General features: G+C 44.2%; 1 protein-coding gene and 2 long non-coding RNA genes across 5 annotated transcripts; 2 read left to right on the forward strand and 1 right to left on the reverse strand.

Moving 5' to 3' along the window:
• Positions 1 to 12,042: 12,042 nt before the first annotated feature.
• Positions 12,043 to 46,495, reverse strand: OPTN (optineurin). 3 transcript variants are annotated; one of them, XM_032244042.1, is made up of 14 exons: positions 46,307 to 46,495; positions 41,714 to 41,890; positions 40,214 to 40,416; positions 35,953 to 36,135; positions 33,054 to 33,127; positions 30,267 to 30,401; positions 27,384 to 27,486; positions 25,786 to 25,901; positions 24,353 to 24,502; positions 23,884 to 23,977; positions 23,160 to 23,318; positions 17,456 to 17,586; positions 16,257 to 16,336; positions 12,043 to 12,221 (listed from the first exon to the last, which is right to left on the reverse strand). In XM_032244042.1, the coding sequence occupies exons 2-14, from the start codon at positions 41,877 to 41,879 to the stop codon at positions 12,100 to 12,102; spliced, it is 1,716 nt and encodes a 571-aa protein (XP_032099933.1). In that variant the 5' UTR covers positions 41,880 to 41,890; positions 46,307 to 46,495; the 3' UTR covers positions 12,043 to 12,099. The 3 variants fall into 3 exon arrangements, with proteins under 3 accessions (XP_032099933.1, XP_032099932.1, XP_032099931.1); XM_032244041.1 differs by having other exon boundaries at positions 16,257 to 16,339; XM_032244040.1 differs by having other exon boundaries at positions 16,257 to 16,357.
• Positions 17,530 to 30,249, forward strand: LOC116527179. Its single transcript, XR_004258416.1, has 2 exons — positions 17,530 to 17,662; positions 28,359 to 30,249. It is a non-coding gene; the product is annotated as an uncharacterized LOC116527179 (long non-coding RNA).
• On the forward strand, positions 35,532 to 38,852 carry LOC116527180. The gene is made up of 2 exons (XR_004258417.1): positions 35,532 to 35,746; positions 38,520 to 38,852. It is a non-coding gene; the product is annotated as an uncharacterized LOC116527180 (long non-coding RNA).
• Positions 46,496 to 71,568: the final 25,073 nt, after the last annotated feature.

A 71,568-nucleotide genomic window follows, 5' to 3' on the forward strand; every position in this document is an offset into this window, starting at 1 on the left:
CATAGTTATTTGGGGTTCACTCTGTATGTTGTACAGTTTTATGGGTTTTGACAATGGCATCCATCATTACAGTATCCTACAATGTAGTTTCACTGCCTTAAACGTCTCCCGCACTCTAACTCTTTATGGTGCCCTCCCTGCAATCCTTGGCAACCACTCCCATCTCCATAGTTTTGCTTTTTGCATTGTCAGATGGTTGGAATCATACAGAAGATCATACTTTTTCAGAATGGCTTCTTTCACTTAGCAATCTGAACTTGAAAAACTGCAAGGAATTCCACCCCAAAATATGACTCCTTGGTATTGAAGCAGGATCGGCCGTGAGAAACAGACCTCTGGGTTACTGAACTGGGAAGGAAGAGGTGTTTTATTACAGCCGGGAGGGAGGCGACATGTTTTGTCTAATAGCCAAGCTCATTTAATAAAGAGAAGCTCTGCCTTTATATAGGCTTACACGTCTAGATATGACACGTGAAAGGCTCTTGGGTTTACAGTTTTAGAAAACGTGAAAGCATCTTGGGTTTACAGATTTAGAAATTACATGTGAAAGGGTCAGTGGAGTAGGAGTGGGGTGGGGGTTTGATCTTGTTTAGGTAAAAACAATGCCTTGGAGAGATTCCCCCGTACTATACCTGCTATCTACAGGAAGGCGATTAAGGAGGCACCAGTTGGCCAGGCTTTTCTTCTATTGAAATGCAGCGTGGGAATCAGAGGGAGGTGATCTTAGATGTTTGGGTCTCCCTCCCCACCCCACCTTTTGAGACCCTCACACTATAATATTAGTGAGAGGTCTCACTCTCGTTCTCATTTTCCTGATCCTCTGCAGAAACTGATTGATAATGATTCATATAATATACTTGTGAGATCATTTTTTGGCTAACTATAGCAGTGATGAATCCCCTAATCATCTGACAGAATAGGGGGAGTAAACAAGGGAGTAATAAACGAACACCTATTATTATTATGACACTTATGATGAGAGTCTTGAATCCTCCTAAGGATGAGAACTAACCTCCAAATAAGGGCTCAGGGTTCAATCCGTGCCATACCTGCACAGGCACGTGTGCCAGTTTGGTCATGTCTCTTACAATATCCTCCACTGCTTGACCCTGGTCGTCTATTTGTAGGCAGCAGTTGGTTAGATTGACTTTTCCACAGACTCCTCCTTCAGCTGCCAGCAAATAATCTAGGGCCAGCCGGTTCTGTTAAATCGCATTTTTCATTTTTTTTTTTTTTTTTTTTGAGACGGAGTTTCGCTCTTGTTACCCAGGCTGGAGTGCAATGGCGCGATCTCGGCTCACCGCAACCTCCGCCTCCTGGGTTCAGGCAATTCTCCTGCCTCAGCCTCCTGAGTAGCTGGGATTACAGGCACGTGCCACCATGCCCAGCTAATTTTTTGTATTTTTAGTAGAGACGGGGTTTCACCATGTTGACCAGGATGGTCTCGATCTCTTGACCTCGTGATCCACCCGCCTCGGCCTCCCAAAGTGCTGGGATTACAGGCTTGAGCCACCGCGCCCGGCTAAATTGCATTTTTCATTTGGGTTTCTTGTCGGGCCAAAAGGGACAGAGCCCGTTTCATTAGTATTTCCAAAACAGCCTGCAACTGGATGATCCGGTTGAGCATGTAAATAGGAGTCCGGTATCCCCATGAGCCATCTTCCACCCATGTGGCTGGCCCGTAATAATAATTCTCTCCAGTGGCTACTCATCATCTGTCCATTCGCCTATCTTTAGACTTCTTTTGTCCCGGGCAGAGTAGACCATATATCCAACAGCTCACCTGTCTTAACAGATAATAGGAAAAAAGAAGGCTTGATGATGCCTATGACATAGCTACCTGTCCATCTTTCAGGCAGCTGTCCATATGCTCTATGTCTGCATATCCAGTACAACTCAGGCAGAGCTGTCCAGCCTCTCCGGTACCCAGGATGATTCCAAGCATCCTGTAATTTTTGAATTTTAGGAGGGGGTTCTTTTCTGTATAGTTTGAGCTCCACCAGGCTACAGCACCCACTGTCCCATTATACAGTCGTTGACCTAAGCAGCTAAGCTTTCCTACCGGAACAGTGAAGACTGTTCCTTCTCTGGCCAAACAGTATTGTCCAATAATCAAAACCTTTAAAAACCAGAACCTGTTGGTTTTAATCCTTTAAACTGAGGTCAGGTCAGGGACAGGGTCAGAGGGTAATAACTCACGGGCTTCCCACGGCTACCTGTGGGCTACCTGTCACCCGTAGTCGTCCCTCCACATACATAGCAAGAAGTGACATTGGGGGAATGGGCCACATTTTCAGCAAGTTGGAGGAACAAATTTTCTTTTTTGGAAGCTCCGGCATTGGCTCATTTAATCTCATAAAAGTGCTGGTACATTGGCTGGGCTGAGCATTTCTGGATTTTTCCCTGAATCTGGATACTGACTCCAGGGTCACGTCCTTTTCCATCAATTCCTAGCACTACACTCTCCCCTTTTTCCCATTTGGGGTCTTGGGGGTTCATGATTATTCTACTGTGAGTTACAATGTCCTGAGAATGCAGGCGACATTATTCCATGGAATAGTGTCCCTCCCTTTTAGAAGACGAACAGGATCATTTTTATCATTTTTCCAAATGGGCGAGGTGACCACGTGACCAATAAGGGCAGTCATAACACCAGTAGGTTTTCTGGAAGAGGTACTTATGCTCTTTTGCATAACTTTGTTCCCATCCGAGGGAACCACAGCGCCACCCCCACCCACTGGAAGGATAGGCATTGATGGCTGCACAGGCATCAAACCTTGGGGTGACCTGCTTTGGGCTTCCCTTCTCCTCTGTTTTAGCTATTAACTTAGTAGGGCTATTCCATCCCCTTGTTAGAGTTTAATTTCAAAAGTCGTATGTGTAGGGGGCTCTGATGGGTCGTAGCAGACATCAGGCTGTCCATCCCCTGGATTTCACACCTTATACTGAGTACCATTATATAACCAAGTTCCCTTCTGTGTCCCTGTGCACTCATAACTCTAGAACAAAAGAGTAGCAGTAACTCTGTGTCCTACCTCAGTAACCTGGTGCACACACTGAGAGTAGTCTCCAAAGTTAGTTAATGTCCCTACTGTACAAGTCCAAATATTAAGAAGAGTGAGTCCCACGATGAACTCCTCATGCTTCGGCCGTGCATGGACCAGCCAGCTTCCGGGATGTGGCTGGAGCAAGGCTTATTGTCCTTCTTAAGGTGATTCTACAGTCGTTGTCTGGGTCTGGTGTAGCTTCCCGAGTGTCAGCTGCTGCTGGTTTCACATAGCTGTGGTGGATCCAGGCTGGGATTCCCTCTACCTTTATGGCTGTGGGAGTGGTCAGGATCACGGTGTGGGGTCCTTTCCACCATGGCTTCAGAGGGGCTGCATTCCAGTCCTTTATCCACATGGGATCACCTGGTGAGAAAGGGTGAGCTGGGGAGAATAAGCTTATAGGACATCTTTCATTTACCCAGGTTGAAATATCCTAAGTGATTTTCCCTAGAGCTTTTAACTGCCGTCCTAGCTCGATCTCTCCCCACTCCTGAGGACTTCCTGGGAATGCCCGCAGTATGGGAAGGGGCCTATAAGACTTCATAGGGGGAATATCCTGTCCTCTTAGAGGGAGTGCATCTAATTTTGAATAACACCAAGGGAAGTGCCTGCACACATTTTAATCCTGTTTCCCGACACACTTTCCCTAAGCGATTTTTGACGGTCCACTCATTCTCTCCACCTTTCTGGAATTCTGAGGTCAGTAGGCAGCATGCAGTTTCCAAGTCAAACCCAAGGTCGTTGCTGTTTCCCAGACCAAATCCGCCACAAATGCTGGTCCAATGTCTGCTCCAATGTGCAGTGGCAGTCCAAACCTAGGGACGCTATCTCGAAGCAGCACACAGGTTACTTCATGGGCCTTTTCAGTCCTGCGGGAAGGCCTCTACCCACCCAGAGTATGTGCACACCAGAACCAACAAATACTTATGTCCCCCACACTTGGGCATCTCAGTAAAATCTACCTGGAGATCTTCAAACAGTAGATCCATAAGCTTGAATGCCAGGGGGAATAGTTGGACCTTGTCTCACATCGTGCTGCCGACATGTAATGCATCGCTGCGTCACAGTTGTGGTCAGGGCTGATAAGTATGAGATGTGAAAATACTGGCCTAATGACTTCTCAAGTGACTCTTGACCTAGATGAGTGGTTTCACGTACGGCCTGTACAACTGCCGCCCCTGACAGCTGCGGCACCACCACACTTCCGTCTGGTAGCGGGATCCATCCCTCCTTAAGCAGTTGCCCCCCTTCTGTCTGGAGAAAGTCCTTTTCCTCCTTAGAGGAAGTGGGCGCCAAGGCAGGTATCTGGGGAACCAGAGGGGCTGCAGCTGCTGCTTGGGAGGGAGTAGACACTGCCTTATGAGCTGCTGAATCAGCTCGGGAATTTGCCAGGGCCACGGAGGTGCGGGCCCACAGATGTCCGCGGCAGTGCATGACCGCCACCCTCCAGGGCTTCCAGACTGCTTCTAGCAACTGCAGTTTCATGTCGGTACTTTATTTCCTTTCCCCCTGAATTTAACAGGCCTTTTTCTTTGTACAGTGTTCCATGTACTTGGAGAGTCAGAAAGGCATATTGGGAATCAGTGTAAATGTTTACAGCCTTACCATTACTCAGTTCCACGGCTTGGGTCAGAGCAATGAGTTCAGCCTTCTGAGTCAAGGTGCCCTGAGGCAGTGGTTTGGCCTCGATTACAGTGTCCAGAGTCACGACTGCATAGCCTGCACACCTTTCTCCTCATGGATTAACAAAACTGCTTCCATCCACATACCACCCACAGTCTACTGCCATCCATGGTTGATCCCGAAGATCGGGCCTGCTGGAATGAACTGACTCCAAGACTTCAACACAGTTGCATTCCACCGGGCCTTCTGACACCGGCAGCAAAGTGGCGGGGTTTAAGGTGTCGCAGACCTCAATGGTGATGCAGGGATTTTCACATAGCAGGCTCTGGTATTTGGTCAGCCTAGCATTTGTTAACCAATGATGTCCTTTGGTATTCATTAGAGTCACTACTGCGTGAGGTGCCTTGATATTTAAGTTCTGCCCCAGAGTTAGCTTATCCTCTTCTTGTGCTAGCAGAGCAGTTGCTGCCAGGGCCCTTCAACGTGGGGGCTATCCCTTGGAAACTCCATCCAGCTGCTTGGAGAGATAAGCTACAGGCTTGGGCCAGGGTCCCACAGTTTGTATTAGAACTCCAACTGCCATTTTTTTCTCTTTCTGCCACATATAAAGTAAGGGGCTTTGTTAAATCAGGCAGCCCCAAAGCCAGAGCTGATATAAGTTTCACTTTCAGTTCCTGATAGGCCTGACACTGCTGGGATCCCAAAGGGCTTCTTGTCTCCCATCTTTGTCACTTCGTATAGCGGTTTGGCCAATACCATGAAGTTTGGAATCCACAATCTACAGGAACCCATGGCTCCCAGGAACTCCCTCAACTGCCTCATAGTCTTGGGTTCTGGCAGGTTGCAAATGACTTGTTTCCTTTCTGCTCTTAGGCTGCGCTCTTCCTGCCAGATGGTGAACCCCAGATATCGCACTTGCTGTTGGCAAATCTGGGCTTTCTTTTTAGACACTTTATACCCACAGTCCTCCAGGTGCCGAAATAAGGCATCTGTTCCTTTTGCCCACCCGACTGCCATGGGATGTCCCAATAAAAGGTCATCAGCATATTGGAGCAGGACATAGCTTATGTCCTTGGCTGGAAACTTTTGGAGGTCACGAGCCAGTGCCTCCCCAAAGATTGTGGGAGAGTTCTTGAACCCTGGGGGAGCTGGGTCCAGGTGTACTGGGTGGTTACACTTGTTTCTGCATTTTCCCATTGAAAGGCAAATAGTTTCTGACTCTCCGAGGCCAGCCTGATGCTAAAGAAAGCATCCTTTAAATCCAAGCAGGTAAACCAACTATACTTCGCTGGCAATAATCCCAGCAGTGTGTAGGGGTTAGGCACAATTGGGTGCCAAGTCACTGTGGCCTGATTAATCAGGCGCAAGTCCTGCACTGGCCTGTAGTCTTTGTTCCCTGTTTAGGAACAGGCAACAGGTGGGTATTCCATGGAGACTGGCAAGGAACTATAATTCCATAGTCCTTTAAGCACTTTAGATGGACCTGAATGCCTTCTAGGGCCACAAGGGGAACTGGATATTGCTTTTGTGTAACCAGCTGAGCCCCAGGCTTGGCCCCAGTGAGCACAGAGGCCTGGTTGATTGCCAGTCCTGGCGGACTGTCCTCTGCCCAGACCTTAGGCCATTGTTTTGCTAAGGCAGGTCCTATCTCCCAATCTGGTTCGGTTAAGAAGAGTCTCCACTCTTCTTCACGAGAAACCCTGAGGACCATTATGACTCCAGTTTTAGGCAATGCTGGCTGTAAAGTGCCACTCTTGGTGAAGATGATGGTTGCTGATAGCTTACTGAGCAGATTCCTTCCTAGCAGGGCAAAGGGCAATCAGGCATGTATAAGACTGGATGAATTACCTCCTGCCGCCCCACCTCACAAGTCCGAGGCAAAGAGAAAGACTGTTTCTCTGACATCCCAGTAACTCCAACAATATTGGTTGTTTCCTTTGATAGGGGGGCTACAGGGATGGTTACCATCAAATATTCAGCACCTGTGTCAACAAGCAAGTCATATCCTTGCCCCCCACTGTTATCCTGACCATGAGCTTTTTGGGGGCAATTGAGCCCGGTCCCCTTCAGTCCAGTGGCCCTTCCATTAGATTGAACAGAGCTTCTTCACTTTTGTCTGAAGCCTTGGGCTTAAGATCCCCCTGTTTTCCTGTCAACTGGGGGCATTTGTCTTTTCCAGTGTCCCACTTCCTTAGAGTAAGCACACTGGTTACACTGCAGGCATGGGCAATTAGACTGGGTAGCCTTCCAGGAGCCCCCCCTTCCCCCACCCTTTTGGGGGCACTTCTCTAATAGTGGCAGCTATCAAGTCGGCACTTCATCGAACTTGGCGTACTTTTTCTCTACGACTTTCTCTATGGCTTACTGCGTCTCTGTTCACAAACGCCTGGTTAGCTATTTCCAATAACTGTGAAGTACTCAAGCCCGCAAATCCTGCCTGCCTCTGTAGCTTTCTCCTAAAGTCTTCTGCACACTGACTGACTAATGCCACATTCACCATGTGTTGGTTTTCGAGACTCTCAGGATCGAAAAGAGTATACACGTGATAGGCTTCACATAGCCTTTCACAGAACTGTCGGGCTTTCCTCTTTCCCTTGAATAACCTCAGAAACTTTATTGATGTTTGTAGCTTTCTGGGCTCTGTTTTTCAATCCTTCCAGCAAGGCTTCTCTGTACCGGATTAGCCTTTGCATGCCCTCTGGGGTGTTTGGATCCCACTGGGGGGTCAGTCCCTGGTAGCTGGGCCCTGACATACTCTTGGGGGTTCTGGTAATCTGCTGGAACATGCTCCTCCAACCATTTAGAAGTGGCTTGGAGTACTCTCCACCTTTCATCAGTGTTGAAAAGATACATAAGCAGCTGGTGGCAGTCAGACCAAGTGGGGTTATGAGTCTGGACAGTAGTTTGCAGTAGGTCAATGAGAGCTTGTAGCTTGTTGATATAAGATGGGGTATTATTTTTCCAGTTGATAAGATCAGCTAAGGTGAACAGCAGGTATGTGAAAACATGTCTTTCCACCATGTGGCCATCCTCATCCACTCCTGTATACCTCTGCTCTCGTAAAGGCATCTGCACCCCTGACTTGGGTCGCAGACGTGCTGCTAGAGGAGGAGTTCCTCTCAGGGGGCGGGCAGCTATGGGAGGAGTCCCTCCATATTCTTTCTTGTCTACCCTGGGTGGGTTGGGGGTGTGCAATTCTAGCAGGGGTGCTGAGGTTGCAGGCCCCTCCTGATAAGGGGAAGGTATCATTGGCAAAGGCTCTTCTGCCATGGATCTGTCAGGACCTTCAGAGTCTGCGTCCATTGGCGGATGATGTGGGGTTTTTCCCTAGCTGCCTGCCCCTTTGCCCTCAGTACCATTGCTGCTTGTTCTCTCAGCCTCCATGGAGGGTTTAGAACTAGTTGCAGCCATGAGTCTATGTACGGAAATTGATCAGGGTGTCCTGGCTTGCATGTGACCTTATGCCATACTTTGGAGACAAGAGACCTGTCTAGGTTTCCCTATGAGGGCCAATCCAGCCCAAATGCTGGCCAGTCTACTTCACATAAGGTCCTCAGCTTTCCTGGTGTCATAGTCACTCCATAATCCCCACTAAATCCCTTCTTGAAGTTTTTTGGCATGGTCCCCGGAGCAGTAGCCTTGCTATGAGTGTGACCCATGTGTTTTGCACAGAAAACAGTACTCACAGGCAGTAAAGAGGGTCTTACCCCATCCTCAGTTTCTCCCACCCTACATGGTGTGACACACTCTCTTTCACTTTCACTTCAGGTTGGTAGAACAGTCTCCCTCTTGGGAGTGTTTCAGGCGCTGCTTGGCAATGGAGAGTTCGTTACTCCCCCCATAATACCTAGATTGCGAGAGCACCTCCTTCTAGCTGTATGCGGATTGCCCCTAATCCCAGCTGGCCCCACCATTCACTTGGAGTTTACAGTCCCCTCTGATGGACCTGCCACTCTCACATTTCATGGCTGCTGAGTCCAGTTGGACCCCTCCAATCTCTCACACAGTCATACACCTCTCACCACCAAATTGAAACCAGAAGCAAGACTTCCAAGGTTAGTTACAGACAGAAAGAGAGCCGAGTTCAGAAGTGCCGAATTCGACACTTGTGGGTGATCAGGCCACGCTTCCACCTAAAGAACGTGGGCAAGTTTCCCAGGACCGGTCCTACCGTGTTTCTGTTGTCCAGACTGCCAGTGCCAGGTCCTTCCCGGTGTTCAGCCTCTGCATGGATCCGCTGTGGGGGCCTGCCTTACCCTGCTCTGGCAAAGCGTTCCACCAGGGCGAATGCCTATCCAGGAGTGCTCTCAGGACCCACACTGCCCAAGTGGGCTGGAGTCCCCCGCCGGGATGCCCCACAAGGCAAGGCAAACTGCCTAAGAGGTTGTCTCAGTTGTCTGCCAACTGCAATAGTTTCCCGGTCAGGGAACCAAGAAATATAGCAGGACACACCGCAGACAAAACCTCTCAGTCACCAGGTTTGTGAAGGAAATGGCTTTTCATTCGGCTGGGAGCCTCAGCAGACTTGCATCTCAAGAATCGAGCTCCTCTGCCTAGAAAATTCTGGCCTCTTTTAAAGGCTCACAGTCTTAGAGGGTACATGTGAGAAGGTCGTGATTGATGAGGTAAGCGAGGGATACATGACTTAGGTGGAGTCTAATTGTGATTAAGCAAGAACAATGCCTTCCAGAAGGGATTCCTCCATACCATGCCTGGGATCTATAGACGGGATAGGAACTAGGGAGAGGGGTTTCATCTTTAACCTCGAGGTCTGGTTACTGGCACCAGTTTTGTCTCCTCCACTGACCTTGTGCTTTCTATTTTCAACTTTTACTTCTCCTTAGTAATTATTTTAAATGTAAATAGATTAAACTTCCTAATCAAAATACATAGAATTGTTAAATGGATTTTTTTTTTAAAGACCCAACTATATGGAGTCTACAAGAGATTCACTTTAAAATTAAGAATACACATAGGCTAGAAATGAAAGGATGCAAAAAAAGTATTCTATGCAAATGGTAACAGAAAGCACAGATGGCTATTCTTACATCAGACAAAAGAGATTTCAACTCAAAAACTGCCACAAAAGATAATGAAGAACATTATATAATGATAAAAGAGTCAATTAACCAGGAAGATATAGCAATTATAAATATTTATGCACACAAGATCAGAGCACCTAAATATGTAAAACAACGAATGACAGAATTGAAGGGAGAACCAGACAACAGTAATAGTAGGAGATTTTAATACCCACTTTTAATAATGGATAGAACCTTCATAGAAAAGATCAATAATGAAACAGAGGACCTGGCCAGGCGCAGTGGCTCACACCTGTAATCCCAATACTTTGGGGGGCCAAGGCTGGTGGATCATCTGAGGTCAGGAGTTCGAGACCAGCCTGGTCAACATGGTGAAACCCCATCTCTACTAAAAATACACAATTAGCCAGGCTATGTGGTGTGTTCCTGTAATCTCAGCTACTCGGAAGGCTAAGGAAGGAGAATCAGTCAAACCTGGGAGGCGGAGGGTGCAGTGAGCTGAAATTGTGCCATTGTACTCCAGCCTGGGCATCAAGAGTGAAACTCCATGAAAAGAAAGGAAAAGGAAAGAAACAGAGAACCTGAACAACATGATAGACCAAATGGACCTAAAAGACATATACAGAACATTCCACTCAACAGCAGCAGAACACACATTCTTCTTAAGCATGAATGGAACATTCTCTAAGAGAACTCACAGGTTAGATCACAAAACAAGTCTTCACAAATCTAAGACAAGACACCAAGTATCTTTTCTGGCCATAATGAAATGAAATTAGAAATCAAGACAGGAAGAAAACTGGAAAATTCACAAGTATGTGAATTAAGTAACACATTCTTGAACAATCAGTGAGTCAAATAAGAAATAAAAAAAGAAATTAGAAAATATCTTAAGACAAATGAAAACACCATGTACCAAAACTTACAGGATTCAGCAAAAACATTACTAAGAGGGAAGTGTATACAGGTAAATGCCTGCATTAAAAAAGAATAAAGATTTCAAGTCAGCAGCCTAACTTTTACATCTTCAGGAACTAGAAAAGAAGAACAAACTAGGCCTAAAGTTAGCAGAAGGAAGAAAATAATAGAGATTAAAGCAGAAACAACCAACATAAAAAACAGAAAACAATTTTTAAAAAGAAAACTAAGAGTTGTTTTTTTTGAAAATATCAACAAAATTGATAAGCCTTTAGCTAAACTGAGAAAAAGAGATATGAATCAAATAAAATTAGAAATGGAAGAGGAGACATTATAATTGATGCCACAGGAATAAGAAGGATTTTAAGAGTCTGCTATGAACAGTTATAGGCCAATAAGTTGGATGGCGTAGAAGAAACAAATAAATTCCTTTTAACATATAACCTTTAAGGCTGAAGTCACGAAGATTTCAAGAAAATCTGAGGAGACATAAGGGACTTGAATCAGTAATTAAAAACCTTCCAACAAGGAAGACATAGGACCAGACAGCTCAACGACAGAGTTAAACTAAACATTTAAGAAAGAATCTCTTCTTTAAAAAAAAAAAGAAAACTTCAAAACTCATTCTTGAAGATCAAAAACCCTGATACCAAAGCCAGACAAAGATACTACAAGAAAAGAAAACTATAGGCCAACATCTCAGATGAACATAGATGCAAAAGAATGAAGGTAACTTCTTTACACTGTGAATGGGCAAAGAAATCCAGTGAGGCCAATGTTATCTATTTCATCTGTATCAGTATTCCTTCACTTGTCTTGATATTAAGTAAGGGCTCACAGTGACTATGTGAAAACTTCGGTACAATTGTTGTGGCTGCAGTAAAACTACAACATACACATATAACCTCAAATGGATTCATTTTAAATGAAGAAAAGTAACAATATAGTGTATTTTAAAAAATACTTCAAAAACATTTTTCTTGATTAAATCTGTGGCCACTTCATTGTTCCTGCATCCCTAAAGCATTCTTAAAATTAATCAGTGAGGTTTCTTCCCTCTCATGACATGAACTTTGTCACATGATGTCACATGCTAGCTAACTGCATGAGTGGTGCAGCTGCTCAAATCAACCAAACATAAAAAATACTAAAGTTACTATCAGAAGAGTGGTAGGTAAGAATTCTACTTTGCAAGTTGATGGAACTACACCAAAGGTCTTCTACTTAGAACAGGTACATTTTCTTTCTTTCTTTTTTTTTTTTTTTTGAGATGGAGTCTCGCTTTGTTACCCAGACTGGAGTGCCAGTGGTGTCATCTCGGCTGACTGCAACCAGCCTGTTTTCTTTCTTTTAAAATGAGAATAAGGACGCAAAACATTTGAGTGATAAAAAATAACACAAAAGTACAACTCTTGGAGGAAAAAAATCTGACATTTACCAACAGTTTTGGGGAGATGACACATCAACACTTAAATGATACAATCCATCACATGAATCTGTAACGTGTCTATGTCAGGCAGAACCTCTCCGCATTTGGGGCAGGAATGAATTGGAATATTCCGCTGTTGCCGCCAGTCCCGGTCCTCAGCTCCTGAGAATAAGTATGAAATGAAATATCATTCCATTAGTTCTATTTTGCAGGCAGTTTTGTTTGTTTCACTTGAAGAACAGATGGTGAGCGTTAATATCAGTTCAACTTTGTATTCAATACATAGTGGGGCATGACCGCAAGTGTTTGGTCTTTAAAGTCATCACGATGCACATAGAGAAAAATCTCTCCAAATGATACCTGCTTCCTTATTATTTTAGATTTTTTTTTTTTTTCTGAGACAGAGTCTCGCTCTGTCATCCAGGCTGGAGGGCAGTGCTGCGATCTCAGCTCACTGCAACCTCTGCCTCCTGGGTTCAAGTGATTCTCTTGCCTCAGCCTCCTAAGTAGCTGGGATTACAGGTTCACACCACCATACCCAGCTAATTTTTGTATTTTTAGTAGAGATAGGGTTTTGCCATGTTAGCCAGGCTGGTCTTGAACTCCTGACCTCGTGATCTGCCCACCTCGGCCTCCCAAAGTGCCGGGATTACAGGTTTGAGCCACTACACCTGGCCTATTTTAGGATTTTTTTCTTTTCCTTCCTTCTTTCCTTTCCTCCCTCCCTCCCTCCCTCACCCCTCCCTCCCTCCTTCCCTTCCTTCCTTCCTTCTTTTTTTTTTTACACATGGAGTCTTGCTCTGTCTCCCAGGCTAGAGTGCAGTGGCTCAATCATAGCTCACTACGGCCTCTCACTCCTGGGCTCCAGTGACCTCCTGCCTCAGCCTCCTGAGTAGCTGGGACTATAAGCACACGCCACTACACCTGGCTAGTTTTTAAATTTTTTCTAAGGATGGGATCTCATTAGGTTGCCCAGGCTGACCTTAAACTCCTGGCCTCAACTGATCCTCCCATCTCAGCCTCTCATATACTGGGATTACAGGTGCAGTGGTGCATTCATTTAGGATTGAAACTGTATTCCAGTTTCTACTTATGTGAAAATACATGGTTTCAGTTCTAGGTACAGGACATTGCATGTTCTAGTGAACACTAGGATAATTGAGCGAAGAAAAGGGATGAACGAGGATATAAGCAAAAGAGGGAGGGAATGTGGAAAAAGAAATCCAGAGCCCAGGAGAGGTTTCCTGGAACAAGGTATACCTTCCCAGAAACAGAGGCAATCATCTCATTTGTTGGCAGATGCTTTTGAGTCCTCTGGGATGTATGAGAGATACTGCTGTGTGCTGGGAGACAGACGTGGTGGAAAAGCCAGGCGAGAGAAGTGGCAGCAGTGGCGTGACAAGGTGTCAGACACGAGTGTTAGGCCAGGTGAGGGCATCCATGCGAGAAAGAGAAGGGCCCCTGGTTTAGATCTTGGTACAGAAAGGCCTCCTAGATGAGACCAATTAACTAGAGAGGGGCATTGAGAATGAACAGGACTTACCTAGGTAAAGTTAAAGAGGAGGAATGACTGAAGCATGCACCCTGTCATTTCCCCGAGTTCTGGAGTTGTACTGAGGTTCAAGCCTCAATTAGACCATGTGTGAAATAAGCCCTGACTCTAGGTAGGTCTAGGTTCTATACACACTGTGACTGATGCAGGACATTTTCCGGTTCCCAGGCATCTCTCTGTTCTGACGTTTCTGGACCAATGCAAACCATCTTGGTTTTTTGGTCTTAGCCTAGACTTTGGCCTTCAAAATGTTTGTTTTGGGAGGTAACCTTTATTTGCTTCTAAGTATATTATTTGAATGTAGTAACATGTATGAATATTTGAGATTGTGTTCAGCAGCCTTAAGAAGCATTTCTGAAGAGATAAATATTGATCATAAGCATGATTTCTAAAGCAGGGAGCTTTCTAATCACCACACTGTCAGAGACGAGGGGTCAGGATCCAGGGCTGCCTCTGCTGTCCCATTCCCAGCATAAACAGTGGCCCTTATACAACCCAGGGGACTCAAAAGTATCTGCTGAATAAATGAGACCATTGCCTCTGCTTCTGAGAAGGTACATTCTGTTCTAGCAGACCTCTCCTGGGAAGGTGGATCACTTGAGGTCAGGAGTTTGAGACCAGCCTGGCCAACATGACAAAACCTCATCTCTACTGAAAATACAATATTAGCTGGGTGTGGTGGTGCATGCCTGTAATCCTAGCTACTTGGGAGGCTGAGGCAGGAGAATTACTTGGACCTGGGAGGCAGAGGTTGCAGTGAGGCGAGATCATGCCAGGGCACTCCAGCCTGGGCTACAGAGTACGACTCCATCTCAAAAAAAGAAAAAAAGAATTTAAAAACCAGTTTCACATGAAATTTAAGATGGCATCCTAAGGCCAAACTCTTCTTAGTGGCATTTCATTAACTTCTTTTTATTTTTTACTTTTTAGCTATGTCAGTCATTGATCCTTTGAATGTTATTGTTTTTTTTTATATCTAGAATCAAGGATAATACTTCCCTTTCAGTGATTTACTGTAATATAGTGATTTTATTGTAAACTAGAGAACATTATTATTAGTGTATGAAAACCATGTAATAAATACAGCACCATACTTTTAAGACATTTCATGGATCAATTTCACTTGGGTTTGGGGGAATTAAAATCTAAATATATTACATAATTAAATAACAATCTATTCTATGCAGTAATGTGTAGTGGTCAGAGTCAGGTAACTTTGGATTCCACTTCCAATCTACCTTGAACTAGCTTCACCATCCTGGGCTATTTACCTCTGTCAAGTTTCATCTGTCTTCTGTAAGGAGGCAGGATTATAAATCTAGAATTTTGTGAGCTCAAATGAGACAAAATGTACAAAGTGAGATCAGCACAGTGCCCACACATAGTAAATGCTCAATAAATGGTGACATTATTACGTAACACCAGGTAGTGGGTAAAAATACTGTTCCATGGGAGCGCATCATTGAATAAAGTACTTAGGCCATGCACACTGGCTCATGCCCACAATCCCACCACTTTGGGAGGCCAAGGTTGGCAGATCACCTGGGGTTAGGAGTTCGAGACTTCTGGCCTGGCCAACATGGTGAAACCCTGTCTCTACTAAAAATACAAAAATTTAGCCAGGCATGGTGGCATGCCCCTGTAGTCCCAGCTACTGAGGAGGCTGAGACAGGAGAATCGCTTGAACCCGGGAGGCAGAGGTTGCAGTGATCCGTGATCACGCCACTGCACTTCAGGCTGGGCAACAGAGTGGGACCCTGTCTCAAAATAAAAATAGAAATAAAAATATCTACCTAGAACATATAAACACCTATAAAACAGCAGATAGATACTAACATACAGGAATAAAGTACTTTGGAAGTTCAAATTGGAAACAGTTCATGGAGACGGAATTTGAAATAGATTGTAAAGATGGGGTAAGAGGTCACTGGAGAGAGACTGGAGGAAGACAGCAATATGCATAAGAAAAGGGCGTCTGTGAAGGGCACTGCATAACAAAATACTTGCAAGCACAGGCTTAGGACAAGTTCAAGGGGCTGAATCAGTCTGGCTAGTATCTGTAAGAAAATACAGTAAGATATGGCTTAAAAGTGTGGCTGCAGGGTGCACACAGTGGCTTACACCTGTAATCCCAGTACTTTGGGAGGCAGAGGCAGGCGGATCACTTGAGGTCAGGAGTTCAAGACTATCCTGACCAACATGATGACACCCCGTCTCTATTAAAAATACAAAAATTAACTGGGCGTGGTGGTGGACACCTGTAATTCCAGCCACTTGGGAGGCTGAGGAAGGAGAATCACTTGAACCTGGGAGGTGGAAGTTGCAGTGAACTGAGATCTCACCACTGTGCTCCAGCCTAGACAACAAAGTGAGACTCTGTCTCAATTTAAAAAAAAAAAAAAAAGGAAGAAAGAAAAAGTGTGGCTGTGCCAGGCACCCTCTGGCAGGGTGAAGAGTCTGAGTCTGGTCTGGATTCGGTGGGTAATGGATGGAGATGGGAGTGCTGTGGAAATGAGACTGACGGATGCTACATTTTTGGTGCCTTGATTTGGAATCCATTGTATAGAATGAAGTGGATTTTTTCTTCAAGCATCTTTCTCATAGGGTAGCTATTTCCTGAAAATCCAGGATCACATGGGACTCACCTCTCTGAACGAGGTAAGCCTGCTGGTCAGCGTCACTTGTTCTCGCCCCGTGACGGCTCTGCATCTCCATCAAGGACTGCCTGCTGGGATGAAAAGCAACACTACATGTGACGTTCTACAACTCTGAAACGTGACAACATTAAGTAGACAGTCAACAGAAGCAGGTGAGAAAAAGTCAAACTACACCTCCAAGTAGTAATTTTAGTTTTAAATACTACTGGCACTAGGAGACTAAGCTGTGAAAGTAAATCATTACAGTTAAAAACATCAGGAAATAACCAAACTGTCATCAACAGGAAACAGATTAGAAAGAAGTGGCATGTTTATAAATCAAAATACAGCAATGAAGTATAATACATTACATTGCATATATCAACATAGAGCTCAAAATCACAACATTATGTAAAGTAGGCTGCAGAACAATACCTGTAGTGACCATTTTGCAACTTAAACACAGAGAAACCAATATTATCTGGTTTTGAGATATGATATAGGTGTGTGTGTAATATGTAAAAAGTATAAAACAGATGGTGAAGCTACCCACCAAATTCCTCACAGCAGGAGGTAAAGAAGAAAGGAATATAATGATGAATGGGGAACAGAGGAGACTTCAACTCTTATCTACAACTGCTTTTTGTCCTTTCATAAAAAAATACTTGAAGCAAATAAAAGCAACTGTCAATGCAGGATGGAGTATATATTAGAGTTTGTTATTTTATTCTCTGTGTTTTGCTGTGTTTTAAAACTTTCTCAAATAAGTTTCTAAAAGAAGTAATTTTGGGCAGTATTTTTTTAAAAGAATATTAAGGAATTTAAAGTGCTATGAATATTTCATCCATGACGATGGCAACAGAGGTCACCGGGACATGTAATGTTACTGTTTTTCAGCTTATCTAAACGCAGAGAGCTTGATCAAGCTCCCAGAGTCTCTGTTAAGTTTTCCTGTAAGATAGACTAAGTGTTGGGAACATGATCACGTGAAGTGTAAGTGAAGCAATGGTTACTATTATTTATTTTTCAGACAGGGGTCTCGCTCTGTCATCCAGGCTAGAGTGTAGTGGCGTGAACACAGCTCATTGCAGCCTCAACCCACACAGAGCTGTTCTTATAGTTCAAATCAGAAACGTCTTTGAGCAGGCACCCTCTTCTACAGCTAATGCTGATGTGAGCTCTGGGTCCTCCTGTCTCTTTTTCCTTACCTGCCTCCATCTTCAAAAACATCATTCTCTTTCAGCAGAACTGCCAGCTGCAATGCCAGTTGCTCCTTTTCCTCATGAATTTTCTCTCTCGCTGCTCTTTCAGCATGAAAATCAGAACAGTAAACTTCCATCTGTTAGAGGAAAAAAAGATAACAGAAGTGAGTACCTAGAAGACTGTGGATTCTCTACAGTGCACCTGTTTATGTGGTGAGTAGGTAGTTCTGTATCCTTCCATAGCCCTTGCTAATCATAGATACATATTCCTGCTAGAAAACAGTATAATGGCCATGACTTTCCAGGTACATTCCAATAGTAGATACAAGCTGTGTTTGTGTGTGTGCCTTAAACAACACAAATCCTGCAACTACACTGATGTAGGTGGCTTAAATACTGTAGGTACCATTAGTTCAGCAAAATTATCTGGACTTTTATATAATAAACAATTCAGGACCAACTTAATATAGTAAATGACTTATTCATTCTGCCAGGTATATTTATTAAGGCTGGTCTTAAGGTACATCGGCCGAGGCAGGCGGATCACCTGAGGTCAGGAGTTCAAGACCAGCCAGGCCAACATGGTGAAACCCTGTCTCTTAAAAAAAAGAACAAGAAAAAATAAATAAATAAAAAGATAATAATCGCAAATAGATGCTATCTATTAAATTCCAAACATGGGGCCAGGTGTGGTGGTTCACACCTGTAATCCCAGTACTGTGGGAGGCTGAGGCGGGTGGATCACCTGAGGTGAGGAGTTCGAGACTAGCCTGGCCTACATGGTGAAACCCCATCTCTACTAAAAATACAAAATTAGCCTGGCATGGTGGCGCATGCCTGTGATCCCAGCTGCTTGGGAGGCTGAGAGAGGAGAATTGCTTGAACCCAGGAGACGGAGGCTGCAGTGAGCTAAGATCACACCACTGCACTCCAGCCTGGGCAACAAGAGCAAAACTCCATCTCAAAAAGAAAAAAAAAATTCCAAACATTTTTGAGGTCCTATGTTGGGTGCTTTACATTTACTATCTTATTTTACCTTATGAAAAATGCTGAGAATATAAATTGCTATCCTCATTTTACAAACTTAATGGCTCTTAATCTTGGGGAAAATGTGGCCTGATAATCAGCACTTGAACCAGACAGAAGACCATTTCCCATGGACTTTTCCGTATTCAATCCATGTCCCATCTGTGGTCACCAGCCTCCTAAAGTGGCTCCAGTGATCCTCACCTCTTCCTATTCATCACCTTGTGTGTTTCCCTCCCACAATGAATAGGGCCAACCTGTGTAACCTCTAGAATATTTCAGAAGTGATGGTGTATGGCTTCTGAGACTAGGTCACAAAAGACACTGTTGTTACTGCCTTGCTCTTTGTTGCTTTGGGGAAAGCCAGCTGCTATGACACGAGGGCTCCCAAGCATCCCTCTGGAAGGGACCACATGGTGAGGAACTGAGGCCTCCTGCTGACAGCCTGGGCAACATGGCAAAACCTCATCTCTACCAAAAATACAAAACAATAGCTGGGCATGGTGGCATGCACTTGTAGTTCCAGCTACTCAGGAGGCCGAAGCATGAGGATCACTTGAGCCCAGGAAGTTGAGGCTGCAGTGAACCATGATCATGCCACTGTACTCCAGCCTGAGTGACAGGAGTCAGACCCTGCCTCAAAAAACAAAACAAAACGATACAACATTAGGCATTTTTGGAAGACAACTTGGTAATATTTATTGAACTGAAAAATGGACATGACATATGATCCTACCGTTGAATTTCTGTATCTTAATATAGATTCCACAAATGCACAAAGACATATAAGAATGTTCATTTAAGCATCCTTGGCAACAGCAGAAATACTGGTTGCCACTAATGGAGAACTGGCTAAATCTATCGTGATGATACACACTTTGGAACATTATGTAAAACTTCAATTAACAAAATAAATAAATGATAAATAATATGAAGAGATATCCCTGCTACATCATAAATGAAAAAGTTGTAGTACAAAAGACATAACATGATCCCCTTTTTAATGAAGCCCAAAACCGAAATAAAAACAGAAGACATTTTGTTTTACAATGAGTAGCACTATTTATATAACTTAAAATAAATTTAAAATATTTCAGTACCTAATGATCCTAAAACTACCTCTGACATCTCAAGTTACTTAAAAAGAAAAAGTGTTGGTCCCTTTTTTTTTTTTGTCATTTTACCTCAGGAAGGATATATTCTCCTTCATAAATTCTCCTCCATTCACCAAGACTCTACTCGATAGTATCAAGGGTGGGTGAAACAGTCACAAGAAGCCAATCTTACACAAATTCTTCCAGAGAACAGAAGAAGAGATGTACTTCAACTTGTTTTTATGAAGTCAGTATCAAAACCTGACAAGGACACTCATAAAAGGAAAATTCTAGGCCAATCTTACTCAAGGATATAGATTTTAAAATCCTATGCAAAATATGAGCAAACCAAATTCAGCAATATATATTCAAGAGATGCAAAGTTTGTTTAATATTAAAAAATCAGGCCAGGCACAGTGGCTTATGCCTATAATCCTAGCATTTTAGGAAGATAAGATGGGAGAATTGTTTGAGCCCATGAGTTCGAGACCAGCCTGGGCAACACAGGGAGACCCTGTCTCTACAAGTAATTTAAAAACTAGCCAATGCGGCCGGGCGCGGTGGCTCAAGCCTGTAATCCCAGCACTTTGGGAGGCCGAGGCGGGTGGATCACGAGGTCAAGAGATCGAGACCATCCTGGTCAACATGGTGAAACCCAGCATCTACTAAAAATACAAAAAATTAGCTGGACATGGTGGTGCGTGCCTGTAATCCCAGCTACTCAGAAGGCTGAGGCAGGAGAATTGCCTGAACCCAGGAGGCGGAGGTTGCGGTGAGCCGAGATCACGCCATTGCACTCCAGGCTGGGTAACATGAGTGAAACTCTGTCTCAAAAAAAAAAAAAAAAAAAAAAAAAAAAACTAGCCAATGGTGTGTGCCTGCAGTCCCAGCTCCTCAGGAGGCCCAGATGGGACTTGAGCCTAGGAGGTCAAGGCTGTGCTGAGCTGTGATTGCACCACTGCACTCCAGCCTGGGTGACAGAGTGAGACCCTGTCTCAAAAAAATAAAAATAAAAATACAGAAAATTGGCAGGGCACAGTGGCTCACTTCAGCACTTTGGGAGGCTGAGGTGGGAGAAGTGCTTGACTCCAGGAGTTCAAGACCAGTCTGGGCAACATGGTGAAACCCCATCTCTACAAAACAAACAAAAAAATTATCCAGGTGTGGTGGTACACACCTGTGGTTCTAGCTACTTGGGAGGCTGCGGTGGGAGGATCACCTGAGCTCAGGGAGGTCGAGGCTGCAGAGTGCTGTGGTTGCACCATTGCACTCCAGCCTGGGTGACAGAGTGAGACCTTGTCTCTAAATAAATAAATAAAATCAATGTAATTTATCAGATTAACAAATTAAAGAAGCATATAATTAACAGATTATAGCATTAAACAAGAGAAAACATGTCCCAAAGAAAATTCAACATTCAGTCGATATAATGATTTTAGGCAAAAAAAAAAAAAAAAAAAAAAAGGAAGGAGATTTTCTTAATCTGATAAGTGATATCCACTAAAAGCCCAAGCATCACATACTTCATGATAAAATGTTGATAGCATTGCCTCTGAGACTAGGAGCAAGGCAAGCCTGCCTGCTAACTCTACTATTATACAATGTTGTAGTGGGGGTGGGGTCATAGTAAGTGCAATAAGACTAGAAAGGAACAAAATAAACTATTATTATTCCAATAAAGTGATTATTAATGTAGAGAGTCCAAAATATTATTTAAAAATATTAGAATTATAATGTGAGTTGAGAAAGTTTGCTGCATACAAAGCCAATATATAAAAATCAACTGTATATTTATATAACAGCAATCCTTAGGAAATAAGGTTTTTAAAAGTATTCCATTTATAACAATACCAAAAATATATAAAATATCTAGAAATACATCTGAAAAAAGATGAGCAAAACCTCCTCAACAAGATGAAAAACATTACTGAGAACAATTAAGATATCCCATGTTTGTAGATTAGAGGAGTCAGTATCATAAAGATGTTAATTCTCTCCAAATTGATCTATATATGTTCAATATAATTTCAATCGAAACTCCAGATTATTTTTGTGGAAAACACCAAGCACATTCTCGATTTCATATGAAAAGGAAAGGGAAAGGAAAACCTAAGTCCTCTTGAAAAATATTCAACAAAGAAGGACGACTTGCTCTATCAAAGAAGACAGCATGGTACCAGGGCAAAGATGCACAAGTAGACCAGTGAAATAGAACAAAATCCAGAAACAGACCCACGCATACATGGACACGAGTTATGATGAAGAGGGCAGCAAAGCACCTAAGAAAAGATGGCTTAAGTGGTGCCAGGTTAACTGGATATTCATACAGGAAAAAAATAAATATTTACCCTTACCTCACTTTATATACTCAAGAGCCAATTTCAGGTGGTTTGTACATCTTAATGTAAAAGTTTTTTTTTGTAAAACAACAACGTTTTTAGAATACAACATAAGCAATATCTTCCTGGCTTTGGAGTACTAAAGGTATCTTAAACACAAAGCACTAATAATAAATGAGAAGGCTGATAGATTGGACTACCTTAAAATTAAAAACTTTTGTTCCTCAAATGACACCTTTATGAGAGTGACAGGGCAAAGATAACTGACAAGGGCTCATATGAGCAGTATATAAAGAAGTCATTATGTTTTTTAAAAAAAGCCAGGCCAGGCGAGGTGGCTCACGCCTGTAATCCCATAATCCCAGCACTTTGGGAGGCCGCAGCAGGCGGATCACCTGAGGTCAGGAGTTTGAAACAGCCTGGCCAACATGGCAAAACCCTGTCTCTACTAAAAATACAAAAATTAGCTGGGCGTGTTGGTACATGCCTATAGTCCCTGCTACATGGGAGGCTGAGGCAGCACAATCGCCTGAACCCAGGAGGCGGGGTTCAGTGAGCCAAGACTGCACCACTGCACTCCAGTGTTGGTGACAGAGCAAGACTCTGTCTCAAAAAAAAAAAAAAAAAAAAAAGCCAGGCAAACTGAACCAAAAGAAAAATGGGCAGACTTGACTGGGCACTTCACAAAAGAGGATACCTCTTAGGCCCCAAAACACTTGAAGAAGTGTTCATTCCCATTAGTCATCAGAGAAATGCACATTAAATGAGATATACCACTACATACCCTCCAGAGTGGTTAAAGGAAAACAACTGAAAATAGAAGTGTTGGTAAAATGTAGAGCTGTGGAAAGCCCCTGTTGATGGGAGTGAAAATTGGTCTAACAACCTTGGAAAACTGTTTAGCATTACCTGTTAAAAGTGAGTAACATGCAGAGCCTGTGATCCAGCAACTCCACTCCTAGGTGTGTACCCAACATAAGTATACACTGTCCACATGTGAACAGAGAAACAAGCACAGGAATGTCATAGCAATGTTAATCATAATGCCACAAACTGGAAAGCATCCAACTACCTATTAAATGTAGAACAGATAAGATCCACTGAGCACTTTCCACGTTTCCATTTTAAAGTTTTAAAACATTCACAGGTGAAACAAAAATAAAATAGAACATTCTAAGCACCATCACTTTTCCACGGAAGAATACAGTCAGGGTTGGCCTCGCTCAGCTGTGGTTGTGGAAGGTGCCTCACCTGAGCCCTGAGGATGCTCATGGTTTCCAGGTCCTCCTCCTGCTTTGCAATTGTTTGCTTCATCTCGTCCATTTGAAGCTGTTTGGAAGCCAGAGCCTTCTCTGCCAGTTCCAGTTTTTCACTCAGTTCCTTCAGCACTGACCTGTCCACTTTTTCTGACTGAAAAAGACACATTTATTCTAGAAATGGTTTTGAAATAATTTTGCCTATTTTAGTAAAATATTAGAAAAAGGTTTATTATTTTTTAATTATCAGCTCTGGCAGGCTGTGGTGGCTCATGCCTGGAATCTCAGCACTCTGGGAGGCTGAAGTGGAAGGATCGTTTGAGCCCAGGAGTTTAAGACAAGCCTGGGCAACATAGTGAGACCTGTCTCTATGTAAAAAAGAAATGTATCAGCTCTAACCAGTCTGTTAATTAACAATGCTAACTTATTCAGAAAGTTATATTTAAGTTGTGACTTGCAGATAACGAATTCCTAAAAAAAGGTAACCCTAAAATCAGGGATACAAAAACAAGATTATCCAATCTTGATAAGGCTGTGACTTGTTGATATTTTTCCACCTCTTACTTCCTGAAGTCAGTGGAAAAGAAGAAACATGAAATAGTGATACACTGGAAAGCAATCTTTAAAACCAGACTTAGGGAAGGATTCATGCAACTATTTTATATACAACAGTTTCTGTTCATTACTAGGCGATGAAAGTAAATTTTTTCTGTGAATACCTCTTTTTTTGTTAGTTCCTCAATTGCTTTCAATGCATTATTATGTTCTTGAAGGAGCTTGTTGTGTGTCAATTGTAGCATGGCTAATCTGGACCTATGAAAAAAGACATTAAAACATGGAACCTTGGGGAAAATATCATAGAAACTTACAGTCTTGCCTCCGAACCTTTGGAACACTCAAGTGGAAAAATCTTCTCGCCTACCTTTATCATCCCACTACCTACTAGCATTTTTTACTCTCAAAAAAAACTTTTCTGAAAAATCAAGATGGAATGCAAACAATCAACATAATTTTATTATGACAAAACTTTTAAACTTTATCCCCTCTGAGAAGTCTCCTAGGACACCTTCAGATAAGTGAAAAGGAATTTTTTAAAAATTTATTTTCAAATCTGAATTACAAACTGTATAAAAAGGCGACTCTCCTCTGCCCAGTGGCCACCCCTCCCCTTCCAACACACACACTCACTTTTCTTCCTCTGTTTTAGCCTGCTCCATTTTGATTTCTGATAGCAGGCTTTCCACTTGCAGCTCTAACTTTTTGTTATGATAAACAAGCTCTTGCTTTTCATTCAATTCTGATGGGGTTGCAGAGTTTTTCCTTTCCAGGGCTTGACACCTAAGAAAGGTCAAGGTTTCATGAGGATAAACAATGCTTCTTTACATCTCAGTGGCTTTTAAACAAATCCCAGGGTTAGGTACAATACAAAGAGTTTTAGGGCTGTAGAGTTTTACATACTTCTCTTTGCTTCTTTACTAGACATGGCCATATTTCTGAAACCTTATACCTAAACATAAAAAAGTACAGATCTAGTCACGTCCAGTACTGTCCTCTTTAAATAATTATTTTAACTGGTCGTACAGATACATTTTTATTATTTAAATGCAGACCACAGTAGTAATTAGCTAAAGGTGCTTCTCATGTAGTAATGCATGGATATCTTTTATATTTAAAAAAGTTACAAGTTCTGTCAATTGCAAAGACATTAGTTTCTGACAAAGATTCAATAAGGGAAAAAGGAAGCTCCCCTAAGCCTTCTTAAAGATCAGAAAGAGAATTTCAATATAATACAGATAAATGACAACTATGCACAAAGCATTAATGCCAAGCGCATAAGACATATCATTTAACACAATGTATACAGAAGAAATTATAATGCACAATTTACAAATGACAAGACAGGCTCAGAGAAGTGAAATAAATACCTTGCCCAGCACAAATAACTCGCAGACCCATATGCCAAATCTAGGTGTGTTAGTCCAAAGTCCTAAGTTGTAGCTGCCATATTGTATCACGTTACCCTAACACTACAGAGTGTTGGGAATTACAACCTCAAGAAAACACACACACCTCCATATTGTGCTAGAAGCATGTTAGCCAATGAATCCAACAGAACAACATCGACTTAGGTTTGCTAAGTTTTGGGTAACTTCTTACATCAAGAGAAACAAGCAAATGCCAAATTCTCAATGTACATGTTAGCCTGAAATAATTGGTTGAAATAACAAATTGAAATAGACGTTTTTCCAAGTAAGTGTCACTCAAGATCTTTATGTTCTTTTCGTCTTTCTTTATGCTCATTCACATCAATGTCATCAGCTTAAGTCAGTAGCAGGAAACCTAGCTCACAGCTATGTAGAGCTCTCACTTAGGATCGTACATTAAATAAACGCCCCTAAATGGCAGAATTAAAGTTCTCCAGTCCCCACTCCCCCATATTACAATTATTTAAGTGGAACATTAACTGGAACATTAGTATTTCCTGAATTCATATTTTAATTAGGTCTCTATTTTTCTTTTAGCCATAATATAGTAAAAAAAAAAAGACCTATGATTTTCTATAGTAGTATACTTTGTAAAAATGTATTCAAAGAGGGATGAAATTGCTCTTGCATCCTTACTTTTCTTGAAGTCTCTTCTTCATTAGTTCAGCTTCACTGAGTTTTGTATGAGCTTCTTGAAGCTCCTTAAACAGGGATGTCACCTGAAGGTTCAGTGCCTCTACTTCACTTCCAACCTATCATACAGGAAATCCCAAACATATGTATACGATTATCATCAGAGATGAAACAACCCTCTTTGGGAGAAAACAGTTTGAACCATTAGTCGCCAGTTAAGACTGGATGGTTAATTGATTCAACTTTGACAATACTCCAAATATCTTGTATGAAAAGAGTGTTTTGGATACTTGGTACTTGGGTTTGCTAATAAAGCATGAACTAATCAGTTTGGATGTACTCGTGATAATGACTTTATTACTATTAAAATTAACCCTACTCCAGGTTCAGAGATCACAGACCACCAGTGTGTCAAAGCACAGTCCTATCTACCCAGCTAACAACTTGCCCCCATACTCCCTTCCCAGTGTATGTTTCTAGTTTACTCAACTACTTCTGTTGTATAGCCTTTTTCCTGGCAGCTGTATAATTTTTTTTTTTTTTTTTTTTTTGAGACAGAGTGTCACTCTGTCACCAGGCTGGAATACAGTGGTGTGATCTTGGCTCACTGCAACCTCCGCCTCCCGGGTTCAAGCGATTCTCCTGCCTCAGCCTCCTGAGTAGCTGGGACTACAGGTGCGTGTCACCATGCCAAGCTAGTTTTTGTATTTTTAGTAGAGACAGGGTTTCACCATGTTGTCCAGGATGGTCTTGATCTCTTAACCTTGTGATCCACCTGCCTCTGCTTCCCAAAGCGCTGGGATTACAGGTGTGAGCCAGCCCTCTATAATTTTTGTAAATGAGTTTGTGATGTCTTGAAATACCATACTTCCCTACTATTGGCTGTTGAATGAGTTTTAGTCAACAGGGTACTATTTTTCACTGGTGGTCTCTTCATCTGTTTTCTAAATGTTCTTTATTCTCTCAATAGTAGAGTTTCAGTCTCCTTGCATACAGTAGGCATTCAATATATACATTTGTTGAATAAATTAATTACCTAAAGTGAATACTTTGTGTAAACACCTTTCACATGGGCTCCTATGGCTATTACACCTTCACAGCTTCAGTATCTTCCCTAAGCTTAAGACTCTGCAGACTCAAAGGCGCCTCTCTAAATTACCAGACAATACTGAACAAGACAATACTGAACCTTTTTCTTTCAAACTACTTTATTCAAACCAGTAATGGGATAGAACCAAAATCTTTCCATTCTACCTCAAGTTTCTGAGTCATATCCTCAAATGATCTTATTATGAAGTGGAGAAAATTCCTTTTTCATATAGTAGTAGGCTTGTTCATTTAAGGACTTAGGAGAAGAAATTAGTCAAGAAGAGATATAGGAAATGGTTTTGCAGAATACTGATAGAAATACATCTTGCTACAATTGACACAGCATGAAATTCAGACCAGGACAAGGAAATATAAAAGGAATAGATAATGTTCAACATCAACACAATTTCTCTATTTCTAAAGCCAATAACACATCATGAGATTGGAAATTGGTGGCTGGACTACTCTTGTGTGTGGGGGTGTGACAGTGGCTGTAGGATCTCAGTACTCACAGTCTCTGCGCCTTTCTCTTCCTCATTCTCTTTCTCTGTGCTCCCATCTGTCTGGGTTTCAACCTCAGAACGATTACTCGCTTTCTTTTCAAAATCTGAAACTCTGAAAATCACAGAATGTAGAAAAGTTACTTTCTCTTTGGCTTTAAGAAAAATAGCAATTACAGAAGCACTAAAAAGAACACTGTTTACAATTTGGATAAAGGATCAGGGGTTTTCAAAATCTCTACACATTCACTATATTAGCATTAGTTTTATTTTTCATCCTAAAATTGGCTAGAATTGATTTCACAGATGAATACACACAGAGGTAAAAGGCAAGTATAACTTGAACACCATCTATTTTCATGTAATTGTACTATGCAGAAATGTTTTTGAAATTGTTTTTGTGTGTATACACATATGGATGCATGTGTGTTCCATGAACATGGTATCTCATTTTTAAGAATTCAGTAGAGAAGGAAGACTTTTCCTTTTAGGACATATCTAAGTTTAAAAGCCACTGAATAAACAACAACAAAAAACTGTGACACCATTCTTACACCAAATCATAACCACAGGAAAGCCATCCCAATATAAACAAAACAATAGAGACTATGGTTAAAGACAGTGGGTTGAATATATGCATAGAATTTTTTTCCCAGCCCAAACTCTACTAGAATGACTTTCAAAAAGCTATGTGCCTGCAGGAAAAAAGAAAAAGGGAGAGGAAATAACAGCAGGAAAATATGGAAGCATAAGTCTGAGTGGGGCCTTACCAGCCCAAGAAGGCTGACCTTTAAGCCAACTGTAGGGAGAGCCAAGAAGCAACCAGATTCACACTGTGGGAACTCCAGGATGCTCAGGAATGAGTGACACTAGGAACCTCTGCAAATGATGATGACAAAGGTGGGGCCTTAGCTTTCCCCCTAAGATCAGGAACAAGACAAGGATGCCTGCTCTCTCCATTTCTATTTAACTCCTTTTTTTGGACAGGATAATCAGGCAAGAAAAAAAAAATAAAAGGCATTCAGACTGCAAAAGAAGAAGCAAGACTATCTCTGCAGATGACATAATCCTGAAGATGGCAATTCTCCAAATGATTTGGTGATACAATGCTATCCCTAGTAAGATCCAAGCAGGTTTTTTTCAGAAATTAACAAGCTGATCCTAAAATTCATATGTAACAGCAAAGAGCCCAGAATAGCCAGCAGTCTTTAAAAATAAGAACAAAGTTGGAAGGCACACTCTTCTTGATATGGTTGGGCTTTGTGCCCCCACCCAAATCTCATCTTGAATTGTAATCCCCATAATCCCCACGTGTCAAGGGAGAGACCAGGTGGAGGTAACTGAAGCATAGGGGCAGTTTCCCCCATGCTGTTCTCGTGACAGTGAGTGAGTTCTCATGAGATCTGATTAGCACCTCTCCTTCCTGCTGCCTTGTGAAGACGGTGCCTTGCTTCTCCTATTGCCCTCCGTCTTGATTGTAAGTTTCCCGAGGCCTCCCCAGCCATGCTGAACTGTGAGTCAATTAAACATCTTTTCTTTACAAATTACCCAGTCTCAGGCAGTTCTTTACAGCAGTATGAAAACGAACTAATGCACTTCCTGATTTCAAAACTTACTACCTAGCTATAGTACTCAAGACACTGTAGTACTGGCATATGGACAGACATAGATCAATGAAACAGAATTGAGAGTCTAATGAAGTTGGACTTCTATATCACAGCGTACATTGAAACAAACTCAGAATGGACCACAGACTTAAATGTCAGAGATAAAAGTACAAAATTCTTAAGAGAAAACAAAGGAGTAAATCTTTGTGACCTTGAGTTAGGCAATGGTTTCTCAGAAGGGACATCAAAAGCACAGGTGACAAAAGAAAAAGGAGACAAACTGTATTACATCAAAATAGAACAAATGTGCTGCAGATGATACCATCAAGCGAAAAGACAATCCATAGAACGGGAGAAAATAGTTGCAGATCAGATGTTTAATAAGGGACTTGTATCCAGAATGTAAAATGGATTCTTATAAGTCAATGTAAAAAGACAACCCAATTTTTAAAAATCGGCCAAGGATCTGAATAGACTTTTCTCCAAAGCAAACAAATGGTCAACATGAAAAGATGCTCAACATCACTGTCACTAGGGAAATATAAGTCAGAACTATGAAATACCAATTCACATCCACTAGGATGGCTCAAGTCAAAGTGACAGACAGTAAAAAGCAAGCATTGCTATGGACGTGGAGAAAGTGGGATGCTCATACACTGCTGGTGGGAACGCAAAATTGCACAGCTGCTCTGGAAAGCAATTTGGTGGTTCCTTAGAATATGGAGCAGAGGCACCATATGACCCAGCAATTCCACCCATAGCAATATACCCCAGCGAATTAAAAACGTACGTCCAAGTAAAAGCTTGTACACAGTGTTCATAGCAGCATTGTTCATAATAGATAAAAAGTGGCAACAACCCTAATGTTTATCAACTGACGAATGAATAAACAAATGTGGTCTATATAGACAATAGAAGATTATTCAGCAAGGAAAAGGAAGTATTGATATGTGCTACATTGTAGATGAACCTCAAAAGCATTAGGCTAAGTGAAAGAAGCCAGTCAGAACAGACCACAGACTGTATAATTCCATTTATATGAAGTGTCCTGAATGGCCAAGTCTATATAGAGAGAAAGCACACTGCTTAGAGGAGCAGGTAGTGAGTGCTATTTGGGGGAAAATGTTCTGAAATTATATTTTAGCAACAATGGCTGCATAATCCTGTGAGCATTCTAAAACACACTGAGATGTACACTTTAAAGGGGTAAACTCTATGGTATCTTAATTATATGTCCGTAAAGCTGTTTTTTTAAAAAATGTGTATTTCAAGTTAACCTGTTTCATACCTTTCTTTGGCCTCCTTGAGTGCAGTTTCAAGTCTCTCCACCTTCTGGTTCCCTTCCCTTAGGCACAGCAGGAGCTGGCTCACAGTTAACTCCTCATGTTCCAAGTAATTCTTGGCCCCCTCTGCAGATCTGCTCCTATATTTAGACAATGCCATGTTCAGTATAAAGGTTAAAAGATTTTCATCAGAAAAATACCAAAGCCTAAGAGAAGAGTGGCCCAATATAACTGGAACCAACTTACAGGAAGCGCTTTCCAGAACATTCTCCAACTAATTCTCAACTAGGGAACAAGCTCAACATCACTGTCACTAGGGAAATACAAAGCAGAACTATGAGATGCCAATTCACATCCACTAGGATCGCTAAAGTCACAGTGAAAGACAGAAACAAGCATTGGTAAGGACGTGGAGAAAGTGGAATGCACATACGCCACTGGTGGGAATGCAAAACTAGTGGACCCCCAGCGCCAAGCTCCTCCATGCTTCCTAGGGAAGGTGTGGAGACTCAGTGAGGCTCTGGAGAGGCCAGCCTTACACTGCACATACCCATTTCCTCCAAACGGTCACTGTGTACCTGAAACCAGGCCACAACACCCACAGAACAGTTCAGCAGAGGCGACCGTGGCTGAAGGTGCCAAGCTTTCCAGCAGTCTCGTGTCAAAGGGGACTGCAGTCAGGCAAAATATAAAGGCACATTGTATAGGCAACTGGCTTTTCTCCAAGTTAACAGAGAACATCACAGCTCAAGTCAAGGGGAGAAAACCTTTTACACTTGTGGCCTCAAGTAATGAGAGCAGAGAAATGGAGGCACTGTCGATATGTCAAGTATTTTTCTTGATTTCAAAATCTGACTAAGAGATATATCAGTGACAAACAAAACCATAATCGCTGTTACAAAACATCAGGGATGGCTGTGACAATGCTAACGGCAGCTACTCTTTCAGCCACCGACTGAGGTTCACATGTCTAATAAACAGCCAGGGTCAAATCCCAGTTTCCAGGACTCTGAAGCTCCAACTCCAAACCTAGAAATCAATCTCACACTAATTACGATACTCACAAGTGGTCCAGAGCTGTTATTTTAAAAATAGCCACGTGGCTTAAAAAAGGAAGTGGTCTTTGCATCTGGATATGAATGATGAGGAAGTGGCTTTGAAATTTCAAGCAGGGCTTTTTTATTTCTACTTCCAGGAACGTCTTTGAATATTAAAAAAGCAATTTGGGGGAAACTGGAGGAATTTTTAACCAAAAAAGGGAATTACTTTCGTTTATGCCAATTATCCTGTTTGATGACAAAATATTACCTAAGACTTTCTTCCGTATACAAGGGCTTAGAAACATAATGGAAGACAATTTTTTTCTCACATTTTGTAAGTCATTCTATATGCACATTTATCAAGTTATACAAAGGTTTTAAGAATCTATGAGATGGCTGGCGTGGCGGCTTACACATGTAATCCTAGCACTTTGGGAGGGTGAGGCAGGTGGATCACCTGAGGTCAGGAGTTTGAGATCAGCCTGGTCAACATGGTGAAACCCCATCTCTATTAAAAACACAAAAAATTAGCTGGGCATGGTGGCGGGCACCTGTAGTCCCAACTACTCAGGAGGCTGAGGCAGGAGAATTGCTTGTACCCGGGAGGCAGAGGTTGCAGTGAGCCGAGACTGCGCCACTACACTCCAGCCTGGGTGCCAGAGTGAAACTCTATCTCAAAAAAAAAAAAAAAAAAATCTATAAGAGATCCTTAGAGATCTTTTCAAAGTAACTGTGTCTTAAACAGATGATTACAGGAGTGAGCAGCTTGCAAAAGGTGAGCTAGCAGTCTCCTTGGTGAGCAATGCTTGTTAAGAGTCAAGAGGTTCACGCACCCAGTTCTAGGTCTACCTCCCTCCCCAAGGCCGCGCCACTGTTTAAGATGTCTGTTTCTTCACATCTACACAGGACAGGTACACTTGAGATGCCATAGATAAGAAATCTGGGCACTCTCAGGTGACACCCACAGTGACTAAGAGTGCTATAGGTCATGGTTACAAAAGATGTTTCAATATTGGTCACCCTGGCTTGTAAGTAGGAAGTAGCAGGGAAAAGAAAATAAAAATATTTCATTTATGGAAGCTGGACAGCCTGAGTAAAATAGCACTGGGGAACCAATGAGCAAAAGTGTCTGATTAGGAACAAATCATTGACTTGACTGAGAATCAGTTTGTTTTCACTTCTAACCTGCTGGAGGTGAGACACCATTAGAACAGAGTAGTCAGTGTGAGCCAAACAGGCACCAATAGTTTTTTTTTTTTTGAGACGGAGTCTCGCTCTGTCACCCAGGCTGGAGCGCAGTGGCGTGATCTCGGTTCACTGAATCCTCCACCTCCCAGGTTCAAGCCATTCTCCTCTCTCAGCCTCCTGAGTAGTTGGGACTACAGGCGCTTGCCATCATGCCCAGCTAATTTTTTTTTTTTTTTTTTTTTGTATTTTTAGTAGAGACAGGGTTTCACCATGTTAGCCAGGATTAGTCTTTATCTCCTGACCTTGTGATCTGCCTGTCTTGGCCTCCTAAAGTGCTGAGATTACAGGCGTGAGCCACTGTGCCCGGCCACCAAACGATTTTTAATCTGCCAGTTTGAGCTGCGACATTAAGGAGCATTCAAACTAAATATTCTTGAAAGGTCCTGGTTTAAATCATGAAGAAGTTACTTCCGCAGGCCATTACACTCGAGTTCCTGTGACAAGCTCCTATAGACAAGCCTGCCCAGCCCGCCTGCCTGCCAGCCTGCGTCTTCCTTCACATACATGCCAATGGAGACTGTTCTCGTGGGCCCAGGAGTATGCTTGATTTCTTTCACTGACCCTTCTGCTTCTCCTTCCTGTAAAAAACAGAAGTGCGATGGATTTAACACAATATGTCTGCGAGACAAATTCTCTGTCAAAAGAAAAGAGGCAAAAGATGAATTTTTGTGACATGTAACGCAAGGAACCTTCCCAACATTCAGATGCGCAATGTTTAAACTGGGTGGCTCAAATGGAATGGAAATGTACTCTTCCCTCACCCAGCACACCCTGTCGAGATTATAAATATCCTGGCTAAGGCGTGAAGGTCAGTTTCCTCTGGCTCTACACTTTCTACCTGACTCCATAAACATGAAAGCTTATCTGCTCCTCCCGTTCCTTGGCAGTTCCCTCTTTCTCAAGGTTAAGGTCATGCAGAGCTGGTGGCAACTCCACATATCCTTCTTGGACAGTCCTTTAAAATGCAAAATGCTAGAACTCACCAAGGCAAAGTTAAAAAAGAGGCAGTTTCTGTGAATGAGATTCACAAAGCGCCATCTTGGCCAAGTTGGTTCCCATCAGAAATTTGTATGCACCACAGGTCACTTAGGCAACAAGAAGACTAAGACTCATAGAATTTGAGAGGCATTTATATTCCAATAGGCTCCCAGGGAAAATCTTCAACAATGCACAAAGATGGTTCTAGATATGTATTTCTATATACAACATAGATATCTAAATATATATTTACATAATATATATCTAATATGATTATATATTATATTAATATGTTATAATTAATGTTACATATATTTACATATAGTTATAATACATGTATAATGTGTAATTATATAATATAGATATAGATCTATATTTAGATACAGAATATATATATTTATTATAAAAAACATAGATACATGTATTTTTTTTCTGCTTGGGGCCATGGGAGCCTAGTTATTTTTGGTATTTCTTCGTAAATCTTGGGCAGTGCTTTCCAGTTCACAGAAGAAAAGCACGCAAAACATGTTTACACTAAAAATAACTGTCACTCATTTGACAGGGAGAATGAGATGCTAATCATGTACCTTCAAAGAAGCTTCATTTGGAAACTTCTGATACACTGTTGGGTTTCCTGCAGTATATCAGTTATTGACAGAATGATAAAGTTCTTTGGTTAAACTTCTGTCTCAGTAATTTCTGACCACTTGCAGAAAGGGTACTCTGGCAAAATACACTTTTCAATTGGTATTTTAATTCTCTTGATTTTGGCTACTAAAATGTATGAGGGGGCATGGATGGCCAAGTTATTCAGAGCCATTTCCTAACTCTAGTGCAGCAAATAAATCAGAAAGCAAAGATAATCACACACTAATCTTTCAGATATAACCAGTAGGTGAGCTTTTTTGTAAGTTGCTCCCCATTCCTCCTGACTTAGCTACAATGTACATTTTTCTCTTCCAGGGACACAATTTTTTTCTTTTTCTTTTCTTCATTTTAAATTTAAAAACAGAGTCTTGCTCTGTCACCCAGGCTGAAGTGCAGTGGCACGATCATGGCTCACTGCAGCCTCTCAAACTCTCAGGACCAAGTGATCCTCCTGCCTTAGGCTCCTGAGTAGCTGGGAGTACAAGCGCATGCCAACATGCCTAGCTAACTTTTTGTATTTTTTTTCTATACACAGGTTTTTGCCAAGTTGCCCAGACAGGGCTTGAACTCCTGGGCTCACGCAATCCTGCCCCTTCAGACTCCCAAAGTGCTGGGATTACAGGCGTGAACCACTATACCCGGTCCACTACACCCGGCCAGTCGCTTTTCCTGTATCCCGTGTGTACTCTGACTCAGCTGAAGTGACTGTCTGTTCTACAGAGGATTTCATCCTTCCTATCTAATCTTTGTTAGCAGCAATGAAGGAGAGGCCCCCACCTGGTCCGCCGATCTGCTCTGCTCTTTAATAGGGCTGCCCCTGCCCCCAGGCACAGTGGTAACAGATGCTTCTCCAGAGCTTAGGGTCCCCTCACTTAGACCACTTCATTTTGGGTTGCAGAGAAATTTGATTTTGATAGCACTGGCTTCAAACTCAGTTCTCAGAGGTTCCTGAGTAGCTGCTGTTGAAAGTGAAAGAAAAGCCCGGACACTCCTTGAACCTACAGCCAGAGCAGTTCTGCTCTTTCCTTTCTCCGGCTCTTATTTTTAATAGGCCAGGGTTCCTCATACCAGTTTGTTTGCAAAGAGGGTTCTGTTGGTATGGTGGCTCATGTCTGTCATCCCAGCACTTTGGGAGGTCAAGGTGGGTAGATCACTTGGGGCCAGGAATTTGAGACCAGCCTGGCCAACATGGAAAAACCCTGTCTTGACTAAAATACAAAAACTTAGCCAGGTGTAATGGCATGTGCCTGTAGTCCAGCTACTTGGGAGGCTGAGGCACGAGAATCTCTTGAACCCTGGAGGCAGATGTTGCAGTGAGCCGATATCACATCATTGCACTCTAGCCTGGGGACAGAGAGAGACTCCTGTCTCAAAACAAAAAAGAGGGTTCTGTTGTTAAAAAATGTTTGTAGCTCTTTTAAGTGCATTGCTGAATACAGCTTTGAGACCTGGTTTGAAAAATGACAGAAGGTTCATGCTTGTGTGGTTTTTTTCTTTTTCAGGTCAGTCACAAAAATGTTCAATTTGCCAGGACATGATGAAAAAAATTACTACATCTTTCATCATAAAAGGTAATTAATATTTTTCCATTTTAGCTATGACAACCCTTACATGCATTATGCTATGCTTAAAAAATGAGGGCCAATTTCGCTTTGCCACACTGCAAGTTCCTCAATCCTTGGCCTCCTTGTGTTGACAAGAAAAAGTAGTATTTGTTTCATCTTTCCAGGGGAGGCTTTATAGTTTGCTCAAATCAAAAATAAAACCAAAAACTTACAGCCATCCTAATTTCAACAAAGGAGTCTTCAGAGGAGCCGCTGGAGTTCAGCTTGAGCTGCAGTTCAGACACGATGCCCAGCAGGTCTGCCTTCTCTGCCTGCAGCCGCACCACCTGGGTCCTGAGCTGCTCCTTTTCCTGCTCTGCTTCTGCTGCGGGAAGCATGGAGTCACCACTGAGGTCCTGGAGGTGACAAGGAGTAAAGTGAATGAACAAAGAAACTAAGGCCGGGCACCATGGATGGGCTCACACCTGTAATCCCAGAGCTTTGGGAGGCTGAAACAGGAGGATTGCTTGAGGCCAGGGTTTTGAGATTAGCTGGGCAACATAGCAAGACCCCCATCTTTACAAAAAATTCAATAATTAGCCAGGGGTGGTGGCTGAGGCAGGAAGACTGCCTGAGGCCAGGAGTGTAAGATCTTGTCTCAAAAAAAAAAAAAAAAAAAAAAAAAAAAGCCAACAAACAAATACAAATCAAACTAAGGACCTGGCCATGAGACTCAACTGCCTCCATACCCAGTGACAAGGAAGTTTCTCAACACCTTTGTGCCCTGTGCTTTAAAGTAGAAAATTCCAGCCTTTACTTGCCATTTTTCTTTTTCTGACAGTCTCACTCTGTTACCCAGGCTGGAGTGCAGCGTCACGAGCTTGGATCACTGCGACCACTGCCTCCTGGGTTCAAGCAATTCTCATGCTTCAGCCTCCCAAATAGCTGGGACTACAGGCACCTGCCACCATGCCCAGCTAATTTTTGTATTTTTGGTAGAGATGGGGTTCTGCCACGTTGGCCACACTGGTCTTGAACTCCTGACCTCAGGTGATCCACCTGCCTTGGCCTCCCAAAATGCTGGGATTAGAGGCGTGAGCCACCACGCCCAACCGACAATTTATTTTGGCATAACATTTAAAATGGAAATTTTTACATTATTTTATTGTATTCAAATAATCAAAATTAAAGGTAACTTCATGACAAGAAAGACAGCCTTCCTTGCCATGCTGGCATAATCTGATATTATGGAAATAACCTCACTTTGGCAACAGTGGACTCATAAGCTATTGTCTAAAATTCCAGAAAGGACGGACAAAACCTGCCACCACCCAACCTCCTGCCCTTTTCCTCCCCACCAGTGCCCACCCATGCCCCTTCTTCCCACACTTGGCATGTCTGTTAGAAGCCAAAGCACCAAGGACATGATTTGGTTCAGGGACAGCAAAGCACAATGGATGGTCCAAAACAGTGTGGGGGCTGGTCCCTTTCACACTTAAGGTTAGTGTTTTTGTTGTCATTTGTTTGTTTGAGATGGAGTCTCGATCTGTCGCCCAGGCTGGAGTTCAGTGGCACAATGTCGGCTCACTGCCACCTCCACCTCCCAGGTTCAAGTGATTCTCCTGCCTCAGCCTTCCGATTAGCTGGGATTACAGGCCCCCACCACCACGCCTGGCTAAGTTTTTCTATTTTGAGTGGAGATAGGGTTTCACCATGTTGGCCAGGCTGGTCTCGAACTCCTGACCCCAAGTGATCCACCCACCTTCGCCTCCCAAAATGCTGGGATTACAGGCGTGAGCCACCATGCCCAGCCTATGTTGGTGTTCAAGGTTGCTAAAAGTACATCTGGTGAGAAATAAGAACACTTAAAATGCAGAGACTGGTATGAAGGATTTAAAAAAATTAAGTTCCAGCCTCTGCAGACATGAATAATATACATCAGTATCCCACTACTGTCAGGGCTGGGTTGTGTTCACCATGTTGCAGTGACTGCATATGACAAAGTCATAAGAGAATGACTCTGTTCAGATGTGGTGTTTCCAGGTGGGAGGAGGAAGAACACATCTAGGCTATACTCTGGGTGCATCGCCTGGAGCAGATTCTCTTCAGCTCCTGGGCTGTTTTTGTGGCTGAGAAAGAAAGATGTGGAGGCTGGGCGCGGTGGCTCTAACCTGTAATCCCAGCACTTTGGGAGGCTGAGGTGGGCGGATCACGAGGGCAGGAGTTCAAGACCAGCCTGGCCAATATGGCGAACCCTGTCTCTATTAAAAATATAAAAATTACCTAGGCGTGGTAGTGGGTGCCTGTAGCCCCAGCTACTTGGGAGGCAGAGGCAGGAGAATCGCTTGAACCCAGGCGGATGTTGCAGTGAGCTGAATCGCGCCAGTGCACTCCAGCCTGGGCAACAAGAGTGAAATTCCGTCTCACAGGAAGGAAAAAAAAAGAAAAATGTGGCATCACACAGTCTCTTTGGTCCCTTCCAGCTGTCAGGAAACCTCCGTTGCTTCTATGTACATGGCACCATGCTTTGGTTCCCTTCCCAAACCAGAAATAAATGTATTTGAGATGATCAGAAAATGGCGACACATGAGAAAAGTGAAACTTCCCCCAACCTCCGATCTTTACAGCATAACTAACAAATGCCTTAAGACCAACCTTTAAAGAGAAATCTCAGTTACCTTCAGGAATATATAGCATGAGTAAGTGTTATCTATGGATTCTCCAAACAGGTAATGAAAATAGGTGATCTCAAACCTGTCAACACTAAATTGAGTTTCTCTTTTCCCTTTCCTTGTGATAGATTCCCTAAGGGACGGGAAACAGGACCAAAGGCTCCCTAGAGAACCAAAACAGCATCAGAAAGACATCTGGATGCATCATAAACCAACCATCCATGAAATACTGAAAACCGGGGGTGCAGGCATTAAGCGGTAACATGATGTACCCCTTCTATTCCTGGGATGATGCTCTTCCTACGCATGGGGCAGCCTCGCTACAAAACTACCACCCGGCCTTAGAGAAAAGCAACTCATTGTGAAACCGAAGAGTTCGGTCTGCAAAGCAAGGTGGAAAGTCTGCATTCTCTCTTAGTAATGAATCATACAAAAGACACACAAACTTAAAGAAAAAAAAAGCAGTAAAAGGACAGGTACTGCTCAGCTAGAACTCAGAAATAAGCAGGTAAAAGTGAGACTATACTTTAGTAGGAATCTTCATATATCTCCTCTTGACGTAAGGAAATTGAATAGAATGAGTTTTTTTTTTTTCTTTCTTTCTTTCAAGGGAGGGTCTCACTCTATTGCCCAGGCTGTAGTACAGTAGCACGATTTTGGCTCACTGCAACCTCTGCCTCCCAGGTTCAAGAGATCCTCCCACCTCAGCCTCCTGAGAAGCTGGGACTACACCTCCTGAGTAGCTAGGACTATAGGCGTGCACCACCATGCCTGGCTAATTTTTCTGTATTTTTAGGTGAAACAAGGTTTCACCATGTTGGCCAGGCTGGTCTTGAACTCCTGATCTCAAGTGATCTGCCTGCCTTGGCCTCCCAAAGTGCTGGGATTACAGGCATGAGCCACCATGTCCAGCCTAATATAGTATTTTTCTAAATAACCTTTTATGCTTTAGATGATTCTATATCATCCTTCCTTTCCCATTCTTTTCTTTCAGTTTGTTTCTTTGTTTTCCTTCTTTACCTATCCAAGAAATTAGAGATCAGTGAAGTTTAAGATAGAGTCTCTAGAAAAATCACCTGTATCCAGAATAAGTCCTGCCTTTACCATCTCAGTGCCTTACCCTCCAAAGGGCCGTTAGGTGTCAGGCTTGGAAGAACATGGACAGCAGAGGGCTCCTTAGCAAACACACCCAGTGGGGGACGCCAAACAGTTTCTGGTTTGTTTCTTTACTAATGTCTTTGATGTCCACTCCCAGGTATGAGCACATTTTCCAGGTTCTTTGGGTCAAGAAAAATGTGTCTCTTTCTCTTTTCATCTGTGGTAACGCGATAGCCTCCTACCACAACATGACATTTTCCAAAACATTTTTAAAAAGGAAAATGTATAGTGAATAATCTCCATTTTAGACTGAGCAAACAGACAAGGTCAACAAGTAAAAATTTTCAGTAATAGGTTTTTTAAACATATTTTGTATATCAAAGACAAACTAAAAACAATTGATGGTTTAAAAACTAATAACAGAAACTAAAAACAGAGGCCCATCTGCACCATCTATAATGAATACAGAACACTCATTTATAACCTCAGTGTTCTGCCTACAATCAGTATGGTCAAAGCTTTACAAATTTCTTTCCCCTAAAAGAGATTATACATGACCCTTAACAGGTCAACCAATCTTTTCAGCAAAAGCACTTCTTCCAAGACCAGGCAAAACACCAATCCAGACTGAATCATGAAAGGTTTTGATCTAGGAGTCTAGACAATTAAGATTCTACCACAAATGTTAAGGGAAAAAAAAATCACAATGGATCAGTCTGCTCACCTCAGATGACCTTTCTGATTTCCCTTTCAGTTTCCCAAGCTCTTCCTTCAGTTTCTCATTCTCTTGACTCAAGGCCATTAGACGTTCTTTGGCTTCTTTGCTCTGTGTCTCAAAAAACTGGCGTTCTTCCTTCTGTTTCTCTGTCCAGGCTGAAAGCTCCTCAAATCGCCCTTTCATGGCTTGATTATTTAGCTTCATGGCTTCTGCAGGAGGTTCAGAGGGATGGAGTCACACACCAGGAAGAGTGGACTTCATCTGATGACTCAAACCTCTCCTAGACCACTTTACCACATGGCTCTGAATCTAAGGATGCCATGCTTAACCTCGGCCCAAGGGGCAGCAGCAAAAAGATTAAGTGGCTTTTGCTTACAGAAAAGACCAGTGAGATTAACATCATTTCTAGTCCTTAAAAGTCCCAAGAAATCTGGGCATGGTGGCTCAAACCTGTAATCCCAGCACTTTGGGAGGCCAAGATGGGCAGATCACGAGGTCAGCTGTTTGAGACCAGTCTGGCCAACAAGGTGTAACCCTGTCTCTACTAAAAATACAAAAAATTAGCTGGGTATGGTGGTGTGCACCTGTAATCCCAGCTACTCAGGAGGATGAGGCAGGAGAATCATGAGAACCTGGGAGGCAGAGGTGGCAGTGAGCCGAGATTGCACCATTGCACTCTAGCCTGGGCGACAGAGTGACTCCATCTCAAAAAAAAAAGTCCCAAGAAAATAAAGTTGATTTGGGTACCGCCACTACAGCACAAATATCTAAATATCTATGGTTACCAGGGAACTAAGGAAGTTCTTACTACTCCTAGATTCAAACACTGGTTCTGCCAAAAGCCATGGCTTGAGATACCAGGATGCTGTCTCTTAGGAAGGTAATATTTAGGACCAACTCTGGAACCATAGCAGCCTTTCTTCCTTTTTTTTCTTTTCTTTTTTCTTTTTTTTTTTTTTTTGAGACAGGGTTTCTTTCTGTCATCCAGGCTGAAGTGCAGTGCATGATCACGGCTCACTGCAGCCCCACCTCCCTGGGCTCAAGCAGTCCTCCAACCTCAGCCTCCCCGGTAGCCAGGACCACAGGCGTGCACCACCACACCCAGCTTTTTTTTTTTTTTTTAATAATTTTTTTATAGGGACAAGGTCTCACTACCTTCCCTAGGCTGGTTTTGAACTCCTGGACTCAAGCAATCCTGCCTCCGCCTCCCAAAGTACTGGAATTACAGGGGTAAGCCACCACGCCCACCCTCTTTTTCCTTCTGAATGGGCTAAATGTCATTATGCTAGTTCCCTGAGATACACACACTTTTTATTTTTACCTGTATCCAAAAGTAAAAATCAAAACAGATTTAGCCTCGCCAAAAGCTAAATCCTGTGCTTCTCCACCTGCTACTGCCTAGGGAAACAGGGAGAGAAGGGAGCTCACCACCAAGCCTGAGTGCAAAGGGACGGCATTTCCCGAAGCCTAGGATGAACAGGGCATGCAGGGACCAGCCCCGCTCACCTTTCAGCTGGTGGTTCTCGGTAAGGAGCTCCTTCATCTGCTGCAGCAGCTCCTCCGGGGTGAACGTGTCCAGGTTTGGATGGGCCAGATGGGGGGGTCCATTTCCTGTGCTTTCACTGGGGCTGTCCCCCTTCTCAGTGAGGCAGCTGAGAGGTTGATGGGACATTGCAGAAGTTCCTGTGGAAAAGTCACCAGTTGAAAATAGAGCTGTCCCCGCCCCACAAGGGGTCCCCAGGAGTCCCACAAACCCATTAGTGATTGCTTATATTGACTCCAAAAGTTGCCCACTTTCCCTCCAGTTAGATTTTGAACATTTTTGATTCTTCCTTTTAAACAACAAAGGTATAGCCTAGTTTCAGAAGAGGGTGTGTATGTGTCTGTGTGTGTATGGGTATATAAAAGGGTACAGTGAGGATTTGGGAAATGGGGGAGGGAGACAAGGGTATGACAACATGATGATCAGGATATATGTAGACAGACATGGGCAAAGTGTCATGAAAAAAATTTCCCAGGCAAATTTTCAAGCTCACATCTCCTTATTTCAAGTGAATTGCATGGTAAGCAAATTATCTCTCCATAAAAGCTGCTTTAAAACTCTGTATTTTGTTTCTTGTATTTTGGCTAAGATGAAAGGGAGAATTAACATTCTCTGAATGCTTACTATGTGCAAACTCAGCACACCAGACCTGTCACTGACTCTAATCTTCACTAATGCTGAACTAGGCAGCTGTTTTATATAGGTGAGGAAGCTGGGCTTACAGAGGCGCACAGCTCATCCAAGGCCAGGAAATGGCACCGCCAGGTATGAAAGCCACATCTTGTAAAACAACAGAGCTATTAGAGTACTGAATACGTAGGCCTTAATATTCTATTTTTCAATGCATACTGAAAAGACTAAGATATCTTTAGCTGCAATTTAATTGCATGGTCTGAAATTTTTTTACACATACCATTTTGTCTTGTAGAGGGGGTATATTTTTTACATACACCACTTTGTCTTGTCATGTGGACACATAAATGCAAGATAGATGAATGAATCCCCACTCTGCTTCTGTGTTACCTACCACCCAGGCAAACATATTCAGCAAAAATTTTCACCTTCACACTTGGGGAAAATGATGTCTTTTCTTCAAGAGCTGACGGGGATAGATTATAAAGTAATACATAGCAAAGGCAACCCCTCCCCACTGACGCTGAATACACATGGCTCACACACACATTCCACAAAGGTCAAGAGTGGCCAAAGTCCAGAGAGACGCCTGAAAAAGCATATTGTTACTTCCAGGAAGTTTACTGTTAGAAGATCATTGTTTTATTTTTGTTTTTAGGTTTTTGTTTCTTGTTTTTTCAGAGAGAGAGTCTCTCTCTGTTGCCCAGGCTGGAGTGCAGTGGCGTGATCTCAGCTCACTGCAACCTCCACCTCCCAGGTTCAAGCAATTCTTCTTCCTCAGCCTCCTGAGTAGCTGGGACTACAGGCATGAGCTACCACGCCTGGCCAATTTTTGTATTTTTAGTAGAGCCGATGTTTCACCATGTTAGCCAGGCTGGTTTTGAACTCTTGACCTCAGGTGATCTGTGTGCTTTGGTTTCCCAAAGTGCTGGGATTACAGGTGTGAGCCACTGCACCTGGCCCTTAGAAAATAATCTTAAACCCATCTACCCAACAGATAGGTAATAAGCAACGATGTACACTATACATCATGTATAGTATAGAAAGCCACTGATGCACAACAGGGATGAAGAAGGAACTTGGAGGTGAGCATCCCATTTCTTTCTTGCTTGCTTTTTTTTTTTGAGACAGAATCTTGCTCTGTTGCCCAGGCTAGGGTGCAGTGGCACAATCTCGGTTCAATGCAACCTCCACCTTCCAGGATCAAGCGATTCTCCTGCCTCAGCCTCCCAAGTAGCTAGGATTAAAGGTGCACGCCACCATGCCTGGCTAATTTTTGTATTTTTGGTGAAGACCAGGTTTCACCATGTTGGCCAGGCTGGTCTCAAACTCCTGACCTTGTGACCCTATTTCTAATGAGGGAAAGGCATCGGTCTCAATTAGATACACAGCCACTGTTGACCTCCACAGAGGACAGGGGTTCTGTCTATTTTGTCCGCTGTTGTATCCCCAGGACTGAGAACATTACTTGCCACATAGAAGGGAGGGCTCAGTAAACGTCTGTTGAATACATTTTAATAGCTTCCTAAATGACTAGCTTTCAGTCCTGTCAATTTCAGTCTTCTTGCCCTCATGGTTTCTTGTGCAATACAAGGTAATTTCCCTGACTCCATCCTTCCTGTACAAGATAGACTTTCAGCTTCTTAGCAAGACAATCGTGGCTTTTCAGGGCCCGACCCAACTGACCCACTACTTGGAGCCAAGGTACTTTAAAAAGCTCGCAGTTCCCTGCATTCTTCTGTCTCTGCGTCCTTGCCTCTCTTCTGCCCTCTGCCCTCTGTCTGGCTCCCCTTGTGTCCTGGCAAACTTTCACTGGACAGATCAATGTCCAGATTAACTATGACGTCCTGTGTCATACGAACTGTTCCCTCCTCCGAGCACCCAAGAGCACTCTGCATTTCCATCTCCTCTGCCCATTCTGAAATTACTGCTATCATTTTCTGCCCATCTATTTTCTCTCTATGTTATTCTTACCAGAGAATGGCACACAGCAGGCTTGCATTTGTTGAGATGAAATGAAAATATAGCATAATGAGGTATTTTTAAGTCTAGCACCTGTAAAATGCTTTCTGCTGTGCAGGTGACTAACTCAGCATGCTAGTATTGTTAGGAATTTCTCTACAGTTCAACGGCATTCACTTCCAGAGTCTCGAAATCCAGTTTTCTAACTTATTTGAAAACTTAGAAGTGCTTTTTTTTCTGTCACTACAAAGCCATCTGGGTATTCACAAGACAGATTCTAATAATCCTCATACACGTGTCAAAGTGGAAACAATGAAAACTTTTAAAATAATTTTTTCTAAATGAAATATGTTTTTTGTTGAGATGGAGCCTCACTCTGTCACCCAGACTGGAGTGCAATGGCATGATCTTGGCTTGCTGCAAACTCCACCTCCCGGGTTCAGGGGATTCTCCTGCCTCAGCCTCCTGAGTAGCTGGCAGGTGTGCACCACCACACCTTGCTAGTTTTTTGTATTTTAGTAGAGACGGGTTTCACCATGTTGACCAGGGTGGTCTCAATCTCCTGACCTCATGATCCACCTGCTTCGGCCTCCCAAAGTGCTGGGATTACAGGCTTGAGCCACCGCACCCAGCCAATATTTTTAAAAAAGAGTTTTTTTTTTTTTTCCTTTTCCTTTGGGTTTTCTATTTCATAAATTCCAAAGAATATATATCAAATATGCCAAATTTCTATAAAACAGAAGTGTAGTTCACAGCTAGAATATGTGTGCATCTCTACCTAAGTTAGAGCAGGGGTTTGGCAGGACACAATACAGTATCCAGTTGCCTTCGAGAATAAAGTTTGGTTTTTTGGGGAGGAAAGTTAGTTATATTCCCGGCATAATATGCAACCTAAAGGTTAGTTTATTAAAAAGAAGCTGCTGTTTTTATAGTGTTGTACATAATATATAAAAAACTCCTAAAACTGACCCAGTGGAAAAACAGATCGATTATGCTAGGGACTTAAATCAATCACTGTCCTCTCTCTACAGGTCACATTTAAACTTGCCTTGTCCACCCCAGGGCAATCCCTGGCCTTGCCGTCTGCCCTGAGATCTCTCCAGCGCTCCCCAAAACGGCCTGTCCTGAGAGGCTGCTTGGCCCACTAACTCCTCTCTCCCTGGGTCAAAAGAGCAAGGTGGGTTCTTCTGTTCACACTCTTAACACCTTGCTCACCAGATCCAAAGGCTTCTGGTGTTCTCACACTGCCTTACTTTCTATGCTTTCATTTTCCATTTTCATCCTTACAAACAGTTCTGTGGCATACATTTCCATACAGTAGTTTTCCTGGTGGTAGAGGCCAGGCCCGAACCTGGGTTTCATTTTCTTTGAGTGATGTTTACTGCCTGTAGCTCACACATTTCGATGGCAAAAACAATTCCTTTGGGGTTCTCAGCCTCATCAAATATCCTCTCTCTATAGAGTGTACACACTCTCCTAGACAAAGCGGCCTATGTGGATTCCCATCCCCTTGGAGAGGGATCGCTCTGTGGTACCAACCCTAGGCACCTCATTCAGCTCGAGTAGTGGTCCCACGTCTCCCAGAGGTGTGTTTAACCACCTCCTCTTTATGGCGAGGAACCGGCTGCGGAATCCTTCCCAGCCTGCGGGAGGACGTCACCTCCAAGCCCCTGGATGACCTGCAGAGGGGTCACCTGCAGTCGCCGGGCCGGCCCAGGACCCTTCCCGGGCCCATCCGCTGTTCACTACCCACCCTTTCCCACCAGGTCAGGACCCGCTGGGGCCTGGGGACCCTCCCAGGGCAGCTGTCCCGCGGGAGGGCCGCCCCACCCCTCGCCACCCTCACCCCGACAGGCTCCGGGCCGCGGGGCAGGGCAGCGGGAACCGTTTTCTGGCCGGAGCCCGCCGGGAAGGAGCCGCTGCCGCCTCGCCCACCCCTGCGACCCCCTGCCCCGGCTCACCTGCCACCCGGCTCGGCCTCACTCAGGGTCACTGTTTCCTTGGCATCGTGCCGCCGGGAGAGGGCTCCGGACCGGGATGGGATGATGACCAGGGAACCTGCCGGGAGGGCGGTAGGGACAGCAGGGCTCGGGGATCCTGGGGCTGACGTGCGGCCTCGCGACCCCGCCCAGAGCCGCTCAGCTGACCGCGCGCCGCACCCCTCCAGCTCCGGGGAATTTCCCGGGCCCCGCCCACCGAGGCCCCACCCACCGAGGCCCCGCCCCCTTTCCCTGCATCCGCCCCCAGCTTCCCACCCTCGGTTCCTGTGGGGTCGACGCTGGGACCCGGGAGAACAGGGGCTACGCTGAGGCGCTGCTGTGACGGCGTTAATCAAAATAAATCAATCAAATGCAGTGTGTGGCGCTGGTCTTCCCTGCGTCTTCCCGGCAGATCCCTTAGTGGAAGCCAGAGCCGCAGAGGGGTCGCTGCAGCCCCTGGAAAGAGGAGGATCCTAGGCATCCTCGGAGGGAGGCCTCCATCTTTGTGTTTTTCTGAAAAAGGCTTACATCTAGACATAGTTAACTGAGCATATATAGCTTTCCACTCGTTTTTGCTTTAAAATACACTCAAAAAGCAAAAAGCTTGTAGGATATTTCTTGAGCTCTTGTTGCCGAAGAACAGGCTCCGCTAACCTCACGGCGCTGCAGGTGCCCGGCGCTGGGATTCACGGGTGCGCGGGGATCGCATCTGGGAAGCAGCCTCCCTGCCGTGGAGGAGGGAAGATGCCCCGGGATTAGACAGTAGGATGACAAGGTAGGAGGGAAAGCCGCCCTACGGGCATCCCGAGCACCCGGGCAGCGCCGCAGGGACTCGGTCACCGACAGGCGCTGCGTCCGATCGCGAGGTCAAGGCCTGGTTCAGGCGGTGCTGCCCGCCCCGGGACCCTCATGCAGGAGGAATAAACAGAAATGAGTGTGAGGCCAGGTAGCCTGGGAGAAGCCTGGGGGCAGGTTTGTACCTGAGGCCAAAAGAAGGGCATGAAAGCCGGGAAGAACTTGATTTACTAAAGGAGGCGTTGGCGCCACCCGAATCTGTGAGAATGAGAGCACGTGGTTGTGCATCCACGCTGCTCACTGGTTGGAAGGAAACGCAAAGGACAGGGAGAGAGAGGGGAAAAAAAAATCCTGATCTGAAACAGGAAAATGCGGATGCGCCCTCTCCTGGTATCTCCAAAGGATTCCGCTTCGCTGTCTGCACCTCCTGCTGCCTGGCCAGGCCTGAACTTCAACCCTGCCCCAGAGGCTAACCCCAAGAGCCGGGAAGGGAGGGCAGGCAAATCAGCAACTGCCCCCAGACCCAATTCCGAGCCCTCGAGTGGGTGTGATGTAGAAGGGGCAGGTGAGGCTAGAGGCTGCTTTATGAGGAGTCAGCCTGGGGGTGGAAGTGGGGAGAAATAGACAATTTTAAAAATTTTTCTAAAAATCAGTGCAGGAAAGAACTGATATTCATGAAAAGGGCTTGGAAAAATATATATAGAGAGAAATGGAATGACATTCTCTAATTTTTGTTTAACTACTGGGATGATTCAGGCAGAAAAGACGATGTCATAGTTGGAGGATGGTCCCTCGGAGGCCTGTAAGGGGTGCCTAGGGTAAGTCACACTTCACTAGGCTCCTTCTGCTATTTAAAACCCTATAGGTGGGGCGCGGTGGCTCACACCTGTAATCCCAGCACTTTGGGAGGCCAAGGCAGGAAGATCGCTTGAGCCCAGAAGGGAGAGGCTACCATGAACTGTGATCAGGTGACTGCACTCCATCTTGGGTGAGAGGGAGACTTTGTCTCAAACAAAATCAAAAATGAAAACAAAAAAACCAAGGCCGGGCGCGGTGGCTCACGCCTGTAATCCCAGCACTTTGGGAGGCTGAGGCGGGTGGATCACGAGGTCAAGAGATCGAGACCATCCTGGTCAACACGGTGAAACCCCATCTCTACTAAAAATACAAAAAATTAGCTGGGCATGGTGGCGCGTGCCTGTAATCCCAGCTACTCAGGAGGCTGAGGCAGGAGAATTGCCTGAACCCAGGAGGCGGAGGTTGCGGTGAGCCGAGATGGCGCCATTGCACTCCAGCCTGGGTAACAAGAGCGAAACTCCGTCTCAAAAAAAAAAAAAAAAAAAAAAAAAGAAAACAAAAAACCCCTATCAAAGTGAATTAAAATGAGCATCAGCAAAGCTCTGAGCCTTGGGAAGAAGGTCATGCACAAGCTGCCCATGGCTTTGGTGTAGGAGGCTCGAGGTGAGTTTCTGGTAGACAAATCAGTCAAAGTTATTTTCTCCTGATCCCTTGCTCTCAGTGTGGGGAAGGAGGGGGCCTGAAGCACTGCACACCCAGCCCCCAACTTCTTAGCAATAGGACCTTGGCCAAATTACTTCATCTTACCCTTCCTCATTCCCTTTATCTGTAAAATGGGGAGTTTAGTACAGTCCCAAATCCAGAAAGTTCTAAGGACCAAACCTCTTTTCTGACCTGACCCAGCCAATGGAAAGCTATTTACAGTCTTTGTTTAGATCCATTGGTGTGATTTTTAAACTTGTTTCATTGAAGAAAATTGATTAGTTGTTAGGAGAACTGCATCAAACTCTGTCAGGGTGTTATGTGATATAAATCCCATGCATTGAACAGCCTTTTGAAAATCCCCAAATTCTGGACTCTGAAGCAGAGCTTGCCCCAAAGGTTTATTTTATTATTTTATTATATTTTATTTTTTGAGATGGAGTCTTGCTCTGTTACCCAGGCTGAAGTACACTGGTATAATCTCAGCTCACTGCAACCTCCACTTCCTGGATTCAAGTGATTCTCCTGCCTGAGACTCTGGAGTGGCTGGATTACAGGTGCGTACCACCACACCCAGCTAATTTTTCTATTTTTAGTAGAGATGAGGTTTTGCCATGTTGACTAGGCTGATCTTGAACTCCTGACCTCAGGTGATTCACCCGCCTCGGCCTCCCAAAATGCTGGGATTACAGGCGTGAGCCACTGTGCCCAGCGACCCAAAAGTTTTAGATAAGGGATTTGGACTCACAGCCTTACCTAAGGATGCTGAGAGGATTAAAGAGGAAATATGTCTTCAACACCTAAAAAAATGCCGTGGTGCTTGTTGCCGTTGCTTGTGTTAGAGCCAGTTCTGCTGCTTAGCCTGGATCGTCCTGTTTGCTGACTCCGTCCTCCTGCACACTTCCATGGAATCTAAACGCAGCGAAAAAGCTGAAAGAATAGCATGCTTTTAGCAGATTTGCTGATGTGATTTTGTGTCGGATAAATGTAGAGCAGTGTGGGAGGGTGTTTAGCGAGATCCTAATCTGTGTTTATTTTTTGTTTATTTATTTTTTTGAGACGGAGTCTTGCTCTGTCTCCTAGGTTGGAGTGCAGTGGCACGATCTCAGCTCACTGCAACTTCCATCTTTCAGTTTCAAGTAATTCTCTGCCTCAGCCTCCTGAGTAGCTGGGATTACAGGTGCCTGCCACCACGCCCGGCTAAGTTTTTTGTATTTTTAGTAGAAACAGGGTTTCACCATCTTGGCCAGGCTGGTCTTGAACTCCTGATCTCATGATCTACCCACCTCAGCCTCCCAAAGTGCTGGGATTACAGGTGTGAATCACTGTGCCCGGCCCTAATCTGTGTTTAATGTTCCTTATGTTCCCCAATCCCTTCTGTTTGGAGTTAGCAGCTAGTCTCTTTGGGTTTCCTACCTTCAGGAGTGTTTGCCGGATTCCTGGCAACAGCTCTTAGAAGCACAGTCTTTCTTCTTGTCTTTTGAGAAAGCCTGATCTCAGTACATCCATGATGTACCCCAGATGTCCTGGAGGAAGAAGAGCCAGAGCTGGGTTGGGGGGAGATGGAGGCTTTCACAGCAGTTGGAGGGAGGAGTGACTCCCCCAGATTGGGAGGGATAGGGGAATGGTGGTCTTATGAGCATCAAAGACTCAAGCCTTGGTCCCTGCAGCACCCACACAGATGGCAAGCTTTTGGAGTGACACAGCTGTGGGATGCATCTATTGGACCTCAGGAACCTTCTGCAGATTCTGGTGCCCAGGCTTGTCATTGGAGATGGCAGAGCCTGTTCCCTAGAAGAACCATTTGATAATGAGAGTATCAGTGGCAAGGTTGATGGGCTGAAAAATAAATGGTCCTTACTCCAATGGGTACCAAAAGCACTCCTGGAGTTTTGCATGACCATAGGGAAGTAGACCTCCCCTCTCCAGACCCCAGTGGTGCCCCAAAACAGGTTTCCCTGTACCGCTGCAGAACTGGGTTTAAAGAAAGTTAAAAGGCCAGACGTGGTGGCTCATGCCTGGAATCCCAGCACTTTGGGAGGATCATTGGGGGTCAGGAGTTACCAGCCTGGCTAACATGGTGAAAACCCATCTCTACTAAAAATACAAAAATTAGCCAGGCGGTAGTGGCATGCACCTGTAATCTCAGCTATTCAGAAGGCTGATGCAGGAGAATTGCTTGAGCCTGGGAGGCAGAGGTTGCAGTGACCCAAGATCGTGCCACGAGAAAGAGAGAAGGGGTGGGTGGTGGGGAGAAAAGAGTGAAAGAGAGAGGGAGGGAAGGAGGAAGGAAGGAAAGAAAGAAAAACAAAGAAAGGATATGTAATATTTTTATGTATATCTGAGCTGGTAGACTAATGTTGGTACCCGCTACAAGAAAGAAAGAGAAAGAGAGGAAGGAAGGAAGAAAGAAGGAAGGAAGGAAGGAACAAAGGAAGGAAGGAAGGAGAAGAGAAAGAGAAAGAAAAGAAAGGGAGGGAAGGAAAGAAGGAAGATATTTTTATGTACATCTGAGCTGGTAGACTAATATTTGTACTTGCTACAAAAAAGAAAGAAAAAGAAAGAAAGGATTGGAGTGAGGGAGGGAGAGAAAGAAAGGGAGAGAGAAAGAAAGAAAAGAAAGAAAGAAGGAAGGAAGGGAGGGAGGAAGGAAGGAAGGAGAGAGAGGAAGAAGAAAGAAAAACATTTTATGCACATCTGAGCTGGTAGACTAATATTAGTACTTGCTACCCAAAGAGTAAACATGCTATGACTCCATATACATTAAATGTCCAGAAAAGGAAAATAGAAAAAGACAAATCAGACCGGTGGTTACCTGAAATGGGGGATGGCTTTGACTACAAAGAACTCGCGGGGACTCTTTGGGGATGATGGAAATTACTAAATCTGCACTGTAATGATGGTTTTACAATTTTTTAAGTGTAATTGAAGGCCATGAATCATATACTTACAAATGGGGTGAATTTTACCGCATGTGAATTCTACCTCACTAGAGCTGTACAAACAACACCAAAAAGAACATGACCTAATAATTATGTCCAATAAAGCAGGGGTCCCAACCCCCGGGTGGTGAACCAGTACCGGTCTGTGGCCCGTTAGGAACTGGGCCTCACAGCAGGAGGTGAGCGGCGGTGGGTGGGCATTGCGGCCTGAGCTCTGCCGCCTGTCAGATCAGCGCTGGGTTAGATTCTCACAGGAGCATGAACCCTATTGTGAACTGTGCATGCAAGAGATCTAGGCTGTGCACTCCTTATGAGAATCTAATGCCTGATGATCTGAGGTGAAACCATTTCATCCCAAACCGCCCCCACAACCACCATCCATGGAAAAATTGTCTTCCATGAAACCAGTTCCTGGTGTCAAAAAGGTTGGGGACTGCTGCAGTAAAGGGTGTGCCCTGCTCCTGTGAGGCCGCGGGTGTGGTGGCTGCATGCGTCATCTGCCCTGTGTTGACCTGGGCCTGGCCTTTGTCTCAGTTTTAGTCTGATTCGATTCATCACTGGTTCCAAATATTCTGAGGATGAGTTCCTCAGACAGTTAAACAGAGGTTTACCATATGACCCAGCAATACCACTTCTAGGTATACACTCCAAAGAACTGAAAACGGAGACTCAAACAAGTGCATGTCTGTGCCTCTAATAGGTTGCTTTCCTTTCCCTGAAATCCCGCATGGAAGCAACTCCCTGTTTAAGACGCAAGGTATATAGTTGAAGCCTCCATCAGAACGAGGCTCTGGCATTAGGGTCCAACCTGCAGCCAAGTACCCAGAGTCCCAGGGACAGTGGTTGTGGTTTGAGACAAGCCAGTTCAGGGTGTGTGTGTTGTGCTCTGCTCCTCCTTCCTTTCCTGTGTCCCAGGGTTTTTGTTCGTTCGCTTTTTGAGACAACATCTGGCTCTGTCACCCAGGCTAGAGTGCAGTGGCATAGTCGTGGCTCACTGCAGCCTTGAACTCCTGGGCACAAGCAATTCTCCTACCTCAGCCTCCTAAGTAGCTGAGACTATAGCCATGCATCACGACGCCTGGCTAATTTTTGTATTTTTTGTAGAGACGGGATTTCACCATCTTGCCCAGGCTGGTCTTCAACTCCTGGCCTCAAGTGATTCTTCTACCGTGGCCTCCCAAAGTGCTGGAATTACAGGCATAAGTCTCTGTGCCTGGCCTGCTTCATGTTTTAAAATCTTGAAACAGTAAACTCACTGGGAAAGAGCCAGGTATTTACCCCTTAGGTTATGGTTGGTCCTCTGTAAATAATAGTTAAAAATACCATAGGAATAACACTGCTTTTACTTCCTATGCCTTTCCCATTAGAAACTGTCTCATCCCTGCCACCTTTTGTACCAAATCAAAACAGAGCATAGATGAAATGTTAAGTCTTTGCTTCCTCGTTTTGCTATAAAACTGTTATGAGTTCCTGCAGCAAAATTTTCTGTTTAAGTATTCATTAGCCAGAGCTGGTGATTTGGGAAAATAATCACTGTAATGCACCACAGTTCCTTGTCATGGTCTGAAAAATGTTATCATCTTCTTTGCATGACTGAGGAGTGAAAAATGGCCTGGCTGTCTAATTTTAGACATAGTTTTAACTTCTTTGGATTAAATAATTGATCAGTAGTAGGAAAGTACAAGTGATTTGTCTTTTTTTCCATCTCGCTTATATTTTTTTCCCAAACTAAGATGTCTCACTTCTCCAAAAAAGTGCATGGTGGAGTGAGGGAGGACACAGAGCACTCAGGAGGGGCAGCATCCCCTGAGCTTTGGCCTCCTCATCAGTGAGGGAAGTCAGGGGCTAAGACAGGTAACCTCTTGGCTTCCTTCTAGCTTGAAAAAAATTATAATTTGTTTTTCACTTCTTATGTTTGGTATCCAAATTTAGTAGATGCCACATTAATTTTAATTTAAGCCTCTTCCTACTATAGAGGCTGACTTAATGCTTGGCTGGTGATATGGTTTGGCTGTGTTCCCACCCAAATCCCATCTTGAATTGTAGCTTCTATAATTCCTGTGTGTTGTGGGAGGGACCGGGTGGAAGATAATTGAATCATGGGGGGTGTTTTCCTCCAACCTGTTCTTGTGGTAGCGAATAAGTCTCACAAGATCTGATGGTTTTATAAGGGGAAACCCCTTTCACTTGGTTCTCATTCTCTCTCTTGCCTGCCACCATGTAAGATGTGCCTTTCACCTTGATTGTGAGGCCTTCCAGCCACGTGAACTGTGGGTCCATTAAACATGTTTTTTATAAATGACCCAGTATCAGGTATGTCTTTATCAGCAGCATGAAAATAGACTGATACAGCTGGTTAAATTGCTATAAATGATTTTGCAGTTTGAAAAGTCAGTAACTCCCTTGTTTTTGGGGAAAAAAAAAAAAAAGCGTTCATAGATGACTTTTCAGTAGACCACAATAAACCTGCCTTAGCTGAATTGTCTGGGCCTTTTATACCCACAAAAAGTCAACATTTCTCTCACCAGTCTTCATTAACCCCTTTCTGCTTTGTGGGCAGAGTTCCTGCTCCCCTGTCAAAGGCCAGGAGACAGTCATTAAATTTGTAGGCACATTGCATTGTCTTCCAGAGCAGTGACAGATTTCTGGGGGGCTGATCTTATCAGATCTGCCCAGCTGGATGCCAGCAAAATTTTCCTTCTTTCTTTCCTAAGGCCCATGGTTCACTTCTCCAGTTGCTACGTCTTTAAATTTTGCAACTGGTCATCCCTTTGTTATTCCTGACCTCATCCATTCCTTTCTCCGAATCTGTTGGGAACTAGGGGAGAAGATGACTTAGATCGCCCTGGAGCTACTCCAATGTGAGCTGGCTTTACAGAAAGCAATTCTCACCAAGTTAATTTGATCTGACCCCAGGGAGGCAGAAAGAAGTCCCAGTCATAACAGACTTCTCGCAGAGACGACTGGATATTCATAGATTATTATGACAAAGGTGGCCAAATTTTGAAGAGTTGGCTGTGAAAACTCCTAGAGAAAGATCTATTTGTGAACTTGGAAGCACTTAGGCAGTATTCCCTACTGCAGGGATTTCAGACTTCAAAAGCTGATCTCACATAAATTTAGAACTTTCCCATTCACTGTGTCTTATTATAATTCTGGGAAGTGGCTCCATTCTGTTTATTATAGAAACAAGAGAAGAGTCTCTGGGAATCTTTTTATAAAATGATTTCCTGTCTACCTTGTTTCCCATACTCAGGAATTGTTTAATTCACCATCAGCACAAAAGTGTATTTTAGTTGATTCTGGCTTGGTTGGCTCAAGCGCACTTTCTTTGTATGTTCACAATGTGCCCCCCTCCACCACCTTCCCTGCTGTTATCTGCACCTTGCACTCTTTCTTCTTTGCTCTTGTCACCCTCCAATTTTTCACCCTCCCTTCTCCTCCCACCATCAGCCCTTTTCACTGCAAGTCTGTATGACACAACACTGATGCTCTGGTGTCCTTTCAATTTAGGGTGGCATCTTTCTAGAGCCTCTGGCATTTAGGATTATTTTTGATTTTGTAATTAAAACCCTGTCTGCTAAAGGAATTTCAGGGATCTGTCAGCAAAGAGGAATTTTTTTTTTTTTTTTTTAGGGTTGGGCTTTTCTCAGTAAACTTGAAATCGGATACATAGGGAACTTCCATCTTGGCTACAAAAAAGGTCATGGGCCAGGCGTGGTGGCTCACGCCTATAATCCCAGGACTTTGGAAGGCCGAGGCAGGTGGATCACGAGGTCAAGAGATAGAGACCAGCCTGTCCAACATGGAGAAACTCTGTCTCTTCTAAAAATACAAAGTTAGCCAGGCATGATGGTGCATCCCTGTAATCCCAGCTACTTGGGAGGCTGACGCAGGAGAATCACTTGAACCCAGGAGGTGGAGGTTGTGGTGAGCTGAGGTCATGCCATTGTACTCCAGCCTGGGCAACAAGAGCAAAACACCATCTCAAAAAAAAAGGTCTTGTATTTGACTCTGTTGTTTAAAAGGGGTTGCACTTGGAAGCCATCAGGCGGACGAAGTGGAGAGAACTTTAGGATGATGAGATGTAGCCAATGAGAAGAAGGGAGGTGTTGAAGATGCAAATTTCTGCCTTGGGCAACTGACTAGATGGTAGCAATATTAGCTAAGATGGTGTTTTAGTCCATCCTGGCTGCTATAACAAAATACCATAAACAGAGTGTCTTATAAATAATAGAAATTGATTTCTCACAGTTCTGGAGGTTGGTAAGTCCAAGATCAAGGCACTGGCAGTGTCTGGTGAGGGCCTGCCTCTTGGTTCACAGATGTCATCTTCTTGCTGTGTCCTCACATGGTGGAAGGGGTCATGCAGCTCTCTGGGGTCCATTTCATGAAGGCACTAATCTCACTTTATGAAGCTCTCCTTTCATGATCTAATCACCCTGCAAAAAGGCTTCACCTCCTGTGATGGTTAATACTGAGTGTCAACTTGACTGGATTGAAGGATGCATTAAATCTTAAATTTGATGAGAATATTTTTTTCAGACAGAGTCTTGCTCTGTCGCCCAGGCTGTGGTGCAGTGGCAGGATCTCATCTCATGTCATCCTCCGCTGCCCAGATTCTAGCAATTCCCCCACCTTGGCCTCCTGAATAGCTAGGACTACAGGCGCACACCACCACACCCAGCTAATTTCTTTTTTTAGTAGAGATGAGGTTTCACCATATGGGCCAGGATGGTCTCCATCTCCTGACCTCATGATCCACCCGCCTCGGCCTCCCAAAGTGCTGGGATTATAGGCATGAGCCACTGTGCCCGGCCTCTGATGAGAATATTTAATTGATGACTTGGAATTGTTATGCTAACTTTGGAAATATCTTAAAAGAATGACTATTCATCTATTTTGCATTTGAACCTTACAAATTTTGGGTTTTACTTCCTTTCATTTATTATTCATATAAGAAATATTTACCAAGTAAAAGCTACGTGATTATAAACCCGCCTAAGGGACTTGCTCCATGAATTATTCTGTTTCTCCTATGCACCGTCTTTCCTGCTTCCCTTGGCCTAAAAACATATGGAAGTTTCTACCAATCTGAAAAATAATCACTAAATAGCAAGGCCTCTCGTGGTTCATTTTTTCCTTTTATGACCACTTTTTCTAATTAATTTTCTTTTCATCCAAACTTCTTCAATATATACTAGGACTCTTGAATGTCTTTCTTTTTTTTTTTTGAGGGGGAGTCTCTCTCTGTCACCCAGGTTGGAGTGCAGTTGCACAGTCTTGGCCCACTGCAACCTCCACCTCCTGGGTTCAGGCAATTCTCCTGCCCCAGCCTCCCAAGTAGCTGGCAGGCATCTGCTACCACGCCCAGCTGATTTTTGTGTATTTATTAGAGGCGGGTTTCACTATGTTGGCCAGGCTGGTCTCAAGCTTCTGACCTCAGGTGATCCACCCACCTTGGCCTCCCAAAGTGCTGGGATGATAGGCATGAGCCACTGCACCTGGCCACAAAATCCCTTGAAACGACAAGGTTTCTTTTTTTTTATGGAATATTTGAAAGTTTTCTGCCTGGAAAGGAGGGAGGATTATGGATCAGAAAGTTTGAGTCAAACAAAATTTTGGAGATTCCTTTCCAGGGCCTTCCGTTTGCTAGTATGCATTACAAAGACCCAGAACAGTGCGGGGTAGAGGTAGGTACAGAATTCAGTGTTTCCTCGGTTCTTTGGACTGAAAATCCATCTGCTGTGTCCAAAATCACTAAGGACCTCCCGTTGTTAAATTCAATGGGCATGTAACAGGGTGTGGAATTGTTTTGAGCAGACGAAGCTGACATGTGAAAGTTGCCAGCCATTTCTATTTCTGGCATGGAGGCACTGAGTCATCTTGAAGCCGACTTTCTTTGGGAAGAACCACTGGAGTGGTTCCTTTTAGTGACAAAGCCGTAAGGTTTCTGGGGTGCACACACAATTGCACACTCAGTTAATAGTTCCTTGGCTGGGGCTGGGACCTGGGCTTGCTGGGCAGACCCCAGTGCCTTAATCTCAGGTTGCTGGGGTGGCGGTGGCAGTTTGCCTGGAGGCCAGAATGCTTTCTGGAAGGAAGGATACTGACACTTCACCTCTTCTTTTTGTTGTTTTGTCAGGATCTTTGGGGGCCCTCAGAAAATAGTTCTCTTCTTTCCTACATGGGCTCTGAACACATATGAAAGCAGAGAAAGGCAGATGAGAGATTTAAACCTTTTTTGTGTGTGACTGACAAAGGCTTGGTTGGAGGGCGTGGCTTTTCTGTTGGGGAATCTCACTTGCTAATGGGGTGCTCTAGCATTTTGCAAATGTGTCTACCCAGCCCCGGCCCCTGCACCCACATCCTGTGCTCTCCTTTCCCTCCCTTACACAATCTCACTCCTTCTCATGGCTTTGTTCACCTCCTCCCCCAGTCTTCAGACCTCTGTAATCCACTGATGGCTGGCAATTTTTTAGGCATCTCAAAATCAAGATCTCACAGTGTTGCTGGAAAGGAGTCCCCATCCAGACCCCAAGAGAGGATTCTTGGATCTCACGCAAGAAAGAACTCAGGGCAAGTCTGCAGTGCAAAGCAAAAGCAAGTTTATTAAGAAAGTAAAATGGTAGGCTGGGCGCAGTGGCTCACGCCTGTCACCCCAACACTTTGGGAGGCCGATGCAGGTGGATCACGAGATCAAGAGATTAAGACCATCCTGGCCAACAAGGTGAAACCCCATCTCTACTGAACATACAAAAATTAGCTGGGCGTGGTGGCAGGCACCTGTAGTCCCAGCTACTTGGGAGTCTGAGGCAGGAGAATCGCTGGAACTGCACTCCAGCCTGGCGAGAGAGTGAGATGCCATCTCAAGAAAAAAAAAAAAAAAAAAAAAAGTAAAGTGGTGAATGAACAGCTATTCCATAGACAGGGTAGTGCATTCCTGAAAGTAAGAGAAGGGCACATCCACCCTAGGTACAATACTCATTTATACAGGATAAAAATGATCATGGGGAGATGTGCTCTGCTACTAGGGTTTGTGATAAAGGATTAATTTTCTTAATTACTATATTGAAGCAGGAGCGGCTGTGAACAAACCTGTCGAACACTGAACTGGGAAGAAGTGGCTTTTTATTCGGCCGGGAGTCTCAGTAGACTCGCGTCTCAAGAACCGAACTCCCCGACTAGAAAATCCTGGCCTCTTTTAAAGGCTCACAATCTTAGAGGGTACATGTGAGTGGGTCGTGATCGATGAGGTAAGTGAGGGGTATGTGACTTAGGTGGGATCTAATCGTGATTAAGCAAGAACAATGCCTTCTGGGGAAGATTCCTCTGTACCATGCCTGGGATCTATAGACAGGATAGGAACTGGGGAGGGGGGTTTCATCTTTAACCTCCAGGTCTGGTAGTGGCACCTGTTCTGTCTCCTCCACTGACTTTGGACCTTCTATTTTCAACTTTTACTTCTCCTTTTGAAATGCAAGGCTAAGGGGAAGTGGTCTTAGAAGCTTAACAGGAAGGGGTCTCCTTCCTCAATATCTTGCAAGAATCGATTACTATCTTTAAAGTAAAATTAGGAATGTTTCTATTCTCAAGATATTGAGGTATCAGGACACTCCTGAGTCTGTTTAGTAAATGTTGTCAATCTGTTCCCTTAGCTGCAAACATCTAGAGGCTAGGAATGCCTAACTTTCAGGGACTGCAGGCCAGCAAGCCCCAGCCTCATTTTTCCTAGCCCTCACCCAAGGTGGAGTCGCTCTGGTTCCAATGCTTCTGACAACAGTCCTAAATTTATTACTGTTGGCTGAATTGCTTTATCCTCTCTATTATCCATTTTAATTCCAACCATCAACATTCGCCCATTTGCTAAGTTAGAAATTTGGAGGCAGCTTTGATTCTTCTGCCCACACTGAGTTAGCCCTCGAGACCTGCCTCCTTTGCTTCAGATTTCCTGGGATCTGTTAGCACCTCTGCTTCCACCAGTGGTGTGCTGGTAAATGGTTAACAGCAGCTCTGGGAGGCAGCCCAGATTTGTAGCACTGGCCAATTTCTGTGATGTAACTACTCCCAGCCAGGCAGATTTCAAGTGATCAAAGATCTAGCAGCCTCCAGAATTCCTAAAGATATCACAGTTGGCTTTTGCGAGATGACAGAAGCCAGCTACAGAATTTGCCGGCCACTTCTCCTCCTGACCCTCTTGCTCCAACCTTCTGTCTTCTCAGGGTCATTCTCCAGCTGTCGATAAGGGCTGTCCAGACTCTAATCTGACCATGCCATTCCCAGATGATTTAGTCCACATATCATACGAAGCAGGAAAGGCGGTGAAACAGACCTCTCAAACAGCAAACTTGGAAGGAAGGGGTGATTTATTCGGCCAGGAGCCAGGCGGCATAGTTGCCTAACAGCCAAGCCTGAGCTCACAGAGAAAGTCCCTGCCCTTTCAAGGCTTATAGCTCTAGAATTTACATGTGAAAGGGTCTTGGGCATGGAGTAGGCATGGGGTATAATGGCTTAGGTGGGGGTTTGATCTTGTTTAAGTAAAAACAATGCCTTCTGGAGAGATTCCTCCACACCATGCCTGTGATCTATAGGAGGGCGATTACGGGGGTGCCCAGTCTGCAAGCCTTTACTTCTCCTATTGAAATGCAGTGTGGAAGTCAAGGCGGGGATGGTCTTAGATGCTTAAGGTTTATTAAGGGTCACCTCCCTCGATACCAGGTTACTGAGCTCTGGGTGACACAACCCTGTCACCTCCCAGTGTCAGGTTCAGTCATCTTGAGGGGCTGTCCCTCTCCATACTGTGGTGAGTCTTCCTTCTGCTGCCTGCTCCACCCCCAAGCCCCCCACCTCATCCTCTTTCCCTGGTCTCTGCCTTTCCCTTGAGATTCAGCTCAGCTGAAACCTCTTCCCGCCATTCTTCCAGTTGGGTTAGGCGGCCCATCTCTGTGTTTATATTCTTAGCATGCTTTTTATCATTATTGAAGCGGTATCGTTTGTCTGGGGTGATACCTGGGGTTCATTGTCTCACGCTGAGGAAATCAAGGACGCAGACACACAAAAGAGTGAGGTTAAGAGTGGAGGTTTAATAGGCAAGAGAAAGAAAAAAGCTCCCTCTGCAGAGAGAGGTCCCAAGTGGGTCTTCCAGTCCACAGCGAAATGCACAGGGTTTTACAGCTGAGCTTGAGGAGGCGGTGTCTGATTTACACAGGGCACGAAAGATCAGTTGGACCAGATGTGTCATTTGCATAAGGTGGGAAAACTGGTTAGTACTAGGTGTGCCATTTGCATAGGGCTCAAATTTCTGGTAGCACTCACCCTAATCTTTTTCTTTTCTTTGAAACGGAGTCTTGCTCTGTCTCCCAGGCTGGAGAGCAGTGGTGCAATCCTTAACCTCTGCCTCCTGGGTTCAAGTGATTCTCCTGCTTCAGCCTCCAGAGTAGCTGGGATTACTGGTGCCCACCATCATGCTAGGCTAATTTTTGTATTTGTAGTAGAGACGGGGTTTCACCATGTTGGCCACACTGGTCTTGAACTCCTGACCTCAGGTGATCTGCCCACCTCAGCCTCCTAAAGTGCTGGGATTACAGGTGTGAGCCACTATGTCCAGCCTCCACCCTCATCTTTTATTATGCAAATGGGTTTTCTACCTAGCTGTGCCATGTCACCTGTTTATTTACTGTACCTGTAAGTGACAAAGAAGACAGAGCCTCCAAGTCGAACATACCTGGCCTCCAGGTGGTCCTCTTCCATTGCCACAGCTGCCGGCATTCACCTGTGCAAGCTTCCAGCTTACTTATCTATGTCTGCAGCTTGATTTTTCAGGCTGCTCTTTGTTAGAAACAAAATTATTTTGGGGCTGCTTTTTATTAAAAGCAAATTCCACCAAGGACTCCTTTACCCTCACTACTTGCCTGAATAATTTCTTTCTACCTCCTGTATCATTATAATGTTGTATTTATGGGGTTTAAAAATACTTTTCTGGCCAGGTGCAGTGGCTCACACCTGTAATTTCAGCACTTTGGGAGGCCAAGGTGGGTGGATCACCTGAGGTCAGGAGTTCATGACCAGCCTGGCCAACATGGTGAAACCCCATCTCTATTAAAAATACAGAAATTAGCTGGACATGGTGGTGGGTGTCTGTAATCCCAGCTACTCAGGATGCTGAGGCACGAGATTGCTTGAACCTGGGAGGTGGAGGTTGCGGTGAGCCAAGATGGTGCCATTGCACTCCAGCCTGGGCGATGAGAGCAAAACACCATCTCAAAAAAAAAAAAAAAAATTTCTTATTAGCCTGGAAGCTTCTTGAGGGGAGAAATAATGGTTACTGTTTCTCCCCCTTGGTTTATATCTACAGAGCGGAGAGCAGTGGCTTTGTCATTGAAATCAATCAATAAATGCTTCTTAATTACAGAAGAATGACTACCAAAGGGGTGTGTGTGTGTATGCATGTGCTGGGGATCTGGTGGGGATGTGACAGTCGTAACAAAATTATGCACTTACACAGTTTGGAAGGCTCTGACATAGGTAAGTTTAGTTTTCATGTTTCAATACCAAGCAGCAAATGGCTCTGGGCAAAAAAATAGCAAAGTCCATCGGTCTTTGTATGCAGCTAAAATGGCCAGTTTCCAAAGTTCAGGCTCATGCTGCAGAGAAGGTATGAATTAGCTAGGGTGGCTGTCTTTGGTGTTCCTTGGCTTGTAGAAGCAGCACCCCGACCTCCCCTCACCGTCACATGGTGTTTTCCCTGTGTGTTGGTTTCTGTGTCCAAATTTCCTGTTTTTTTAAGATCATATTGGATGAGGGGCTTGCCCTGATGACCTCATCTTGAACTAATTCCATCTGCAACAACCCTGTTTCCAAATAGGATCATATCCTGTCTCAGTCCACTAGTGTTGCCATAAAGGAATACCCGAGACTGGGTAATTGACAAAGAAAAGAAGTTTATTTGGCTCACAGTTCTGCAGGCTGTGTAAGAAACATGGAACCAGCATGTACTTCTGGGACAGCCTCAGGGAGTTTCCATTCATGGCAGAAGGGGAAGGGGAGCCACGGTGTACAAATCACATGGCGAGAGAGGGAAGAGGTTCCAGACTCTTTCAAGCAACCAGCTCTCATGTGAACTAATAGAGTGAGAACTAATAATACTCACTCATTACTGTGAGGATGACACCAAACCATTCATGAGGGACCCACCCTCATGACCCAAACACCTCCCAATAGGCCTTCCTCCAAAAATGAGGATCACATTTCCTTTTTTCCTTCCTTCCTCCCTCCCTCCCTCCCTTCCTTCTTTCTCTTTCTCTCTCTCTCTCTTTCCTTCCTTCCTCCCTCCCTCCCTCCTTCCCTCTCTCTCTTTCTTTCTTTTTCTTCTCTTTTCCTTCCTCCTTCCTGCCTGCCTGCCTGCCTGCCTTCCTTTTCTTTCTTTTCTTTTCTTTTCTTTTTTCTTTTCTTCTCTCTTTTGATACAGTCTGACTCTGTCACCCAGGCTGGAGCGCAGTGGTACCATATCAGCTCACTGCAACCTCTGCTTCCTGGGCTCAAGTGATTCTTGTGCCTCAGCCTCCCAAGTAGCCAGTACTACAGGCATGAGCCACCACACCTGGCTAATTTTGCATTTTTAGTAGAGATGGGGTTTCACCATGTTGGCTGGTCTGGTCTCAAACTCTTGACCTCAAGTGATCTAACCACCTCGGCCTCCCAAAGTGCTGGGACTACAGAAGAATCTCGCTCTGTCTCTCCGGCTGGAGTACAGTGGCGCAGTCACAACTCACTGCAACCTCTGCCTCCCGGGTTCAAGCAATTCTTGTGCCTCAACCTCCTGAGCAGCTGGGATTATAGGAGAGGATCAAATTTCCACATGAGATGTGGAGGGACTAACATCCAAACTATATCACATTCTGAAGTATTGGGGGTTGTGACTTTAGCTAGTGAATCTTTGAGGAGCACAGTTCAGCCTACAATAGAGGGAGTGCAGAGGCAAGGCTGATGGAGACTGTCCACGTGTGAGCCCTAGCCAGGAACGGAAGAGCTCGTTTTGGAGGCTGCATCTGGTCTTCCATGCTCATTTACTAGGAGTGATTGTTCTCTTTCTTTCTTTCTCTCATTCCTTCCTTCCTTCCTTCTTCCTTCCCTCTCTCCCTCCCTCTCTCCCTCCCTTCTTTCCTTCCTTCCTTTCTTTTCCCTTTCTTTCTTTTCTTTTCTTTCTTTCTTTCTTTCTTTCTTTCTTTCTTTCTTTCTTTCTTTCTTTCTTTCTTTCTTTCTTTCTTTCCTTCCTTCCTTCCTTCCTTCCTTCCTTCCTTCCTTCCTTCTCTCTCTCTCTCTCTTTCTTCCTTTCTTTCTTTCTTTCTTTCTTTCTTTCTTTCTTTCTTTCTTTCTTTCTTTCTTTCTTTCTTCTTTCTTCTTTCTTTCTTTCTTTCTTCTCTCTCTCTCTCTCTCTCTTTCTCTCTCTCCCCCCCCACTCCCCTTCTTCTTTCTTTCTTTCATTCATTCGTTCTTCTACCAAGGCTGAAGTACAGTGGAGCCATTATGGCTCACTGCAGCCTCAACCTCCTGGGCTCAAGTGATCCTCCCACCTCAGCCTCCCAAGAAGCTAGAACTATAGGCACGCACCACCATACCTGGCGAGTTTTTTTTTTTTAGAGATGGGGTCTCACTATGTTGCCCAGGCTGGTCTTGAACCCCTAAGCTCAAGTGATCCGCCTACCTTGGCCTCATAAAGTGCTGAGACTCTTGGCATGAGTCACCACACCTGGTTGCAATCACTTTTTTCTAAGTGGACTTTCTATACCCCTGCATCCATCCCCCAGTTATGATGGTCATCTATGTATTCCTGTTTTTGGAGGCTGCAGCCCCCATAATGACAAGATGGTTTTGACATGTGGCTTTTCCACTGTCAGTGACCCTTTGACTAAGTTCCAGGCTGGTCACTCCCTTGCCTTTTTCCCCTCAGTTACCTGGGGCTGAGAGCTCTTGCCTGTTTCCAGGCGCTGACCATTTATCTTCCTAAAGTCACTGAAATGCTTCATTAGAAGCCAAAGAACTAAGAGAAAACTTTGGGAGCTCTGACTGGCAGGTCTTAAGTTAAGGAAAGTAAAATACACGAGTTTTGGGAGAAACCCATGTCTGTTTTCATCCCTGCTTCCTCTAAGTCTGATCTCTGACATTTGATAGATCATTCCTTTACTTTCCTTCCATTTGTCACAGAAAACCTGTTTGTCAGTCATTTGCAGCAATCGAATACTTCTTTTTGCATACAGTTTCACTCAATAGATGCTTTTATTAAAACCAGACTTTTTGGCAATGATTTTTTAAAAGGCCATAAAAATGATCTTTAAGGGTTTGAACTAAACCTGAAGGAAACTCAGCCAGCCATCTGAAGACCTGGGCTCCCATCCTGGCTCCACTATCAACCAGCTGCTTCATTCTCTGAGCATTCATGTCCCCATCTGTCAAACATAATAATGATACTTGCCTTGCTTGCTTTTTTTTTTTTTGACAGAGTCTTGTTCTGTTGCCAGGCGCCAGGTTAGAGTGCAGTGGCGCAATCTCGGCTCACTGCAATCTCTGCCTCCTGGATTCAAGCAATTCTCCTGCCTCAGCCTCCTGAGTAGCTGGGACTACAGGCACGTGCCACCATGCCCAGCTAAGTTTTGTATTTTTTAGTAGAGGCAGGGTTTCACAATTTTGGCCAGGATGTGATCCGCCCACCTCGGCCTCCCAAAGTGCTGGGATTACAGGCGTGAGCCACCACGCCTGGCCCCCTTGCTTGCTTTCTAAAGTCATAAGGATCAGCTGAGCTAATCTACACTAGAGAGATTTTTGGGATATGGTACAATGTGATGCATCACTACTGAATCCTCAGAAGGTACCAGACATGTGGTGAGCAGCACGTGAGCACTGGACCCAGACACACCTGGCTCTGAATTTGGACCTGTTGCTACCAGCTTAGCTTCTAAGATGCTCATCTCTCTTGGGTTTCCTCCTCCACACTTCTGTGACCCCTCACAGTCAGATTCTTTTGCAGGCACTCTGATTGCTGGAGTTCTGCAGGGCTTGGTTCTGGGCTCCACTTTCTGTCTATGGAGTCTCTCTCCAGTTGATCTGATCATTTCCATCACTTTAAAGTCATCTGCTGATGACTCCAAATCCAGACCTCCACATCCAGGCCCCTTTGAGTTTCACACTGATGTGTCTATCTGCCTTCCTTGATATTGCTACTAGGAGACTCACAGGCAGATCAAATGCAACTCTACAAAAGCAGTTCTGATTGTGTATCTGTCCAGCAAAGACTGAGATGCCTCCCCACTCTGTTGGAAACAGATGCCCTTTGCCAGAAAGAAAAATTAGCACTGAGACAAAGGATTTCTCAGCAAAACAGTTTTTACTTTTTTACTTCCTGCGCTGTAGGAAGGGCACCCTCACTAGCTATCTTGCCACGAGAGTACAACGAACAAAGGAAAAGCATACATATTTATCCCTTATGCATTTGGGTCGTCCTTACTGCTGTGTCTGATCTCCGTTGGCTGGAGCCAAACCTCACAATCTAAACTAAAACCCAATTGGCTAACAACTTAAAACTTTTCTAAACAGGTAAAAGCAGTGGTGGGCTGGGACATGCCTGTGAGCACGTCCAGCACAGTTATCTTGGTTAAAGTACAAGGACATAGAATGTGCTACGTGCCTGTAAGTGTGGCATGTCTAACAGCTACATAGGATAAGGCTTAACAATGAGCTATTAGCACACTTACGATTAATTCTTTAACAAGAAAGGAAACTTGAAAGAGGAACTTTTCTACTTCCCACACCCTCCCCAGGACCCTTGCCCTTCAATTGGCCTCCTTGAGTCTCGGTGAGCTTAAATTTCACCTTCCCTAGGTAACCCAGCTGGGAGATCTGTCCACAGTTACCTTCCATAACTTCACTCCACTCTTTTCCTTCAGAGTGCCTTTCACGTAACCTCACGTGTTATTTGTTTCTTGTTTACTTGATGGTTATTGATGATTCTTTCTGGAATGTTAGCTCCATGAGGGGCCTATGTCTCTCATTCGCTGTCTATCCCCATGGCCATGCCAAATGGCTGACCAACCACAGCTGCTCAGCAAATAGAAGATGAATAAATGAATGGGTGTTCTGAGCAAGTTCTATGATATTAAGAGGATTGTGTGAAACATGAGATAGCATATGGAGGAGCTCACTTATGAAACACCTGATGCACTGCAGGTATTTCATAAGTGTTACTCTCCTTCCCTTGTGGGGATATACACAAGAACAAAATGTGCATTGAAAAGCTCTTAATATGGCTGGGTGCAGTGGTTCATGCCTGTAATCCCAGCACTTTGGGAGACCGAGGCAGGTGGATCACCTGAGGTCAGGAGTTTGAGACCAGCCTGGCCAACATAGTAAAACCCCGTCTTTCCTAAAAATACAAAAATTAGCCAGGTGTGGTGGCAGGCATCTGTAAGCCCAGCTACTCAGGAGGCCGATGCAGGAGAATCACTTGAACCTGGGAGGTGGAGGTTGCAGTGAGCCAAGATCACACCACTGCACTCCATCCTGGGCGACAAGAGTGAAACTCCATCTAAAAAAAAAACAAACAAAAAACTCTATCTAATCTGATGTGATGCACATCACGTAGTTCTAAACTCAGTGCACTGCTACAGAATTTATCATAATACAAATGCCCAGGACTCTACTCCCAGAGACAGTGATTCCAATGATTTGTATCCTGATGCATATCAAAGTCTGAGAATCAGTGATGTCAAATATACAATAAAGTACAATATAGGGCATATTAGCCAGGGTTCTCCTGAGGAACAGAACCAATGGGAGCGGGGGAGAGAGAGTGAGAGAGAGATGAGATTTGTAGGGCACACAGGCAGGCTGGTTAGTCAGACAAGAGTTGATGTTGCTGCCTTGAGTCCAAATTCCACAGGACAGCAGGCTGGAAACACAGGCAGGGTTTCTATGATGCAGTTTTGAGGAGAAGTCCTTCTACTTTGCAGAACCTCAGTCCTTACTCTTAAAGCCTTCATCTGATTAGATGAGCCTCCTGTCTCCCCCTGCCCACCCCACCCCCAGCTGCTACTTTACCCAAAGTCAGTTGACTGTAAATGTTTATCACATTGAAAATGCACCATCATAACAGGATCTCGACTGGTGTTAGACAAAACACTGGGCACCATAGCCTAGCCATGGTTTGTTGTTTTTTTTTAATAAGGTCTTGCTCTGTCACCCAGGCTGGAGTGCAATGGCATGACCTTCGCTCATTGCAACCTCTGCCTCCCAGGTTCAAGTGATTCTCTTGCCTAAGCTGGGATTACAGGCACATGGCACCACACCTGTATAATTTTTTTTAATTTTTAGTAGAGATGGAGTTTCACCATGTTGGCCAGGCTGGTCTTGAACTCCTGACCTCAAGTGATCCGCTTGCCTCCGCCCCTGAAAGTGCTGGGATCACAAGCGTGGAGCCACCATGCCTGGCCACCTACCCATGTTAACACATAAAATTAACCATTGCACTGAACAAATCGGTTAATCATCAGTTTTTGAAAAGTATATTGAACATTAAAGGCTCATCCAGTTCTATGCCAGGTTTCATGGAGAATCTATAATGCAAAGTCCTTATTCCTTCCCCACAATAATTTTTTCCTGGTTTATTTGTTTATTTATTTTTGTTTAGTGTTTCCTCCCTTATTGTTAGCAGGATAAATACTTTAGAAGGGGGAAGAGGTTTTTTCTTAGGAGCTTCTAAACCATAACCCACCTACCCAGGCTGGGAAATCTAGGGAAAAAAAAAAGGAGGGGGCAGGCACAGTGGCTCACACCTGTAATCCCTGCACTTTGGGAGGCTGAGGCAGGTGGATCATTAGGTCAGGAGTTCAAGGCCAGCCTGCCTACGATGGTGAAACCTCATCTCTACTAAAAATACAAATATTAGCTGGGCATGGTGGTGGGCACCTGTAATTCCAGCTACTTGGGAGGCTGAGGCAGGAGAATCGCTTGAACCCAGGAGGCAGAGGTTGCAGTGAGCCGAGATCATGCCACTGCACTCCAGCCCGGGCAACAGAGCAAGACTGTCTCAAAAAGAACAACAAAATCCCCCTATCTCATGATAATAGAAATGTGTGTCATCTTCCCCCACCTCAGATATCAATCACTTATTATTTTGTTTAAAAACCAAAGTTAAACAAATAAACAAAAAACCTCCACCGCTTTGGAGCTCCTACATGTGCCAGTTCCCGTGCAGGAAGCTGGGGATGCATGAAAACGCAAAACAAAAATTGTTATTTGGTTGTTACATTAAACAAAGCAAAGGCACTTTATGAATCAGCAGAGGAAATAGGAAAAACATAGTAAAAAACCCTCTGGCTTCTGAGATATTGATGAGAACTTGAAGAGATTTGTTATAAAGGGATATAAAGCATCGTTTCAGCGGGAAACCATGGGTTCGTTAGGGTTCCAGGTTTGCAGTGAGTGCCTAATGCGTCAACTCTGATATCCCCTGCCTGCGACTGTTTGTCTGTGTCCAGCAGATGGCGCCAAGTGACTGGCCGCGGCTGGGCTGTACCCGATCCTCTTTGGAAAACATGAAATCTACTTCTATAAGGCCAGCATCTTAAAGAAGGCACTCATATTGTTTGTTTGAGACCCTTTCTTTTGCTCCATTTTAATGTGACATGTGGATCAAAATAAGAAATAGACAAGAAAATGGATTATCCTCCAGGAATATGGTAATATTGTGGAATAATGGAAACACAGGCCCAACATAGATAGCTCAGTAAAACAGCACCCAGACTTGGAGCCGGCCCGGGGAAGTCGTGGAGTGTGTATGTATGTGCACGCATATTTGTGCGTGTGAGAAACATTAAGCAGTAGAGGATGGGAGTGATAACAAATGCTTTAACAAGGGTAAGGAGAAAGTATTGTAGAAAATTCTAAAAAAAAATCTAAATCTAAAAATAATCTAAAAATCTAAAAAAGCTAAAGAAGATGAAAGAGAGAGAGGGAGAGGTAGAGGGAGAGGAAGAGGGAGGGAGGGGGAGAGGGAGAGAGAGAGTTGAGGTGAGCATGAGAGCTGGGACCTTGGTTTAAAGGCATTAGTTAAAAGAACTCCAGAAGAAAAGATTTGATTCCTCAGTTTCTTGCAATCCTAGTAACAGATGACTTGAATTTCAAGTGATTATCATATAAATGGAGGATTAGAAAAGAGACACCAATTCTGGAACCAATTCAATGGAATTTTTCATTTCAAGAGTCTGTACCATAGTGCTCACACAGACTTGGAGTGATCTACGCTGCTTAATGTACTTGTTAGAGAAGGTGAAATCAAAACTTCAGGCACTGAAAGAGGATACCTACTGTGGAAAAGGAGAGAAGAAAAAAGCAAAGGTGAGTTGGAATGGCTGACCTGTTGGGTCTATTCTCATTGTTAAGCTTTTAAAATCCCTCGTTAAAAAAAAGTCTTGGCCAGGCTCGGTGGCTCAAACCTGTAATCCCAGCACTTAGGGAAGCTGACACAGGAGGATCGCTTGAGCTCAGGAGTTTGAGACCAGCCAAGGCAACATTGTGAAACCCCCTCTCTACAAAAACATTAGCCGAGCACGGGGGCGGGCGCTTGTAGTTGTAGCTGCAGCCTCCTAGCTACTGGAGAGGCAGAGACGGGAGGATTGCTTGAGCCCAGGAAGGGGAGGTGGCAGTGAGCCATGATCGTACCACTGCACTCCAGCCTGGGTGACAGAGTGAGACTCTGTCTACAAAAAAAAAAAAAACCTCCATCTAATAAGGTGAAAGATGGAAGGCGGTTATTCCTGATGCAGTTCAGGGAGTTGTTTGCTCCATTTAGAAGCTGCTTTCAGAGCAGGAATGACGCCCGAATTTAGAAGACAGTTCCCTGTATCTGTGCTTGTCTGTTTGTACTTCCAGCTCAGTGACCTATGTCATCTGTCCTGAGACATTCCAAAAAGGAAAACCAAAAGAACATTCTTGCGCTATGCCAAAGAGCTCACAGAGGACACCACCAAGGACAAGACTAAGAATCTACCGTAGTTTGCCCCAGTAAAATGCCACTTCTCTCAGGAACTATTTCAAGTTATAAAACTCCTAAGTGAAGTGATTGTGTGGCCGGGCACCGTGGCTATGCCTGTAATCCCAGCACTTTGGGAGGCCGAGGCAGATGGATCATTTGAGGTCAGGAGTTTGAGACCAGCCTGACTAACATGGTGAAACCTTGTCTCTACTGAAAATACAAACATTGGCCAGGTGTGGTGGTGTGCATCTGTAATCCCAGGTACTTGGCAAGCTAGGGCAGGAGAATCACTTGAACCTGGGAGGCAGAGGTTGCAGTGAGCCGAGGTTACACCACTGCACTCCAGCCTGGGCGATAGAGTGAGACTCTGTCTCAAACAAAAACAAAAAGATTATTCTACTTTCAGTCTTTTCAGTTGTTTGCATTAGAGGAAGAAAAAGTGACTTTTCTCTTTTTTTTTTTTTTGAGATGGAGTCTCGCTCTGTAGCCCAGGCTGGAGTGCAGAGATGCCACCTTGGCTCACTGCAACCTCCGCCTCCCGGGTCCCGGTTCAAGCAGTTCTCCTACCTCAGCCTCCCAAGTAGCTAGGATTACAGGCACGAGCCACCATGCCCACCTAATTTTTGCATTTTTTAGAAGAGACGGGGTTTCACCATGTTGGCTAGTCTGGTCTTGAACTCTTGACCTCGTGATCTGTCCTCCTTGGCCTCCCAAAGTGCTGGGATTACAGGCATGAGCCACCGTGCCTGGCCAAAATGACTTTTCTTATTTCTATGAGGTTGGAGTGAAAAAATCCTTTTTCCTGACCCTCTCCTTTTTGGGACCAGAAGTATCCAAAACTGGATGTGTAAGAAGATCCATTGGAAGGCAGGAAAAAAACATTGGAAGTTCTGTGTGTGTGTGTCTGTGTGTTTGAGACAGAGTCTCACTCTATTGCTCAGGCTGGAGTGCAGTGGTGCAATCTCAGGTCACTGAAACTTCCA

This window comes from Sapajus apella, unplaced genomic scaffold, assembly GCF_009761245.1.
Source record: "Sapajus apella isolate SASKATOON/1434 unplaced genomic scaffold, GSC_monkey_1.0 scaffold53, whole genome shotgun sequence".
NCBI classification, from domain to species: domain Eukaryota; kingdom Metazoa; phylum Chordata; class Mammalia; order Primates; family Cebidae; genus Sapajus; species Sapajus apella.

What these genes read in the sequence shown, in the direction of transcription:
- OPTN (XM_032244040.1), bottom strand. Translation starts at nt 41,879, where the DNA reads ATGTCCCATCAACCTCTCAGCTGCCTCACTGAGAAGGGGGACAGCCCC. An exon ending in AATCAGAAAGGTCATCTGAG is followed by an intron (nt 36,136 to 40,213) that starts GTGAGCAGACTG and finishes TGTCACCTCCAG; the next exon opens with GACCTCAGTGGTGACTCCAT. An exon ending in CTCAAGGAGGCCAAAGAAAG is followed by an intron (nt 27,487 to 30,266) that starts GTATGAAACAGG and finishes TGTGATTTTCAG; the next exon opens with AGTTTCAGATTTTGAAAAGA.